Source organism: Oryctolagus cuniculus, chromosome X (genome assembly GCF_051225735.1).
Source record: "Oryctolagus cuniculus isolate XC-2025 breed Fujian yellow rabbit chromosome X, ASM5122573v1, whole genome shotgun sequence".
NCBI classification, from domain to species: domain Eukaryota; kingdom Metazoa; phylum Chordata; class Mammalia; order Lagomorpha; family Leporidae; genus Oryctolagus; species Oryctolagus cuniculus.
Genome location: NC_142888.1, coordinates 71,315,688 through 71,387,776, shown reverse-complemented (window position 1 = coordinate 71,387,776; position 72,089 = coordinate 71,315,688). Strand labels below are relative to the sequence as shown.

The 72,089-nt window shown below is 39.3% G+C and overlaps 1 protein-coding gene and 1 pseudogene across 4 annotated transcripts; both read right to left on the bottom strand.

Moving 5' to 3' along the window:
* Window positions 1–14,007: 14,007 nt before the first annotated feature.
* On the bottom strand, window positions 14,008–56,816 carry CYSLTR1 (cysteinyl leukotriene receptor 1). Of its 4 annotated transcripts, none has more exons than XM_051827362.3 (4): window positions 56,364–56,805; window positions 53,200–53,371; window positions 21,233–21,317; window positions 14,008–16,504 (listed from the first exon to the last, which is right to left on the bottom strand). In XM_051827362.3, exon 4 carries the CDS (start codon window positions 16,475–16,477, stop codon window positions 15,455–15,457), a length of 1,023 nt encoding a protein of 340 aa, XP_051683322.1. In that variant the 5' UTR covers window positions 16,478–16,504; window positions 21,233–21,317; window positions 53,200–53,371; window positions 56,364–56,805; the 3' UTR covers window positions 14,008–15,454. The 4 variants fall into 4 exon arrangements, with proteins under 4 accessions (XP_051683322.1, XP_051683323.1, XP_008271179.1 ...); XM_051827363.3 differs by lacking the exon at window positions 53,200–53,371 and adding an exon at window positions 33,149–33,285 and having other exon boundaries at window positions 56,364–56,623; XM_008272957.5 differs by lacking the exon at window positions 53,200–53,371 and having other exon boundaries at window positions 56,364–56,816.
* On the bottom strand, window positions 25,631–57,790 carry LOC103351946 (mortality factor 4-like protein 1 pseudogene; annotated as a pseudogene).
* Window positions 57,791–72,089: the final 14,299 nt, after the last annotated feature.

Here is a 72,089-nt window from a genome sequence, read left to right as displayed (position 1 = left end):
AAAGGAATAAAATAGTAAGTTGTTCCTCAACAGTCTAGACAAGGGCTGCTCATGTCATTGTCTCTCATAGTGTCCATTTCACTTCAATGGGTATCATTTTAGATGCTCGTTTAGTTGCCATCGATCAGGGAGAACATATGATATTTGTCCCTTTTGGACTGGCTTATTTCACTCAGCATGATGTTTTCCAGCTTCTTCCATTTTGTTGTAAATGCCCAGATTTCATTGTTTTTTTTTTTTTTTTTTTTTTAGAAATCTGCTCTTTCTGAAATTAATACCACAATAACTATCCTTTATCTGTGTTTCCACTTATTGCAGTTTCAGTTACTCAGGGTCAACCTTGGTCCAAAAGTGTGTGGACAGTGAGAGAGACAGAGAGAAAGGTCTTCTTTTTCTGTTGGTTCACCCTCCAATGGCCGTTGCGGCCGGAGCACTGTGGCCGGTGCACTATGCTGATCCAAAGCCAGGAGCCAGGTGCTTCTCCTGGTCTCCCATGCAGGTGCAGGGCCCAAGCACTTGGGCCATCCTCCACTGTACTCCTGGGCCACAACAGAGAGCTGGACTGGAAGAGGAGCAACCGGGACAGAATCCGGCGCAACAACAGGGACTAGATCCCGGTGTGCCAGCGCTGCAGGCGGAGGATTAGCCTAGTGAGCCGCAGCGCCGGCCCAAAAGTGTTTTTTAAAGATGTGTTTATTTATTTGAAAGGGAGAGGGGTAGGTGTAGGGGTAGGGGTAGGGGTGGGGGAGGGGGAGGGGGAGAGGGGGAGGGAGAAGGAGAAGGAGGAAGAAGGAGGGGGAGAGGTCTTCCATCTGTGGCTCATCCCCCAGATGGCGGCAATGGCTGGAGCTGTGCTTGCCTGAAACCAGGAGCCAAGAGCTTCTTCTGGGTCTCCCACATGTGTGCAGGGGCCCAAATACTTGGGTCATCTGCTGCTTTTCCAGGAGCATTAGCAGGGATCTGGATTAGAAGTGGAGCAGCTGGGGCTTGAACTGGTGCCCAAATGGGATGCTGGTGCTGCAGGTTGTGGCTTTACCCATTATACCACAGTGTTGGCCCCAGTCCAAAAGTTGAAATGGAAATAACATTAATGGAGATAAATATTTATGAAGTTTTAGTTGCATACCGTTTTCAGTATCTTGATGAAATTTTGCACCATGCAATTCCCTCCCACCTGGGATATGAATTGTCCTTTTGTCCAAAATATCCATGCTGTATATGTTACCCACTTGTTAGTCACTTAGTAGCCATCTTCATTTCAGATTCATTGTCATGGTATTGCATTGATTGTGTCCAGGTAACCCTTATTTTACTTAATAATGGTCCCAAAGTGCAAGACTAGTTCTGCTGGCAATTTGAATATGCCAAAGAGAAACCATAAAGTGGTTTCTTTAAGTGAAAAAGTGAAAGCTCTCAACTGAAAGAAAGAAAAATAGTGATTTTCAATCTCTTATTATACTAAATTTACAAATCAAACTTTATTACGTGTTTGTGTGTGCAGGAAAAGACATACTGTGTATAGAGTTCAGTATTATCATGAGGTTCAGGCATGCACTGGGAGTCTTGGATAAGGGGGAACTGTTTTCTTGGGTTCTTTTGGTTAGTAATAGCACAGTGTATTTTTCACCATTCATTTACTTTTAGTCTTTATGTGTTTTATGAGTAAAGTGGCAGCACATAGTTGGGCCTTGTTGTCTGATCTACTCAGATATCTCTTTTACTTGGTGCTTTAGATTATTGATGTTTCCTTCTTATGAATTATTGATATAGTTGGTTTAATAGTTGGAAGCATGCTGTTGAAGCTACATCTATTTTTGGATTTTTCAGCCATATTTATGTTAATAATTTGTGTTTCAATTCCATTGTGGTTGATCTGAGAGCAGATATTGTATGATTTTTATATTTGCTAGTTTTTATTTGTTGCCCTTTTTCTTTGTTCATATTTTTGACTTATACTCTTGTTCTGCCTGCTTTTGGTTTTCATTGAGAATTTTTGATGATTTCATTTTCTCTTGTTAGTGTATTAGTTGTACTTATTTTTTAGTTTTAAAGAAGTTAACCTTAGAGTTTATAATAGACATTTACAACTAAGCTAAATCCATTTTCAAATAAAATGACAACTTTTCATAGGTTGCAAGCACCTTTTAATAAGAAAATAACCCCAGGGGCTGGCATTGTGGTACAATGGGTTAAACTGCTGCCTACGGTGCCAGCATCCCATAGGAGCACTGGTTGAAGTCCTGGCTGCTTCACTTCTGATCCAGCTACTTAAAATGCACCTGAGAAAGTAGCAAAGGATGGTCCAGGCACTTGGGCCTGCACCACTCATGTGGAAGACCCAGATGGAGTTCCAGGCTCCAGAATTTGACTTGGCCCAGCCCCAGTAGTTGTGGCCATTTGGGAAGTGAGCCAGGTTTGGGAAGTTATCTGTTGCAACCTCTTTGAATATGCTTTTTGTTTCTTTGGCTTTCTGAAGTCCCTCTTGAGCCCCAATAAGGCAGAGTTACAGAGAGGCAGAGAGGCAGAGAGGCAGAGAGAGAGAGAGAGAGAGAGAGAGTCTTCCATCCACTGGTTCACTTCCCGAATGGCCGAAATGGCTGGAAGCTGCGCCGATCTGAAGTCAGGAGCCAGGAACTTCATCCTGGTCTCCCATGCTGGTGCAGGGGCCCAAGGACTTGGACCATCTTCCACTGATTTCCCAGGCACACTAGCAGGGAGCTGGATCAGAAGTGGAGCATCCGGGACTCGAACAAGTGCCTGTATGTGATGCTCTTGATTCTCTTTTGTTTTTTCTCCCCCAATGATGTATTTCCTTTTTTTTATTTAATGAGCATAAATTTCCAAAGTACAGTTTATGGATTACAATGGCTTCCTCCCCCCCCATAACTTCCCTCCCACCCACAACACTCCCCTCTCCCACTCCCTCTCCCCTTCCCTTCACATCAAGATTAATTTTCAATTATCTTTATATACAGAAGATCAATTTAGCGTATATTAAGTAAAGATTTTCACATTTTGCTACCACACAGAAACACAAAGTGTAAAATACTATTTGAGTACTAGTTATAGCATTAAACACCTAAGAGTAATTGTGTATTAATTACAGAGTTCAACCAATAGTTTTAAGTAGAATATAAAATGCAACTTTTGTATTGTTGTGGCTTCCCCCCCCAACCTCCCTCCCTCCCATGGCCCTCCCCTCACCCACTCCCTCTCCCATCCCGCACTTCATCACGTTTCATTTTCAATTACCTTCATATACTGAAGATCAACTTAGTATACACTAAGCAAGGATTTCAACAGGCTGCACTCACACAACCGCACAAGGTATAGGGTATTGTTCGACTAGTAGTGTTGTTTTTGAGTTTCATAGTTAAACACATTAAGGACAGAGATCCTATGTGGGGAGCATATACTCAGTGACTCCCATTGTTGATTTAACAATTGGCACTCTTATTTATGACGTCAGCAATCACCGGAGACTCTTTTGCTATGAGCTGTCTAGGCTATGGAAGCCCCTTGAGTTCACCAACTCTGAACTTGTTTAGTCAAGGCCATATCACAGTGGAGGTTCCTTCCTCCCTTCAGAGAAAGGCGCCTCCCTCCTTGATGGCCTGTTCCTTCTGCTGGGGTCTTGTTCACCAGGATCTTTCATTTAGATCATTTTTTACCACCGTGTTATGGCTTCCCATGCCTGTGAGACTCTCATGGACCTTTTAGCCAGATCCAAATGTCCCAAGGGTTGATTTTGAGGCAGGAGTGCTGTTTTGGGCATTTGCCATTCTATGAGTCTGCTGTGTGTCCTGCTTCCCCCACAGGATCATTCTCTCCCTTTTGATTCTATCCTTCATTATTTGCTTACACTGGTCTTATTTGTGAAATCTCTTCGACACTTACCCTATCTTTTTGATCGGTTGTGCACTTATACTTATCACTTTACCAAGTGCACTGGCATTGGTACCTGCCTCCTTGGTAAGGTTGAGCTGAAATCCCCTGGCACATTTCTAGTTCCACCATTGGAGGTAGGTCTGAGTGAGTATGTGCCGTCCTATATATTTCCTCCCTCTCTTATTCCCACTCCTATGTTTAACAGAGATCAATTTTCTGTTAATTTTTAAACGCTTAAGAATGATTGTGCATTGATTACAGAGTTCAACCAGTGGTCTTGTGTAGAGCAAACAAACAGAGCAACAACAACAACAACAAAAATACTAAAAGGAATAAAATAGTAAGTTGTTCCTCAACAGTCTAGACAAGGGCTGCTCATGTCATTGTCTCTCATAGTGTCCATTTCACTTCAATGGGTATCATTTTAGATGCTCGTTTAGTTGCCATTGATCCCCAATGGTGTATTTTCAAAGTGTCTATCTTCATGCGCAGCTATTCTTATGTTTAATATATTCTGCTATTGATACCTTGTATCATCTTGTTCATTTCAGTTAGTGTACTTTTTCAGATGAGAGATTTCTGCTTGATTTTGTTTAATTACTTTCATCTCTCTATCAAATCTCTGTTAAAATATTACACGGTTACTTAGACCAAACACTTAGACCATCTTCCATTGATTTCCCAGGTGTGTTATCAGGGAGTCATTTGGAAGTGGAGCAGCTGGGACTTGAACAAGTACTCATTTGGAAATGCTGGCATTGCAGGTGCAGCTTCATCTCTTGTGTCACAATGCCAGCCCTATTACAATTATTCTTATTATCTTTGTCTTTTAACATTTATTATTGGATTAAAATAGATTTACAGATGCCTCTTTCAGTTTCACAGTATTCTGCGTATTTCTATACATTTGCCATTACCAGTGAGTTTTATATTCTCATATATTTTTGTGTTACTGCTTAGTGTCCATTAATTTCCACTTGAAGAACTCTCTTTAGCATTTCTTTTAAGGCAGTTCTAGTGGTGTGGAACTACCTCAATTTTTGTTTGTCTGGGAAGTGGTTCTCTGTCAATTCTGAAGGAAACTTGCTGGTATAGTGTTCTTGGTTGGTGTTCCCCCCCACCCCCGAATATGTTTTCCTACTCCCCTCTGCCCTGCCTGCAAGGTTCTTCCTAAATAATATGCTGATGGTCTCATGGCAATTTCTTTGAGTTGCTTTTCTCTTGATGTTTAAAAATTCTCTTTGTCTTTAATTTTTGACAATTTGATTTTACTACATCTCAGTGTAATCTCCTTTGGGCCCAACTTACTTGGAATCCTTTGAGCTTTATAAATCTAGATGATCATTTCATTTCCAAGACGTGGAAAATTTTTGGCCATTATCTCTTTTTTTTCAGTTTTATTTTTACTTGAGGATTTTTAATCTGGGAGCTTTTTAAGTGCATTAAAAGAAGCAGAACTCTATTGACTCTTCTCGTAATTCAATCCAAAACCAGTACAATTTCTTTCACATAGTATCTCTTTCCAGAATCCTTCCCTAGATAGTGTTGAAGCACCACAGTTCTAGTTCCCTGCACACTCCAAACTTGATGTTTGCTTCTATAACACATAAAACAGTGTGTGTAATTTATTCATCTGCTACCCCACTGGGCTGTACACTTCCTCAAGGCAAGGCACACATGTCTATTTTCCTGTGTGCCTTCAGTGCCTAGCTCCTAATAAGGTTCAACAAAGTTTGCATACTGAACTTATGAGGCCACATGGGTCACCAAAGACCCACACCCTCTAGGAGAACTGGGAGGTTACACTCCTAGAGAAACTACTTTAAATATACTTCTAGATGGCTAGGATCAGTCAACCTACTTGACTTTCTTACCAATCTAAAACCCTCCTAAGTATATTCTTGAAACAGAACTCCCTGACACCTATGGAAAGATGAGAATGCTAAGGAAAACAGTTAAGCCAATCTCCACCCCATTGCTAACCCCAGACACACAGCAAAAACAGCACTTCTGCCATCAGTGGCATGCCTCAGGGCATGCACAGCAACCAAAGAAATCCTCAGACTTTATTCAGAGAAAGATGGCCCCGGCCTTCTCAAGATGGCAGTACACTTGTTGCGGAAGTTGTAGCTTCATCTAGGCACTTCATAGAGGAACCAGGGCTGCTTCTGCTGTCCAGGTAACTGAAGCTGGTTGCAAGGTCCTTCTCATCCCCTTTCTCTTTCTCTCAAGAGTCCGGCCTTTACTTCTGATCCAGGTTCCTGATAATATACCTGGGAAAAAGCAGATGATGGCCCAAGTACTTGGGTTCCTGCCAAGTCAGAGTTCCTGGCTTTCACTGGACCCAGTCTTGGCTGTTGTTGACATTGGGAAGTGAAAAAGCAGATGGAAGATCTGTCTGTGTCTATCCCTCTCTCAGTCACCCTGCCTTTCAAATAAATAAATTTTAGAAAATAAAATAGAAATGATAATTTTATGTAAATACATACTTACCTCTTGCCTCTTCTTCCCCCGACTTATCTGTTTTTTGTTTTGAGAAACAGAGACAAAGAACTCCCATTGGGTTAGGTCACTCTCCAAGTGCCTGCAAAAGCCTGGGTTGGGCCAGGTAGAAGCGAGGAGCCCAAAAGTCAATCTACGTTTCATATTTGGGTGGCAGGGATCCCGCCATATTAGCCATTACCTGCTGCCTCCAGGGTGCACATTAGCAGGAAGCTGGAATTGGGTGGCAGATCTGGGACTCAAAATTAGGCACTCTGAAAGGGGCTGTGGGCATCCTAACTGGCATTTTCACTGCTAGACCAAATGTTCCTTTCCCCTTCTAAAGGGACTTCATTTGCTCAGTCACCTGAGTAGAAACCATGATGTTCTCTTATTCTACCCTCTCCCCTTGCCTGCATATCCAAATCAATCTAGAATATTGTTTTTAAAAGCTGAAGTGATTGGAGCAGCGCTGTAGTGTAGTGGGTAAAATAGTGGGTAAGGCTGGTGCTGCATCCCATATGGGCACCAGTTTGAGTCTCGGCTGCTCCACTTCCTATCTAGCTCCCTGCTATTGTGCTTGGGAAAGCAATGAAAGATGGTCTGAGTATTTGGGTTCCTGCACCCACATGGGAGACCCAGAAAATGCTCCTGACTCCTGACTTCCAATTGTCCCAGCTCTGGTCATTGCGGCCATTTGGGGAGTGAACCAGTGGATGGAAGATTTGTTTATCTGTCTCTGCATCTCTCTCTCTCTTTAACTCTGCCTTTCAAATAAATAAAATTTTTCAAAAGTGTCTATGTATTCTGTTTCTGCTTTCAGTTTTATTATTTCTTTCATTCTACAATTTTTGGTTTATGCTTTTCTGGCTTTTTGAGATGCAACAAAAAGGTGTTTATTTCATATCTTTGTGCTTTTGAAATATTTATTCAAGAGGGAGGAAGGGAGGGAGAGAGAGAAAGAGGTAGGGGATATGAAAATTATTAGGAGAACTAGCTCCCATCTGGCGGTTTTCTCCCCAAATCCCTACAACAGCTTAGGCTGGGCCAGGCTGAAGCTGGGAGCTGGAAACTCAAAACTGAGTCTCCCATTTGAGTGGCAGGTACCTGACTACTTGAGCTATTATCTGCTGCCTCCCAGCATGCACATTAACAAAAAGCTGAAAATGAGAGTGGGGCTGGGATTCAAACCCATGTACTCTGATATGGGATGTGGATGTTCCAAGCTCCATTTTAACTGCTAGGACAAATGACCACTCCAGATTTCTGCTTTTTTGGTGCAGGTATTGATGGCTACAAACTTAATTTTTAGTACTGCTTTTAATTTATCTTATAGATTTTCATGTATTGTGTTTCCATTTTCATTTATTTAAAATTCTTAAAATTTTTTCCTTAATATTTTCCTTGATCCATTTGTTGTTCAAGAATAACTTGTGTAATGTAGTTTCCAAAGTTTTCTTTTACTGTATTGTGGTCAGAAAATAAGCTGTATATGATTTCCATTTTTTTAAAATTTCTAGAGACTTGTGACCTATCATTTGATCTATCCTGGAGAATGTTCCTGTGCTTTTGAGAAGACTACCTATTCTGTGAGTGTTGCAGAGAATGTTTTGTGTTTCTGTTAGATCCAACTGATGTAGGGTGCATCATGACAGTGTTCTTTCTCTGCTGATTTTCTGTCTGGATACTCTTTCCATTTCTGAAAGTGGTGTATTAAAGTCTCCTACTATTATTGTACTGAAATTGTTTTTTTAAGATTTATTTATTTATTTGAAAGTCAGAGTTACACACACACACACACAGAGAGAGAGAGAGAGAGAGAGAGAGAGATCTTCCATGCACTGGTTGACTCCCCAATTGGCTGCAATGGCCAAAGCTACGCTAATCCAAAGCCAGGAACCAGGAGCTTCTTCCGGGTCTCCCACATGGGGGCAGGGACCCAAGGACTTGGGCCATCTTTTACTGTTTTCCTAGTCCATAGCAGAGAGCTGGATCGGAAGTGGAGCAGCCAGGACTTGAACCAGTGACTATATGGGATCCCAGCACTGCAGGCTGTGGTATTACCTGCTACCCCACAGTGCCAGCCCCCATATTGGAGTTTATTTCCCCTTCAAGTCTGTTACTATTTTCTTTGCATATTTGGATGCTCCAATATTGTGTGTGTGTGTGTGTGTATATATATATATGTATATATATATATATATATTTCCTCTAGCTAGGTTGAACCTTTATCATTATCTAATGATCTTTCTTGATTCTTTTTACTGCCTTTGATTTAAAATCTATTTTATCTAATCTAAGTATGGTGACTACTGCTTTCTTGGGTTCAATTTGCATGGAATATTTTATTACTTTCTTTCAAATTCAGTATATATATATCCTCAGAGTTTCTTGTAAACAGCGTATAGTTGGGACTTATTTTGTTTAAAATCCATTTTGTCACTTTGTATCTTTTAGTTGAAGTATTTAATCTGTGTGCATTTAAGGTGATTATTGATAGATAAGGTCTAACTATTGCAATTTTGGTACTTGTTTTGTATTTTCATTATAGTGCTTTTCTTTCTACCTTTTTTGTAATCTTCCTACTTCTACTGCTATCCCAGGCCATAGGAGAGAGCTGGATTGGAAGTGGAGCAGCTGGGTCTCGAACCGGTGCCCATATGGGATGCCAGTGTTTCAGACCAGGGCGTTAACCTGCTGCACCACAGTGCTGGCCCCAGATATATTTAATTATCTTAAGAAGCTAATTAAAAGTTGGATGGAAATGCAAAATTATGTCACTAGAGTGAAAAGCCAGAGGATTTTGGCAACCAAGAAAACCAAAGTTTACAGTCTGAGATGAGTATACAAAACCATTTGTATTTATTCTGGAGGCTAAAATGCAGAGTATCTTTTTAATATCTGAATTGATTTTTTAAAGATTTTATTTATTTATTTGAAAGGCAAAGTTACAGAGACAAGGAGAGATAAAGAGGGAGAAAGAGAGAGCTTCCGTTTGCTGGTTCACTTCCCAAATGGCATAGCAGCCAGGACTAGGCCAGGCTGAAGCTAGGAGCCTAGTTTGGGTCTCTAACGTGGATGCAGGGGCCCAAGCACTTGGGTCATTCCCGGGCACATTAGCAGGGAGCTAGAATGGAAGTGGAACAGATGGGACACGAACCAATGCCCATATGGGATGCTGAGGTTGCAAGCTGTGGCTTAACTCACTACGCCACAATGCTGGCCCCCTGAATTTCTTAAAGACGTACTTATTTTTATTTATTTTAAATTTCTCATTCAGTTTTACTTAACCTTTTTTAAAAAAAGATTTATTTATTTACTTAAAAGTTAGAGTTACACAGAGAGAGAAGGAGAAACAGAGAGAGAGAGAGAGAGAGAGAGAGAGAGAAGGGTCTTCCACCTGCTGGTTCATTCCCCAACAGGCCGCAATGGCTGGAGGTGCACTGATTCGAAGCCAGGAGCCAGGTCTCCCACGTGCGTGCAGGGGCCCAAGGACTTGGGCTGCCTTCTACTGCTTTCCCAGGCCATAGCAGAGAGCTGGATCAGAAGTGGAGCAGCCGGGACTAGAACTGGCGCCCATATGGGATGCCGGCACTGCAGATGGCGGCTTTACCTACTATGCCACACCACCAGCCCCAAGACTTACTTATATTTTAATTTGAATGGGAGAGAGAGAGAGAGAGAGAGAGAGAGAGAGCGAGAGAGATAAAATGAGGATATCTTCCTTTTGCTTGTTCACTCACCAAATACCTGCAACAGGTGGGCTGAGAATAGGTCTAAGAAAAGAGCCATCGAGGTTTCCCACCTGGGTGGAAGGAGCTCAAGTATTTGAGCCATCGTCCACAGACTCCCAGATGCATTAGCAAGAAGTTGGAAGGAAGATGAGTAGTCAGGACACCAGCCAAGTACTCTAATATAGGGTGTGGGTGTCCCAAGCAGCAGCTTAACCCTTTATATCACGATATGTGCCCCTGACATACTTTTTTTTTTTTTACAATACTGGGGGTGTTGTGGTACAGTGGGTTAAGCTACCACTTGTGATGCAAGCATCACATATGAGTGCAGATTACTATCCTGGATGCTTGGGTTCCTATCCATCTCACTGCTAATGAGCCTGGGAAGGCTGTGAATGATGGCGCAAAGTGTCTGGGCTCTTGCTACTTATATGGGAGACCCAGGTGGAGTTCCAGCCTCTGGCTTTGGCCTGGCCTAGCCCTGGCTGTTGCAGACATTTGGGGAGTGAGCCAGTGGGTGGATGACCTCTTTCTCTCTCTCTCTCTCTTTAACTTTTTGAAATAAATAAAATCTTATTAAAAAGATACACAAACCATACAGGCTGAATGAAATAAGAAGTTAAGTGCATAATGAAGGAACGTTTGGGTGGCTGAGGAGTGTTGGAGGCCAGAGGAATGTATGTGAAGACTGCAGCATGTTAAAGCCACAGAGTATCATATCCCCATTAGGAAATACAAATAGGAAGGTCCTTCTAATGTAACATTCTAGGATACAACACATATTCTTTTTTAAAACATTTATTTATTTATTTGAAAGGTGGAGAGAGAGAGAGAGAGAGAGAGAGAGAGAGAGGTCTTCCATCAGATGGTTCACTCCCCAAATGGCTGCAACAGCTGGAGCTGGGCCTATCTGAAGCCAGGAGCCTGGAGCTTCTTCCAGGTCTCCCACGTAGGTGCAGGGGCCCAAGGACTTGGGCCATCTTCTACTCCTTTTCCAGGCCTTAGCAGAGAGTTGGATTGGAAGTGGAGCAGCTGGGACTTGAACTGCCATCCACATGGGATGCTGGCACTGCAGACCATGGCTTTAACCTGTTGTGCCACAGTACCTGCTTCACAATATTTTTTTTTTAAAAATATTATTTACCACACATGGCTACAATGGTCAGGAATGGAGCAGGCTGAAACCAGGAGCCAAGAACTCTATCTGGGTCTCCCACATGAGTGGCATGTGGGTGGCATCTGGATCTCCCACATGGATGGTCTCCCACATGGGGGCCCAAGTATTTGGGCCATCTTCCATTGCCTTGTCTAGCAGAGAGCTGGAGCAAAAGCAGAGCAGCTGGGAGTCAAACCAGTGTTCATATGAGATGCTGGCCCCATAATTTAAAAATTTAGACATGTAGTTTAATTAAGCTTTGTTTTAAAATGAATAAATAAATCTAACAGAAATAAGTTCTTGCTTTTACTCTTTTATTGTGGCAAGAACGGGTAATGTGAGATTTATCCTCTTAACAAAATTTTAAGTGTATAAATACAGTGGTTTTTTTTTTTTTTTTTAATACAGGCAGAGTGGACAGTGAGAGAGAGAGACAGAGAGAAAGGTCTTCCTTTGCCGTTGGTTCACCCTCCAATGGCCGCCGCAGCCGGCGCGCTGCGGCCGGCGCACCGCGCTGATCTGAAGGCAGGAGCCAGGTGCTTATCCTGGTCTCCCATGGGGTGCAGGGCCCAAGCAATTGGGCCATCTTCCACTGCACTCCCGGGCCACAGCAGAGAGCTGGCCTGGAAGAGGGGCAACCGGGACAGAATCCGGCGCCCCGACCGGGACTAGAACCTGGTGTGCCGGCGCCGCTAGGCAGAGGATTAGCCTATTGAGCCGTGGCGCTGGCTTAAATACAGTGTTTTAAAATATGAACAAAATGTACAGATGCTATTAATGTTACAAACCTGAAACTTTGTACTGACTAACATGAAATAGCAGGGTAATATACTAGTTTAAGAACATGGAGGGGGGCGCTGTGGCATGGTGGGTAAAGCCACTGCCTACAATGTCGGCATCCCATTTGGGCGCCGGTTCAAGTCCTGGCTGCTCCACTTCCGATCCAGCTCTCTGCTATGGCCTGGGAAAGCAGTGGAAGATGGCCCAAGTCCTTGGGCCCCTCCACCCATGTGGGAGACTCGGAAGAAGCTCCTGTCTCCTGACTTTGGATTGGTGCAGCTCCAGCCATTGCAGCCATCTGGGGAGTGAACCAGTGGATGGAGGACTTCTCTCTCTGTCTCCGCCTCTGTGTAATTCTGCTTTCAAATAAATAAATAGATAGATAAATAAATAAATAAATCTTTAAAAAAAAACAACATGGGACATAAATTAGACTGACTGGGTTTGAAACCTGGTTCTTTTGCTTACTAGCTGTCTAACATTGGGGAAGTTGGTTTTTTTTTTTTTTTTTTTTTTTTTTTCAGGCAGAGTGGACAGTGAGAGAGAGAGAAAGGTCTTCCTTTTTGCCTTTGGTTCACCCTCCAATGGCCACCGCGGCCGGTGCATTGCGTTGATCCGAAGGCAGGAGCCAGGTGCTTCTCCTGATCTCCCATGGGGTGCAGGGCCCAAGCACTTGGGCCATCCTCCACTGCACTCCCTGGCCACAGCAGAGAGCTGGCCTGGAAGAGGGGCAATCGGGACAGAATCCGGCGCCCCGACCGGGACTAGAACCCAGTGTGCCGGCGCCGCAAGGCGGAGGATTAGCCTAGTGAGCTGCAGCGCTGGCCCGGGAAAGTTATTTAACCTATTTATGATTCAGTTTTTAATTCAGTAAAACAAGGATAATAATGGTATATGTACCTTGCTGGGAAGTTATAAACATTAAATACATTGATACAGGTAAAGCACTTAAAATAGTATAATAGATAATTAGAGCTTACTAAATGTTAATACCATTTAGAGATATAATTGTTTACCTCAAGGAATTGATAATTCTACAAAACTCCACTTTGAGGGTTAATGCACACATGGAGAAATTGGGAAAATTTAAGTGCTAAGCAGTGTGGTATAGATTAAGAATATATAAGACATAAAAGAAGAACAAATTCATGGTAGGCTTACAGGTAATTGAAGTTTTTATAGTATGCTTCTATATGGCAGGAAGTGGGGCTATCAGTGGCAATTAGGACAAGGGCAAAAGCCTGGAAGTAGGGCTAAACAACAGAATTCTTTTTATGTGCCCATATTTTGTTCTAATTCTTTCACAATTGAGAATCTGTGTGATAAATATGATTCAATGCATTTAAGTAATGGTCATCATTAAATACTTTAAAATTATATTTAAAATTTTATTTATATGTTTAAAAGGAAGAGAGACAAAGAGGTAGAGATTTACCATCTGCTGGTTCATTCCTCAAATGTCTTCAACAGCTGGGGCTGGTCCAGGCTGAAGCCAAAAGCTGGGAACTCAATACACGTCTCACGTGAGTGGCAAGGACCCAGCCACTTGAGCCGTCACTTGCTGCCTTCCAGAGTCAGCATTATCAGGAAGCTAGAATTGGGAGCAGAGCCAGGACTTGTGACCAAGCACTCCAATATGGGGTGTGGGTGTCCCAAGTGGCATTTTAACAGCTGCGCCAGATGTCTACCCTATGAATATATATTTTTAAGGTGGACTTTAACATAACTGGTCTCATTTGAGTTTCACAAATGCCCTGTAAGAAAGGCAGGACAATTATTATTATCTCCCTTTAAAAATGAATAAGCTGAGTATCAGAATTTGTTACTTGCTTAAGATAACACAATTATTAAGTAATAGAGACCAGGTTAGCATATAGGTCTTCTATCTTTCAACATTGTGCTTTTTTAACATACTATGCTGTTTGCTGAAGAGTAGAAGGTCTAGTAAATGAAAAATGAGGCCTAAACTTTATGATAAATATTGTATTTAATTTTGTCTCAATCAAGTGAAAGGTCATATAAAGTAAAAGTATAGGTACTTCCAAGTCTCAGGTACATTAAACAAAAAATAAATGTGCAGCAGTCTTTACTATGTGTTTGAGGTCATGTTTCTCTGTATTTTGTGATTTTTTTTTGAGGGACTGCATCATTAGAAGTGAAATAGAAATATACATATGGCAGATTCAGATATCACTTCTCCTCACATACTTTTCCTTTTCCTTCACCATTATTCCCCTTAAAATAATTAGCCTTTTGAGATGCAAAGTTAAGAAACAGACAAATCATCAGCAAAAGCTTCCCCATGAATATTATATTTCAGCTATAAGCAAGTTGTTGTTGCTGTTTTAAGAACAAAGCTTCCACTATAATATACAAAGCACTGTAAACATAGCCTTGATATTCCTGCCAAGATGCCAATAAAAAAGTGAAAAGTAAGAAACAATAATAAATGTAATAATTAACTTTCACTCATAAATGCATATATATAGCAAAGTCTCTTACACATAGTTATACACATATAGAAAAACATTTGCACGTCTTAAAAGAATTTATAACATGGACATTCAAAATTTTCTTCCAAAATCAATTCTAGTTAATATTCTGATCACAGTAACAGGCATGTGAAAAAGTAAACACCTTTTCTTCTTCTTCACATAAATTTGTAATTACTTTTGTTCATATATGGGAGTGTCAGTTGTCTGGGTTCTTAAGGAAGAATTATATGCGTTCCCTATTATTAAGTTCCCTATAGGAACTTAAGCGAACAACAAAAACTCCACTATTATTTTGGATGGTCTGAGCAGGGGGAGAAGAAAATTGGAGACAAACTGGCTTCTGATAGGTTTATCATCCTCAGTCTCCAGATTCAACATTTAGAGCTACTTGGCTAAATACTACTTTCTTCTTAGCACTTGTACGTTCTCTTCTGGAATAAATGGCCCTAGTTTCATAGACAGTCAGTACTACAAATTGTGAGACTGAAAGTGCATTTTATGTAGCTTCTGAGTCATCTCTAGTTCTCATCTGATGCTATGCATACAAAGGATATGTTAGGATGATTGAGAACTATTTGCTAATTTTATATCTTACAATTCTAGTTCTTATCCTTTGTAAAGCTTTTATTTGAGAAGGAAAGCCTTGATCTCAGACTCATGTTTTACAGGGCAAAGACACAAATATTCCCCAATTTCTGTTGAATGGTCAAAAAACTGTTTATCACTCAGTTCTTAGTTGTGGACTGATTTTTAAACATTTAGAATACTTTTAAGTATTTGATACTGTGGATGCATAAATGAGATAGATTTATAGGCACAGAGTAAGCATTTGTAAATTACTAATGAAAATTTATTATCATAAATGATTTGAAAAAAGAAACTTGTTTTGAAAACTCTTCATTAGGTTATACTGGGGGATTTTATTCTTTACATATTTCTTCTCCTTTTTCTGGCAAGGAGGGCTTCTTCTTGGGTACATAAGTCATGCTGGACAAAGAATGCTTTCTAAATGTAGAGAGCCTTCTTCTAAAGTTCCCCCCTGAAAAGAAATATAGGAGGGGGTCAAAGCAACAATTTGATGCTGCCAGAGACAAGGTTATGACCACTGATTTCTGCATTCTAAGGACAGAATCACAGGATTTCGTTTCATTGTGCAAAAAATGAAGGTGGATGGTGCGTTGAATATGATATGGCATGAAGCTGATTAAAAAGGCAGTTGTAACAACTATGATCATTCCTATAGCCTTTTTACGACTTGAAAAATTTTTCTTCATTGAATTTTTTAGTAAGGTCAGAATGATCATTGTGTAACAAACAATTATAATAACAAAAGGAATGATGAAGCCAATAAATAATGACACATAATGCAAGACAATCACATGTTTTTTAGCTTCATTGTTCTGAGGAGGCTCAAAGCACTTTGTATTATTTTTCTCATCTTTGTAAGATTTGGCCATTAAAAATGGAGAACTGCTCAAAATTACAAAAATCCAAATTCCAAAACACACAAACCTGGCTTTTTTCTGTGTGACCAAATTAATATTCTGGACTGGGAAAACAATTGCAACACAGCGGAAAAAGCTCATGGCTGTCATGAAGAAGATGCTGCAATAGAGATTGACATACAAGGCATAGGTACTGAGGCGGCACAAAAAGTCACCAAAGAACCAAATTCCTTTGTGAACATAATAGACTACACGGAGAGGCAGTGTGCACACACAAAGTAGATCTGCTATTGCTAAGTTAATCATGTATACTTGGAAGGCTGATTTCTCATGATATGTTTTTATGAGGACATAGAGCACAAAGCTATTTCCAAAGAAGCCCACAACGGAGATCATAGAGTACAAGGTGGAATACACTTGATTACGGAAGTCATCAATAGTGTCATGGCATGTGTTATTACTGGCAGAAGATACTGTCAGATTTCTGGCTTCGTCCATGTTTCTCTAGGAATTTTTTCCTGGAGCCTGTAATATATAATGAAATATAAAAAGACATTTCATGAGTTTCTGCTACACCATAAATTATAGGGAATACTAAATTTTGAATTTCATGGAGTCACTCTGTATATTTTTTGACTACAGTAGGAAGCAAGGATACTGAGGTGACGAGGAGGAATTCAACCACATCTTGTCTCCAGAAGGATTTGGATCCTCTATCACCCAGAAAACTTTTCCCTCCTTTTTCATCCATGTTTGCCTGATGAACCTCCTCTTAACCTTCGATATCTAGGCAAAAGCCATACTTCCCTGGTACTTTCCCATAATTTTTCATTTTAAATGAGTTTGTTCTTCAATTATAGAAAAGCTTTACAGATAATAGTTTCATATATATGACTTTTCTATCATCTGTTTATCTAATCACCTATTTTAAGACCTTTGAATTCTTCAGAGAGTAAAATCTGGATAAAAATGCTTGGTTCTCTTAAGAAGAGGGCCTTGTAGATACGATCTGCAGGGTGCTGTTTACACCTAAGGAAAATACTCTAATTTATTATTAATGAAACTCTTTCCCATGTAGGAGGTTCTCAATCTAGGCAGTGGTTGACTTTATTTAGAGAAATCTTAGAAGCTGTGTTATTATTTTAATGGTGGCAAAAAACTCACAGAGAGGTGAAATCCATTTCTAAAATATATGCTATAATTTAAGGTTTGGAGGAAAGATGTGGTACAAGTACTCAATTTACTTTTTGGGTGAGGAAATTGTAGCTATTTATTTTTATAGTCTTCCTAGACTTATACTCAAAACCTTAAGCTATTTCTCCTGTAGTAAGAAGTTGTTACTTGTCTAGCCTAATTCAGCTTTATCGACCAGAGCAGTCAGCAAGCTCTGATCATAAAGACCTAGGAATGAGATCATGTAGAAGTGGTGTTTTGTTTAGTGTTCTTTGAGATGTTCCTCTTATTTGTGAAGGTGGCAGCAAGTCATCAATATGTAATATGGCAGGTGATATTTGATGAAAATCTGATTTGTTCGCCTTTCACGTGACTCCTGCTCCCTGGTAAGAGAGGGGTTGGAGTTTATAAGGTGGAAAGTCTGCTCTAGCATGCAAGAACTGCCAGCAGTAGAGTGGACTGATCTTGTTCCTGTACCATGGATATAGAAACAGCTACGGCAGTGGTTGCAGGTGAGAGATGACTTTTCTGGTTTAAAGCTACTAATAATTACATTTGTTGTTGAGGATGTGTCATCCATGAGTCTAGTTATCCCAGTTGTTTCATTTATTCTTTCGTTAAATAAATTTATTATTATTATTATTTTTACCAAGAACTGTTGGTATAGTATTTAAAAAACTGAAAAGGAATAGTTCTGAGGCCACAGAGAAAAATGAGACCACTATTCTTAACCTCTGCATTATTTCTAGTTACTTGCCTCTTTCACTATTGTTTCTGTGAACTCAGATGCAGTTGTGGAAGGAAGGAACACTGTCTAAAGTTAATCCAGTCTTTTTTGTTAGTCCTTTATTGGGTGTTTTCTCCAAATTGGGCAATATTATTCTGCAAGGCACTAGATGGTGCTGTTGAGATTTTTGATATGGACCTTTCTTTTTCCAGCTTTATGGAGGTACAGATGACAAAAGTTGCATGTACTTGATGTACAGGCACAATGTGATGTACAACGTGATGGCTTGACATACACAGACATTGTGAAATGATAATGATTAACCCAATCACTTCACAATGGGATGATTATTTAGGTGTACATTGTGAAATGAGTATCACAGTCAAATTAATTAACACATCTATCATCTCACATATTTACCATTTTTGGTGTGTGATGAGAATGGTTAAGGCCTAGTTTCATAGCTAATTTCAAGTATACAATAAATTGTTATTCACTATAGTCAGAACTTATTCATCTTATTATTCATCTTATAACTGAAGTTTTACATCATTTGAACATCTCTCAAGCCCCTGGAAACCACCCTTTCATCTTCTGATTCATATTGATTTTCAAAGAACCACACGTGAAAGGCATTAGATAATTATTAACAGCTCTTCCTACCAGCATCAGCCCTCAATCTGTCTTGTGACAAATAACTTTCCACACATTAATTGTAGCTTCAAATTATGTCATGTAGTAACTTTAAAACCTTCATCACATGACAGCATCAACTTTGTATGATTACTAAAATGAAACTGAATTCATTAGAATTTGGCATTTCCCTCAGAGTGAAAGACATTTTAGTAGTTGCTTATCTACCTGGATTTCCACTTTGACTTTATTTTAGACTTCTGTGTATATCTACCAGCTTGGCAATACATCTAAGAAGAGGATTTTCTTTGTTCTATCCCTTTTCAATAAAAGGACCAGATAGGGAATCCAGTCAGCCTTATTGGAAAAAAAATTTATTGTCTCCTCTTTTAAAAAATATATTGTTTTTATTCTGCTATCATAAAAGCCATCTATAAACTCATAATCTAGAAAAAGCTAAGTACTGATAACATTCTGGTGCTTATCTTTGCCATGTGTATATTGTGTGTGTACATGTAAATATCTCTATGTGTTTTTATCTAATATGCATCATGCTGTATTTACCATTTTGTAATATGGTTTTTAATTCTTTTTTTAAAAAATATTTATTTATTTATTTGAAAGGCAGAGTTACAGGGAGGCAGAATGAGAGAGAGAGAGAGAGAGAAGAGAGAGAGAGAGAGAAAGAGAGAGAAAAAAAGAGACAGTCTTCCATCTGCTGGCTCACTCCCCAGTCAGCCACAAGGGCCAGAGCTGAGCCGATCTGAGCCAGGAGCCAGGAGCCAGGAGCTTCTTATGGGTCTCCCGTGTGGGTACAGGGGTCCAAGAACTTGAGCTATCCTCTACTGCTTTCCTAGACCACAGCAGAGAGCTGTATCAGAAGTGGAGCAGCTAGGACAAGAACCGGCACCCAAATGGGAGGCTGGCACTGTAGGTAGCAGCTTTACCCGCTACGCCACAGTGCCAGCCCCTGTTTTTTTACTTCTTTATTTATAATATTTCACAGATTTTTCTCATGTTGTTAAATATTCCTCTCCACCCACCCCCCTGCCAGAAAAACCCTTCAATGTTTCCTGAGTGCCTTTGGGATAAAATATGGACTTCTTGGTGTGATCTTTAAACCTTAAGGCTCCCTACAGTTAGGCTGCAATTTATCTTTCACTTCTCTTCTTTACAAACACTGTAGTTAAAGGAAACAACTGTTTTTCTATACCAGACACATGTGCCAGAAGTTTTATTACCTTGCTGTCTTTTTCTCATGCTATTTCTTCTACTAGAAATGCGCTTTCCTCCATCTACATGTATGCAATAACACCTTTCAGCCCAAATTATACCTTCTTGATTAAGCCTTCTCCTACCCTACATTCAAAGCAATTTCTTTGTTGAGTTTCTAGGGGACTTGAATCCTATTTTGGAAATCAAGTGTTTGTACAAATGTGTTACGTTCCCTCCTAGATGATCTGATTTATATATAAGAAAGTATCCCATAGAGGGCCACATAAATGCTCAATGACTGTTCAGTGAATAAGTAAATAAAGGACAGAGCAAGTTGGGCTTTGGAAGGTATAATTTATCATGTAAATCCTTTTGGAATCATCCCATTCCAATATAATCTAAAATCTTTCCAGTCTCAGAGTCTGAAGTTACTGTGAAGTTGCTTTCTAAAGTACTAAGGAACGTAAGCCCTCATATCATTGACATAAAGTAATCATTTATTTGTCTGTTATACGTTATAAATAAACTTGAAATTCTCAGATTTTTGAATAAAAGATGTCAAACAAAACTGGTAAGTTGAGAAACATATGATCTCTGTCCCATTTCTAAACTTCCCGGCCTTTATAGAAGACCAAGATAAGCTTTTCTATAAATTCTGATATTTAAATTCAAATGTTTATTTACAACGAAATCAAATCAGTGACTTATAGTAGGCCATAAAAAGTATACTGTAAAACTTTCTAACCAGAAATGAATTCTAGAGGGGTTTAGATCATTTAGTACACACCATTCATTTCATCAGTGATGGCTTTACTTGTCTGAAACAGTATTTAATTCATTTATATAGGATTTATTGTGATCCTCCAATAATATGACTGCAACTAGATGGGTACAGAAAGTTCCTTTGGAAAGCTATGATCCCTAAAAACTCATCTCTGCAGTTAAGCAGCTTGCAGTCTGGTGGGAGAGAGGAGTGATAACTCAAGGAGTGGAGAGGTTACAATATTCACACAGTATAGTGAAAACTATCTTAGTGCAAAACAAGTGGGTCACTAATTGATCAATAAGAGGTTAAAATAGGGGCAGGTGCAGTGGCTCACTTGGTTAATCCTCCACCTGTGGCACCGGCACCCCATATGGGCGCCAGGTTCTAGTCCTGGTTGCTCCTCTTCCAGTCCAGCTCTCTGCTGTGGCCCCGGAAGGCAGTGGAGGATGGCCCAAGTGCTTGGGCCCCTGCACCCTCATGGGAAACCAGGAGAAGCACCTGGCTCCTGGCTTTGGATCTGTGTAGCTCCGGCCGTAGCTGCCATTTTGGGGGTGAACCAATGGAAGGAAGTCCTTTCTGTCTCTCATTCTCTCGCTGTCTAACTGTAGCTGTCAAATAAAAAAAAGGTAGCAATAAACATAAACTAAGTTGATTTAATTTTACTCCAGGTGATGGAGTTACTTTGTTAAAGTAGTTGCAAGTTGAAAATATAAGGTTCATCTTAAAAATGGAGCCATACCTATTCGTAGCACTGAAGTATCCTTCAAAAATGTTCCTTATGATGGTTAATGCTTCTTATGCTGTAATATCAGAGGAAGCCCAAACTGAAATCAAAAGATTGAAAAGGAAGTTAACAAACTTAAAAGAAATTCAGAGGATCATGGGAACTTCTCTGTCCTAAAGAGTGATCCAGAGTGTGTGATGGAACATCAAAGCTTTACTGAGAGATTCTACACCTCCTTCTTTTCCATCCAAACTTTTATACGTTTCAAGGGAGAAACTTGGGATAAAGGCCATGGCTAGTTCAAGTATTTACTGCTTTATCTAAAGATGAATACAGCATTGTAAAGCATCCCTATTTTATGAAACCATAGTATTTCCCCTATATTATCTTCTAAGCAGCTTGTTATAAAATCCAAAGGAGGAATAATTTGGAAGTTCATATCCAAGGATATAGTTTGCTAAGAATAAGAATTAGAACATTAAAAATACCAAGTATCTTTGTGTGGATGGTTTTGGAACAGTTTTTCTTGAAGGATTCACGACTTAAAAGATCATGAACTAGGGGGCCAGTGGCATAGCAGATTAAGGCACTGCCTACAATGCTGGCATCCCATATGGCCACTGGTTCTTGTCCTGGATGATGTATTTCTGACACAGCTCCCTGCTAATGGCCTGGGAAAACAGTGGAGAAAAGTGGAGATCCAGCAGTGGAGAAAGCAGTGGGAAAGCTAATGGCCCAAGTCTTTGGGCTCCTGCACCCACATGGGAGACCTAGAAGAAGGTCCTGGCCCAGCCCCAGCCCTTGTGGCCATTTGGGGAATGAATTAGCATATGGAAGATCTCTCTCTCTCTCTCTCTCTCTCTCTCCCTCCCTGTACCTCCTTCCCTCCCTCCCTCCCTCTGTATAACTCTGCCTTTCAAATACATAAAATAAATCTTAAAAAAGACTATGAACTCACAATGACATTTATTATTTATATCATTACTTTTGGCATACATGATATATTTTCTAAGGTCAAGTGTTTTAAAACTTTATATAGTTAGCTTTTCATGAATATGTGTTTTCTTTTCTTCCATTATCCAATAATTTAACAAAGTATAATGACTCTGAAAGAAAAGAGCAGAGAACGGCATTCTTGAAGTCAACCTGAACACTTTTCTTCTAAATTTTTGTTGTTCTATGAGAACCTTCATTCTTGTCTGGAGCATTCTCAGAGACTGGTCATTTTCTTTTATGTGTGGTCCAAGTACCAAGAAAATAAAGCCATTCCTCCTGTTTATTCTGACCAAGTGAAACATGATTGAACTTTTTGAAGGAACACTACTGAAGAAAAGGAAGTCAAAAGGAAAATAAAAATGCAAAAACATGAAGTGTAGTCTGGTTTCTAAAGTAGGAACTTGAACCTAAAGCTAATATTGCAGTTTGCATCCACCTGCCCCCCCCCAGATAAGGATTTGACATAGGTAACTTAGTACTGTCTGGGTGAAATATGGGTTGCAGATGAGGAGTTACTCAGAATTGGCTTTTATATGTTTCTAACCAGGCAGTTTGTTTAGCTTGTCCTGGGTATCTCTACATCAATTTAAAAGATGAAAAACTGTGAAATATTGGAGAGAATTCAGAGCAAAGGTGTCTATCAAGTATCACATTTTGGAGTGTAAATTTTATAAAGACTATGGAAATAAAAATATGAAAGGGTGTCTGCTGCAACTTTATTGATAATAGCAAAAAATGAATTACAAATGTACATCATCTCATGAATGGATGGCAAACTTGTTCTGTAAATAATCTGATAGCAAATGTTTTAGGCTTTATAGATCTGAGGGTCTCCATTGCAATTACTCAACTCATTCCCTGGAAAGAAAGCAACTGTAACAATATTGTAATGAACGGGCATGGCATGTCAAATAAAACTGTGTTTGTGAACACTGAAAAAAATGATGTACTGACTTAATGCTCAGTGATTCTGAAATTGTATGATTCCATTCATCTTACTTATTGAGAAGACAAACTTTGGCTTTCATGGTTTTGTGTTTAGATGAAACTTGTATTTCTCCCTAGTGTGGAACAAGAAAGAAAGTTTATTAATTTTAAAGACCTATTTATAAGAAATATATATTATCAGCCTAATGGACTAATTATATATTTCTATGATGGCTGTGCAATTATAGTTAAGCCTAATTTTTACATGCATGAGTGAATAAATGTCACATTGTTTGGGCAACAGCATAGTGTTTTTTCAGGTTTGTGATTCTAAGGGATCATCTGTGGTTCATTTAGAAATTTTCAGCTTTGTACATGGCTGCACTTAATACTTTCACTCCTGCCTCTTCTCTTTTCAGTTTCATTAATGACTCTTTCCTTTTTTTAAAAATTAATTTCACAGATAGAGTTAGACAGTGAGAGAGAGACAGAGGGAAAGGTCTTCCTTCCATTGGTTCACCCCTGAAATGGCCTTTACGGCAGGAGCTACGCCGATCCAAAGCCAGGAGCCAGGTGCTTCCTTTGGGTCTCCCATGTGGGTGCAGGAGCCTAAGCACTTGGGCCATCCTCCACTGCTTTCCTGGGCCACAGCAGAGAGCTGGACTGGAAGAGGAGCAACCGGGACTAGAACCCGGCGCCCATATGGGGTGCCGGTGCCACAGGCGGAGGATTAACTAAGTGAGCCATGGTACCAGCACCAATGACTCTTTTCTTACAGGAGTTTCTGCCAGTATTAGACTTTACCATTCTTATTTGGGTGATTGGGTTGGTGAAGCTAAAGTGACAAAGTGTAGATATATGATTTTGATTTCAATTGTTTGATTCAGGAGTTACTCAGATCTTTTATTTTGGTCATATTAAGTTTAATTTAGGTGTGGTCAACAAATATTTATGGAATATCTATTCATGTAAGGAAAAGAGTACTTTTTCTCCATCAGCCCTTAGCCCTTATTCTATATTGATTATGTGACCTGGACAAGCTCTAGTCAAGAAGATAAATGAGAAAGCCTAGAGATAGTCTAAAAATTTTAAGTCCCAACTTATATACCATTCAACTTTATCATTGTGTGGTGTGGTCCAAGTTGAGCTGATGATCCAGAAATGTGCCTAAGCTGATATTGTCAATTAAATGAAATGATAATCTCTCATTTGTGTTTATAGGCAAGCAAAATCTATTCTTTATCCCCTCAACCCAATTTCATATTCTTTAAATTGACACATAATTATTGTTCATATTTATAGAGTTCAGTGTGGTGTTTCAATGCTTATATACCATGTATACTTATCAGATCAGGGTAATTGACATTTCCATCTACTTATCATTTCTTTATGTTTGGATCCTTTGATGTCCTGTCTTCTAGTTCTTCATGAAATATATAGTACGTTGTTATGAACTGTAGCCACCATACTGTGATTTGGAGCACTAGAACTTAATACTTCTGTGTTTTCGTACTCCTTATCCAACCCTACCACCCCGTTCTTTCTCACCTTGCCACCCTTTGCAGCTTCTAGTAATCAGTATTCTAATTTCAGATCAACTTTTTAGTTTCCACATATAAGAGAGAACATGTGGCATTTGTCTTTCTGTGCCAGGCCTATTTCACTTAACATAATGTGTGCCTATTCCATTGATTTTGCTGCAAATGTCAGGGTTTCATTCTTTTTATGGCTGAATAATGTTCCTTTGTGTATGTGTATATAATATTGTTTTTGTTTTTAAATTTTTATTTATTATTTGAGATGGACAGAGAGCGAGAGAGCAACAGAGCAAGTGAGCGAGTGAGATAGATTCTCTTCACTGGTTCGTTTTGCCAAATGACTGCTATGGTCAGAGCTGGATGAGGAGCAAAGCCGGGAGCCAGAATTGCAATGCAGGTCATCCATATGGGAGACAGGAACTCAATTATGTGTGCCACACTCCTGTCTCCCAGGGTCTGCATTGGCAGAAAACTAGATTCAAGAGTTAGAGCTGAGATTTTTTTTAACTTTTATTTAATGAATATAAATTTCCAAAGTACAGCTTATGGATTACAATGGCTTCCCCCCCATAACGTCCCTCCCACCCACAACCCTCCCCTTTCCCACTCCCTCTCCCCTTCCATTCACATCAAGATTCATTTTCGATTCTCTTTATATACAGAAGATCAGTTTAGCATACATTAAGTAAAGATTTCAACAGTTTTAGAGCTGAGATTTGAATCCAGTCATTTGATGTGGAATGCGGGTGTCTTAACTGTTAAACTAAATGCCAGCTCCCCATATTGCATATTCTTTTCTCTCTGCCTCTGCCTCTCTGTAACTCTGCCTTTAAAATAAATAAATAAATCTTTAAAAAAAGTAAAAAAAGTACATCATTTGTACAAGAGAAGGACTAAAAACAAAAATGTGTTTACAGAGATACCAATATTGAGTGAGTGAGTGTGCCACCTCTCACACAGCTTTCCGGTGGTACTCAGGGGGAGCCACTTCATAATCACTGGCGCTAAACAAAGTTGCTGAATTCTTTGCCAGGTACTTTAGGAAATCATGAAGATAATTCAGTAACAAAGCAAGGCTCTTCTCATCCAGAGGTGTATAAGCCAACATCGCTCCAATTCGCACAAATAATCGCAGTAGATGTGGCGCTCCATACACCTGGGACATTGGTGCGTCAGGATGATCTGCGAGGATTTCAGCGTACTGTGGTCTCTCAAATTTATAGAGCAGCTGAGTGCCCAGCATTACGTTGAAGTATTCTTTTATCCCTGCCACAACTTCATTAACAGCGTATTCCTTATTATCTGTGTTTCCACGAGATTTCTTGTAATTTGCATAATCCTCCAAAATGGAATCCACATTCTTCTTCGCAGATGTACTTTGAAGATGTTAGTGTATAACAGAATTGATGTTTGTTTTCTGTTTGATTTTGAACAGAGAAAATAAAAGGGGTTGCAGCTCCTTTTTTTCTTTTCTTACTTTTTCATTTCAAAGTTGCTACCAGTGTATTCAGTGGTGGACAACAGAGGGACATGCTGTAGAGTGTTTTATTGCCTAGTCGACAAAGCTGCTTTTGAATGCTGGTGGTTCTATTCCTTTGACACTACGCACTTTTATAATATGTGTTAATGCTATATGACAAGATGCTCTGATTCTTAGTGCCAAAGGTTCAATTCAGTGTATATAACTGAACACACTCATCCATTTGTGCTCTTTTTTTTTTTTTTTAATGGTGCTTAAAGTAAAGAGCCCATCCTTGGCAAGTCATCCATGTGGTTCCTTAGGCATTTTATCTTTGCTCAAATTGTTGAAGAATGGTGGCTTGTTTCATGGTTTTTGTATTTGTGTCTAATGCACGTTTTAACACAATAGACGCAATGCATTGTGTAGCTACAGTTTTCTGGAAAAGTTGATCTTTTAGGAATTGTTTTTCAGATCTTCAATAAAGTTTTTCTTTAAATTTCAAAAAAAAAGTAAAAAAAACTTTTTTATTTAAAGATTTATTTATTTACTTGAAAGGCAGAGAGAGAGAGAGAGACAGACAGACAGAGATCTTCCATCCATTGGTTCATTCCCCAAATGGCCACAATGACCAGTCTGCAGCCAGGAGCCTCGAATGCCATCTGGGTCTCTCACATGGGTGGCAGGAGACCAAGGAATTGGGCCGTCTTCTGCTGCTTTCCCAGATGCATTAGCAGAGAGCTGAATTGGAAGTGGAGCAGCTGGGACACAAACTGGCACCCATATGGGATGCTGGCACCACAGGTGGCTGCTTAACCTGCTGTGCTACAATGCTGGCCCCAAATTGATTTTTGTATAGGATTAGAGGTAGAGATCTAGCTTCATTCTTCCACATATGGATATCCAGTTTTCATAACATTACTTAATGAAGAAATTCTCTTTCTTTAATGTATGTTTGTCATGCTTTTGTTGAGAGTCAGTTAGCTGTAGGTGCAAAAATTTATTTCTGAGTTCTCTATTCCGTTCCATTGGTCTGTGACAATTGTATGCTGGTACTATGCTGTCTTTTTTTAAAATTAAAAAAAGAATTTTTATTTATTTTTATGCATTTCATAAATGCAACTTTAGGAACATAGTAATTCTTCCCACTGTATCTGCCCTCCTCCTCCTCCTCCCCCTCCCTCTCTCATTCCCAGTCCTGTTTTTACTAAGATCTATTTTCTTCTAACCTTATACACAGAAGATTAACTCTGTTCTAGGTAAACAGTTCAGCACTTCATAATAGGAAAAAAAAGAAAAAGAAAGAAACAAAACAAAAAACACGAAAAAAGCCAAGAACAAAATCTGTTCCTCAGCAGTCCAGACAAGGGCTGTTTAAAGTCATTGCATCTCGATGGTAATTTCGCTTTTTTTTTTTTTAAGAAACTTTATTAGCTTTAAAGAAGAACTCAAGAATGATGCATCTTTTATGAGCATTTAGACATAACTAATTTATGTAACATAAGAATACCTTCCACTTAATACACCAAAATGAAGTAATTCTTTGAGAACAAGTTTTACTATTAAGTCTCAAAATGTCCCTTTGAGGACAGAGGTCCTGCATGGGAAGTTAGTGCACAGTGACTCCTGTTGTTTATTTAACAATTAATACTCTTATGTATTATATCAGTGATCACCCAAGGCTCTTGACATGAGCCGCCTAAGCTATAGAAGCCGTTTGAATCCACAAACTCATCAGTATTTGGACAAGGCCATAGGCAAAGTGGAAGCTCTCTCCTCCCTTCAGAGGAAAGTACATCTTTCTCTTTTTTTATTTATTTGACAAGGTGAGTTTACAGACAGTGAGAGAGAGAGAGAAAGCAAGGTCTTCCTTCCATTGGTTCACCTCCCAAATGACTGCAACGGCCGGAGCTATGCTGATCTGAAGCCAGGAGCCAGGAGTTTCTTCCTGGTCTCCCATGTGGGTTCAGAGGCCCAAGCACTTGGGCCATCCTCCACTGCTATCCCAGGCCACAGAAGAGAGCTGGACTGGAAGAGGAGAACTGGGACTAGAACCAGGTGCCCATATGGGATGCTGGCACCGCAGGCGGAGGATTAACCTAGTGTGCCATGGCGCCGGCCCTAGTACATCCCTCTTTGTTGGTCACTTCTTTCCACTGGGGTCTTGCCCACAGAGTTCTTTCATGTAGAACATTTTTGCCACAATGTCTTGGCTTTCCATGCCTGAAATATACTCCCCTGGGCTTTTCAGCCAAACCAGAATGATTCTGAGGTCAGAGTTCTGCTTAAGGTGATTGTTATTCTATGAATCTGCTGTATGGGCTACTTCCCATGTTGGAGCATTCACTCCTTTTAAATTCTGTCTATTACTACTACCAAACACTTATTCCTATTTATATGATTGATAAAACACTTGATCCTATTTATATGATCACTTTAACACTTAATCCTATCCATATCATCTATATAACACTTAGAATTATGCTGTCTTGTTTACTATAGCTTTGTATGTATTGAGATCAGTTATTGTGGTGCCTTCTTTTTTATTCAAACTTCCTTTTACCATTTGACATCTTCTTGGTTCTATAGGAACTTAAGAATTTTTTTTCCATTTCTGTGAAGAGTGACATTGTTATTTTAATAGGAATTTCATCGAAGTTGTAAATTGCTTTGTAGTACGGACATTTTAACAATATTAATTCTTCCAATGCATGAACATGGACATCCTTCATTCTTTGTATACTTCCTTCAGTTTCTTTCTTTTTTTAAGATTTATTTATTTATTTGAAAGGCAGAGTTACAGAGAGGCCGAGGCTGAGGGAGAGAGAGAGAGAGAGAGAGAAATTTTCTATCTGCTGGTTCACTCCCCAAATGGTCACAGCAGCCGGAGCTGGGCTGATCTGAAGCCAGGAACCAGGAGCTTCTTCTGGGTCTCTGACAAGGGTGCAGGAGCCTAAGGACTTGGGCCATCCTCTACTGCTTCCCCAGGCCATAGCAGAGAGCTGGATTGGAAGTGGAGCAGCTGAAATTCGAACTGGCACCCATATAGGATGCCAGCACTGTAGGTGGCAGTTTTACCTGCTATGCCACAGCACCAGCCCCTCTGCAGTTTCTTAAGTGTTTTGTAATTTTCATGGTGAGGTCTTTCATTTTCTTGGTAGAATTTTTTGGTAACTATTTTAAATGGAATGACTTCATGATTTCTTTAACAAATTTGTCATTGGTGTTTAAACATGCTCCTGGCTTTTTTTGTTTGTTTGTTTAATTGGTATCTTGCAACTTTACTAAATCTGTTTGGCAGTTCTTAGGTCTTTTGGTATAGTCTTTAGGTTTTCCTACATACAGAGTCATGTAATCTGCAACCATGGTTAACTTGATTTCTCTTTCTATTTGTATGCCTTTTCTTACTCTTGTATAATTGCTCTAGGACTTTTATTACTGTATTGTAATAAGGTCATGAAAGGAGGCATCCTTATCTTGCTCTAGATCTTAAAGGAATTCTGCTGTTTTGCATTAAATATGATGTTGGATTGTTTTTAACCACATATAGCCTTTATTATTTTGAAGTATATTTCTTCTATACCTGATTTGTTCAGAAGTTTTATTGTGAAAGTAAGTAGTTTTATCCAGTGCTTTTCTGCATCTGTTGAGATGGTCACATTATTCTTACTTTTCATTCTGTTGATGTGATACATATGCTTTTGAATTGCATATGTTGGACTATCCTTTAATCCTTAGGATAAGTCCCACTTGGTCATGGTATATCATCTTCTTGATGTATTGTTGAATTTGAGTTGCTAGTATTTTTTTTTAATTTGACAGATAAAATTACAGACAGTGAGAGAGACAGAGAGAAAGGTCTTCCGTTGGTTCACCCCCCAAATGGCCGCTACGGCCGGAGTTACGCTGATCCAAAGCCAGGAGCCAGGTGCTTCCTTTGGGTCTCCCATGCGGGTGCAGGGGCCCAAGCACTTGGTCCATCCTCCACTGCCTTCCTGGGCCACAGCAGAGAGCTGGACTGGAAGAGGCACAACTGGGACTAGAACCTGGCTCCCATATGGGATGCCGGCGCTACAGGCGGAGGATTAACCAAGTGAGCCACGGCGCCGGCCCAAGTTGCTAGTATTTGTTGGAAATTTTTGCATTCATGTTCATCAGGGATATTAATCTCTATTTTTCTTTTTCTGCTGTGTCGTTCTCTGTTTTTTTTTGTATCAGGGTAATGATGGCTTCCAAAGAATTTGGAAGATTTCCCTCCCTTCCAAGTCTTTGGAATAGTTTAAGAATTGGTATTAGTTCTTTAAATGTGTAGTAGAATTTACCAATGAATCAATCTCTTTATGGGCTATTCTTTGTTGGGAGACTTTTTATTATTGACTTAATCTCATTACTCATTATTGATCTGTTTAAGCTTTTTTTATCTTCATGCTTAAACTTTGATAAGTTATATGTGTCCAGGAATTTATCATTTATTTTAGGCCTTCCAATTTGTTGGTTTTAAAATTATTTTGGTTTTCTTTCCTTTACAGTACTGCAGTATTTTGTTTGTACTTTTTTTTGGACAAATTTTATTTATCACTTTGTAGTGGTCATCTCTGTGGTTGTTCAACTTAAACTTCAACATATATTCCCACCCCACTCCGTCAGACTGAAAGGGCAATAAACAAGTCTTATTCTTTTTGTTTTTCCTGCTGTACATATTACAGTGCATTTTAAGGATTGTAAATCAATTTTGAATAACCCAGGCCGGCGCCGCGGCTCACTAGGCTAATCCTCCAACTAGCGGCGCCGGCACACCGGGTTCTAGTCCCAGTTGGGGAGCTGGATTCTGTCCGGGTTGCCCCTCTTCCAGGCCAGCTCTCTGCTGTGGCCAGGGAGTTCAGTGGAGGATGGCCCAAGTGCTTGGGCCCTGCACCCACATGGGAGACCAGGAGAAGTACCTGGCTCCTGCCATCGGATCAGCGCGGTGCGCCGGCCGCAGCGCGCCGGCCGCGGCGGCCATTGGAGGGTGAACCAACGGCAAAGGAAGACCTTTCTCTCTCTCTCACTGTCCATTCTGCCTGTCAAAAAAATTTTTGAGTAACCCATTTCCTTTATCATGTTGGTGATGTTTTATCAAAATTAGAGGGAATAATTGCATGAAAAAATATGAGCATGATAGAAAATTTGTAGAACTAGTAGGCAGAAGATTTGGATCTGATGGATGATTAATATTTCTTGGGCAAATCGATTCCCTTCTGTGAGATCTTCATTGTTTTGTGATACAAGAGATTTGAATCTGAGGAAAAATTTCAATTACTCTTTTAATGTATCAGCTGTATTCAGGATATAGGCTTGACCAGGCCCTCTGAAGGCAATACAGTAGTTCTAGATCTGACAGTAGTTTATAAGCTAAGTAATAACTTCATGATTTAAAGTTGCCCCATTTGTCAGTGTTCACAAGTCCTTCTTTGTGGTACCCCTTTTGTTTTACAAGTCATGGCATCTCTTGTTCTATCAGAAGAGCCAACATTCTTTAGGTCTTTTAAGAGACAAACTCCTAAAGTCATCTTTCTTAGTTTTTAATCTTCTGTTTTATGAGGTGCCTATCCTGCTTGATCATACGGCTTCAGGATTCCAGGACTAGTGATCCATCCATCCATATCTCAACTGATGCCTACAACCTACATTGTAAAGTTTTAACAGGCTTTGATTCCTAGGAAAGTGTATCTCTTCCCTAATGTGGACCATTTTGGATCTTTGGAACCTTAATAACCCAAACAAATAAGTCCCTTTTCCAGAAGTATGAAAGTTTAAACACACACACACACACACACACATACACACAGGAGAGAGAGAGAGAGATCTTCCATCTTCTGATTCACTCCTCAAATAGCCACAAGAGCTGGAATTGGGCCGGGCCAAAGCTGTGACCCTGGAACTCCATCCAGGTCTTCCACATGAGTGGCAGGGACCCAGATATTGAGCCATCATCTACTGCTTCTCTAGGCTAAACATTAGCAGGAAGTTGGATCAGAAGTACAGGAGCCAAGACTCAAACTAGTCACTACAATGTGGGATATAGGCATCCCAAGAGGTCGATTAACTGCGGAGCTAAATTCCCATTCCATACTGTAAATTTATCAGCATAATACCAAACACTTCTCTAAGATGTATTTAATTCTTTGAAAAATTTCTTCCTGGGTTACCTGGGCACTTTTTAGAATAAGAAATGGAAGGACAAAGAGTGATTTATCAGTGTCCTAGTGTTCAGGCCTTTATAAAGATTTGAGACCAAACATGATCACAGACTGAGTCATAGGACAAAATGAAAGTTATATTTACACACAACTCTAAGATGAACCAAGGCACTGTAAACAAGTCAGTAAAAGGAAGTATATGTTAGGATAATAAAAACAATTCTCAAACATAGCTTCTTAGTAGAAGGAAGCTACCAGTAGTCACTATAGAAGTCTCTGGGATTAAATGACTTAGTTTTACAAAATGTTAACCCTGAAAATATGTTTAGAGAACATATGCCCGAACCCACTCCCTCCTGACCCAGAAAGATAAAATGATTGCTGAAAGTAATGTACAGCAGCAGAAAAAGGATGCCTGACTCATAGTTCAGTGCTATTTTCACTACACCAGTATTTAAGTTTCAGATTCCACAGGGCCTTTCAATAAACACTGACCCATGAGAAATTTGTATACTTGTCCAAATCATAGCAGTTGAATAAAGTGTTGTACAGAGGACTGCACAAATGCCTAAGATTGATCCACTTCTTTGTTATCTTTTTTATTATAACTTGGGAATACTTTTCACTCAATATTAGAAATGGCAATTTTCTTTTAAATTTCCATCTTTCTCTTCTGTTCAATCTATTCTTATCACTTATGCAGATTTAATCTTCTTAAAGCACAGTTCTAATCATATCATTTCCCTCTCAAAAGTCTCCAGTGACCTATTAATTGAACTCGGACAACTATTCAAGACTGTAATAATATTCCATCCTAACTTTATAGACTCACCTCTCCATTGTTTGCTATAAAATATGACTCCATGATTAGCTCCATCCCTCCTTTGGTTTCTTTTCCTTTGCCCAGGTCATGTTTCCATCTATGAAATGCCCTTTATTGTCATCATTACCAGATGTAATTTTAACCACCTGTAAGACAATGTCATATTACCTCCTACATAAAAACATTACTGTCCCATGTTCTACTGTGATATACTAGTTATATTAAGGGAACCTCTTTTTTAAGTTTTATTTATTTGAAAGCCAAGTTACAGAGAGAGAAAGGGAGAAACAGAGAGGCATCTTCCATTTGTTGGTTTACTCCTCAAATGGCCACAATGGCCAGAGCCGGGCAAGACCAAAGCCAGGAAACAGGAGTTTCTACTGGGTCTCCTTCGTGGGTGCAGGGACTCGAGGATTTGGCCATTTTCTGATGCTTTTCTACACACATTAGCAGGAAGTTGGATTGGAAGTGGAGCAGCCAGGACTCAAACCGGTGCCCATATAAGATGTCGACATCGCAAGCAGTAGCTTTACCTGCTACGCTGCAATGCCGGTCCCAAGGGAACATCTTTATCTTTTTTTTTTTTTTTTTGATAGGCAGAGTTAGACAGTGAGAGAGAGAGAGAGAGAGAGAGAGAGAAAGGTCTTCCCTTTTCCGCCGGTTCACCCCCAAGTGGCCGCTATGGCTGGTGTGTTGCGGCTGGCATGCTGCGCCGATCCGAAGCCAGGAGCCAGGTGCCTCCTCCTGGTCTCCCATGCGGGTGCAGGGCCCAAGGACCTGGGCCATCCTCCACTGCACTCCCAGGCCACAGCAGAGAGCTGGACTGGAAGAGGAGCAACCGGGACAGAATCCGGCGCCGCGACCAGGACTAGAACCCGGGATGCCGGCACCGCAGGCGGAGGATTAGCCTAGTAAGCCATGGCATGGGCCCCAAGGGAACCTCTTAACTTGTCATTTCTGTTCTATGTCTTTGGAAAACAAGACCAAGCCCTGCTTAGATAACATTTTATATATATTTTAATATATATTTTTATCATTTTATACAAAAATTTATTTTTATATAAAATTTTATTATTTTATATAAAACATTTTATATATATTTATATATTTATTTAAATATATATAAAATCTACTAGAGGGAAGCACATTTTTTAACGTTTATTTATATAATATAAATTTCAAAAGTATAACTTTTGGATTATAGTGGTTCTTCCCCCCATAACCACACTCCCACCTGCAAACCATCCCATCTCCTATTCCTTCTCCCATTAGAAAAACCTCCCTATCTCGCCACCAACTACTTGTGAAATAATTGATCAGTAAATATGTAATTTTTAGAATGCTTTTATTTAATAAATATAAATTTCATAGGTACAGCTTTAGGAATATAGTGGTTCTTCCCCCCAAAACCACCTTCCCACCCCAACTCCCATCCCACCTCCTACTCCTTCTCCCATCCCATTCTTAAGATTCATTTTTGATTATCTTTATATACAGAAGATCAACTCTATGCTAAGTAAAGATTTCAACAGTTTGCACCCACACTGACACACAAAGTATAAAGTACTGTTTGAAGACTAGTTTTACAATTAATTTTCATGGTACAACACATTAAGGACAGAGGTCCTACATGGGGAGCAAGTGCACATTGACTCCATTGTTGATCTAACAATTGACACTCTTATTTATAACATCAGTAATCACCCGAGGCTCTTGACATGAGCTGCCAAGGCTATGGAAGCTTCCTGAGTTCACAAACTCTGATCTTATTTAGACAAGGACATAGTCAAAGTGGAAGTTCTCTCCTCCCTTCAGAGAAAGGTATCTCCTTCTTTGATGACCCCTTCTTTCCACCGAGATCTCACTCACAGAAATCTTTCATTTAACTCATTTTTTTTGCCACAGTGTCTTGGCTTTCCATGCCTGAGAAACTTTCATGGACTTTTTAGCCAGATATGAATGCCTTAAGGACTGATTCTGAGTCCAGAGTGCTGTTTAGGACATCTGTCATTCTATGAGTCTGCTGCGTATCCTGCTTCCCATGTTGGATCGTTCTCTCCTTTTTAATTCTATCAGTTAGTATTAGCAGACACTAGTCTTATTTATGTGATCCCTTTGATACTTAATCCTATCTTTATGATCAGTTATGAACTTAAGCTGATCACTGTAGCTAGAAGATGGCATTGGTACCTGCCAACTTAATGGGATTTGGAGTCCCATGGCAAGTTTCTAGCTTTACCCTTAGGGGTAAGTCTGAGCTAGCATGTGCTGAACTGTACATCTCCTCCCTCTCTTATTCCCACTCTTATTTTTAACAGGGATCAATTTTCAGTTGGGTTTAGACACCTAAGAGTAATTTGAACATAGACATTTTAACAAATGTAATGCATTGCATCATTACAGTTGGCTATTTCAATGGAAGTACATAATTGATACAGAGAGTGGAAATAATTAGTGTATTATTAGAAAAGGCTTCATGAAAGGTAGAAGGCTAGGGCAGATGGAGAGGAGAATTGTGGGCCAGGGAGGCAGATAGAATGAGCAAGGCATGGCATATTTAAAGAAGAGCTTTAAATGGCTGAAATGTAAGGTGAAAGGTATATGTATATGCATGTATGTGTATTTGTGTCTGGTGTGTGATTGTAGTATGGGATGTTTTAGGTTGAAAAGAAATATAGGAACTGGATCATAAAGGGTCATGTTTGCCATTTCAGATCATTTGAATTTATCCTCTTGGAAATGCAGAGCTATTAAGGGATGCAGAGTGTGAGAAGAATATTGACATGTAAGGGAAAGGGGAACCATTGTGACAAAGATAGAGGTTGCTCATCCCCGAGATTCCTGATTTCCTTGATGAAGTAAGAGAGAATGTTTTCTTCTGAGATTAAGCGAGCTGCAGTGTGGTTCAGCTCTTCTAAAGAAGGATGAAGGTCTGAATAGTGGCCCTGAGGAACTGGAGAGGAATATTACCAAGAAGGGACTAAAAGGCTAATGGAAATTTGAGAGTATGGATTTTTAAACGTCCCAATCTTCATGATTGTGTGATTTACTCCAGTGCTCAGCAAGCACCCTAAGTGTAGGAGAAAAATGTGAATGCTTAAATTGATCTATGGCTGGGGTCATAGAGCAAGTATTATGGAAGAACAGTTGGGTAAGGAAGTTAAGAATGCTATCAAAAGAATGGTTAAAAGAGAAGTTTAATAGATTGGAGAAGAAAGGGAAGGACCAAAGGACTTGATTTTCACTGAAATGTGGAAAACGGTATTGTGGTTACAGGGAAATGAGAGAACTGAAAGTCTAGCAGCTGTGGTCAGAGTGTGATATACTGAAATTCAAAATTTCAGTTCTCTGATGACAAAGAAGGCCCCAAGTGTAGCCGTGGAATGAGTAACCAGGGTGGAATATAAATGGGGATTATTCAAGATCAGGTGGTCAAGAACATTTGAAGTAATTTTGCTGGGTTAGTTAATCACATGAAAGATGAAGTTTACCAATATCAGGATTCAGGATAGAAAGGAAGACTCAGCCAAATGTCAAAATTTTCAGTGAATTAGGAAAAAATGCTAACAAGTCAATAGGTGATGCTGTTAATATGGAAGATTAGAGGGTAACATGGATGATTGACTTTTTGTATTATGGTAGAAGTGATACCAGGGATACAGAAGACAGATAACAGATTATCTGATAGAAGATAGGATGTAAAAAATAATCAGTTTAACATTTGATGAGAAGGACCCAATTTCACTTAAAGAAAGGATAGGGAGGGATAATTATTCTAAAAGGTTTAGGATGTAGAAGAATTTACTAACAGTGAGGAAATGTTTGCTAAAATGGTCAGAGGTGGGGCAGGTGCTGTGGTGCAATGGGTTAAGGTCCCTGGCTTTTGTGGGCATTTGAGGAGTGAACCAGTCGATGGAAGATTAATCCCCCCCTTTCACTTTCACTCTCACCCTGCCTTTCTTCTTTTTTCTTTTTTTTTAACTTTTATTTAATGAATATAAATTTCCAAAGTACAGCTTATGGATTACAATGGCTTCCCTCCCATAACGTCCCTCCCACTCGCAACCCTCCCCTTTCCCACTCCCTCTCCCTTTCCATTCACATCAAGATTCATTTTCGATTCTCTTTATATACAGAAGATCAGTTTAGCATACATTAAGTAAAGATTTCAACAGTTTGCTCCCACACAGAAACACAAAGTGAAAAATACTGTTTGAGTACTAGTTATAGCATTAAACCACAATGTACAGCACACTAAGGACAGAGATCCTACATGAGGAGTAAGTGCACAGTGACTCCTGTTGTTGACTTAACAAATTGACACTCTTGTTTATGGCCTCAGTAATCACCCTAGGCTCTTGTCATGAGCTGCCAAGGCTATGGAAGTCCCCTGAGTTAAAGTGAAATGAACACGATGAGAAACGGTGACTTGATCAGCCCTCACCCTGACTGTTGATGAGCAACTTGATATGTTATCCCTCTTAGCATTTTTTTTGTTTGTTCTACTTAATACTTTTGGTTGAATACTGTAATCAACACACAATTATTCTTAAGTGCTGAAACTTAACTGAAAAGTGATTGTCGTTAAATATAAGAGTGGGAATAAGAGAGGGAAGAGATGTGCAATTCGGGACATGCTCAAACTGACTTACCTCCAACGGTAGAGTTAGAAACATACCAGGGGATTCCAATTCAATCCCATCAAGGTGGCACGTACCGATGCCATCTCACTAGTCCCAGTGATCAATTTCTGTTCACAATTGATCATAATGATAGGACTAAGAACCAAAGGGATCATATAAACAAGAATAGTGCCTGCCTTTCAAATAAATACATAAATATTATGAAAAGAAAGGTGAGCTATTGAAGGAGGAGTTAGGAGAAGGAAGTATAGGATGTTCTCAGAATGTTAGAACCTTCAAGACCAGTTGATCAGAGAGGTCAACCACAGAATTCAACTTGCTGTTTCTACTTATTTTGTGTTTCTACTTCTTATTTTTAATTTTTTGAGTAATTTGTGTATTTTCCCAATATGTACCATTGAATTATAGACATTTTGAGGACAAAGATCAGATCTAATTAATATGAACAGTTTCTGCAGAACCTAGCAAGGAGAACTATCCTTTGAACCCAATAAATGTGCTGACAATGAGGTTAAGCCTCACCCCAGTTAGAATGGCTTTCATACAGAAATCAACAAATAACAAATGCTGGCGAGGATGTGGGGAAAAAGGTACCCTAATCTACTGTTGGTAGGAATGTAAACTGGTAAAACCACTATGGAAAACAGTTTGGAGATACTTCAGAAATCTGAATATAACCATACCACATGACCCAGCTATCCCACTTCTGGGAATTTATCCAAGGGAAATGAAATCAGCAAATAAAGGAGTGATCTGCACCCCCATGTTTATTGCAGCTCAATTCACAATAGCTTAGACATGAAATCAACCTAAATGCTCATCAACGGAAGACTAGATAAATTATGGGATGTGTAATCTATGGAATACTACACAGCGTCAAAAAATAAATGAAATCCGGTCATTTGCAACAAAATGGATGAATCTGGAAAACATCATATTTAGTGAAATAAATCAGTCACAAAGGGACAAATATCACATGTTCTTCCTGATCTGTGATAACTATTAGAGCACCTAAAAGGACATCTGTAGAAGTAAAATTGACACTTTGAGAAGCAATGACTTGAACAGCCCTTGTCTTGACTGTTGAGGAAGTCTTTTTTTTTAGATTATTTATTTATTTATTTATTTGACAGGTAGAGTTACAGACAGAGAGAGAGAGACAGGTCGTCCTTCTGTTGGTTCACCCCCCAAATGGCCACCATGGCTGGCGCTGCACCGATCCGAAGCCAGGAGCCAGGAGCCTTCTCCTGGTCTCCCATGTGGGTGCAGGGGCCCAAGCACTTGGGCCATCTTCCACTGCTCTCCCGGGCCACTGCAGAGAGCTGGACTGGAAGAGGAGCAAGCAGGATTAGAACCAGCGCCCATATGGGATGCTGGCACTGCAGGCGGAGGATTAACCGAGTGAGCCACGCTCCAGGCCCCCTTTTTTTTCTTCTTAATACTATTGGTTGAACTCTTTACTTAACATAGAGTTAATCATATGTGTATAAAGTCAATTGAAAATAGATCGCACAAAAAGGGAGAGAACAATCCATCATGGGAAGCGGGATACACAACAGACTCATAGAATGGCAGATGTCCTAAACAGAACTCTGGCCTCAGAATCAGCCCTTAAGGCATTCGGATGTGGCTGAAGAGCCCATGAGAGTATTTTAGGCATGGAAAGCCAAGACACTCTGGAAAAAAAAAAGAAGACCTAAATGAAGGATCTCCGCGAGTGAGATCCCAGTGGAAAGAATGGGGCCATCAAAGGAGGTACCTTTCTCTGAAGGGAGGAGAGAACTTCCACTTTGACTATGACCCTGGCGGAATAAGATCGAAGTCAGCGAACTCAAAAGGCTTACATAGCCTTGGCAACTCATGACTAGAGCCTAGGGAGATTACTGACGCCATAAACAAGAGTGTCAAATTGTTAAGTCAACAACAGGAGTCACTGTGTACTTACTTCTCATGCGGGATCTGTCCTTAATGTGTTGTCCAATGTGAAGTAATGCTATAACTAGTACTGAAACACTTCGTGTTTCTGTGTGGGTGCAAACTGATGAAATCTTTACTTAATATATACTAAATCGATCTTCTGTATATAAAGAGAATTGAAAATGAATCTTGATGTGAATGGAATGGGAGAGGGAGCCGGAGATGGGAGGGGTGCGAGTGGGAGGGAAATTATGGGGGGGGGAGCCAATGTAATCCATAAACTGTAATTTAGAAATTTATATTTACTAAATAAAAAAAAACACACACACACACAAAAAGAAAATAGATCCCAGTAAAAAATAAGAGTGGGAATAAGAGAGGGAGGAGGAAGTTTGTAACTGTAAATCTGTATAGTTTGCATACATTCCTACAGACTTAATTCTAAGAGTACAGTTTATTTTTTCATTTTTTAATAGATTGATTGATTTATTTGAAAGAGTTACACAGAGAGAGGAGAGGTAGAGAGAGAGAGAGAGGTCTTCCATCTGATGTTTCACTCCCCAATTGGCCGCAACGGCTGGAGCTATGCCAATCCGAAGCCAGGAGCCAGGAGCTTCTTCCTGGCCTCCCATGCGGGTGCAGGGGCCAAGGACTTGGGCCATCTTCTACTGTTTTCCCAGGCCATAGCAGAGAGCTGGATCGGAAGTGGAGCAGCTGGGTCTCGAACCGGTACCCATATGGGATGCTGGCGCTTTAGGACAGGGTGTTAACCCAATGTGCCACAGCGCCGATCCCAGGGTACAGTTTAAAAACTTGCCATGATCATGTCAAGATCCTCAGGTGATCATTGATGTCATCAATAGGGTGTTAATTGTTAAATCAACAACAGGAGTTACTATGCACTTACTTACTCCCCATGTAGGACCTCTGTCCTCAATGTGTTGTACTATGAGAATTAACTGTAAAACCTGTGCTTAAACAGTACTTTATACTTTGTGTATGTGGGTGGGTGCAAACTGTTGAGATCTTTACTTAGTATAGAGTTGCTCTTCTGTATATAAATTTAATTAAAAGCAAATCTTAATGAAGAATGGGATGGGAGAGAGATTAGGAGGTGTGATGGGAGTTGGGGTGAGAGGGCAGATGTGGTGGGAAGAACCACTATATTCCTAAAGCTGTACCTATGAAATTTGTAGGGATGGGGAGAGAGGGAGGGAGGGAGGGATGGAGGGAGATAGAGAGAGAGAGAGAGAAAGAGAGAGATCCATCTTCCATCTGCTGGTTCATTCCCTAAATGGCCACAGTGGTCAAAAGCCTGGAGCCAGAAGCTTCTTCCAGTCTCCCATGCGGGTTCAGGGACCCAAGAACTTGGGCCATTTTCCTGTGATTTATTAGACTCATTAGCAAAGAGCTGGATTGAAAGTGAGCAGCTGGGGACTCGAACTGGTGCCCGTATAGGTTGCCAGCACAGTAGGCAGAGGCTTAACCGTCTATGCCACGGCACTAGTCCTGAAAGTAATATTTTCTTTAATCTAAACTCAGGCATCATTTTATCTGGTTTGTGTGATCTCAGTTAACCAGAGGTAATTCCTTATGCCAAAAAGAAAGAGAAGGTAGTGATAGGAATAGTTTATAAGACTCCAGTTTTATTCAGAGAGGAAGAGGTTTTTCATCAACCTGTACTACCCAGTGTAGCCCATCATGTAAAAGCACACTGTTGCTTAGCAGAAGCATTCACTGAATGAAACTGGTAAGAATGATGACAATTCCGAAAATCTAGGCATTTCATAATGAGTAGCAACTCTTACAGATGTAAATTGCCATGTTTAATTCCCATGGCAACTTCAGAGGAAATTACATATATGGATAGGGAAATTCTAAGAAAACTCGTAGTGATCCAAGGAAGCATATGCATTGAGATTTTCACTTACTCTTTTGTGAATTACAGTATTTTAAGGGGTCAAGGTAAAGTATGAGCTGAAATTTTGTCAGAGTTAGGGATGGACAGAGAGCCTGGGTTTTGCATTGGAACATTGTTTTAAGCCTATTTCACCTGCATAGAAACCAGGTAGGGTTAGACAAATCACACCTCTCCCTTTTACCTGAAGAATTGATACAATGATAGTTTCCATGCAGGGTAATTATTGGAATTAACCAAGCATAGATATACTTCTTGGCACATAGGGGATGCTTCACATAATTTAGTTCCCTCCTGCTACAGTAATAATTCCCTCAATGAGATGTTTAAAAAGTTTCAGACTGGGATACTTGTGTGAAAATATTTCATGGATTTAAAAGTATATACAGATTGCCTATTTCATTTATAGCATGTGTGGCAGAAAACATTATAGCATAAAATGTTGCACACATTAGTGCCATAGCAACAGCAAAACAATTCTGTGATTTCTTGCCAAGACAAATATGATTACGCATTATTGTGCTCCCTTGATAAATTTCTTTGAGGTTTCACATGTTGGGCATGAATAACTCTGGCAATCTATTTAAGATTTACTTCCTTTTCTGTAATGAATATCTTTGTTTTCCAGAGTTGCTGATATGTAGCATAAATTTTATATAGGACCTTGTTAAAACAACTCTACTTGTGATATGATATTGGAATATTTAGTGGAGCTAAATATATTTGTATTTTAGGCATTTTTCCTTAATCTAAGCTTTGAACATTTATGAAACATATTTGGAGTAAATCAATATTTACATGCTATACTCTGTTTTCATTTGCTAAATTAAGTTTTACATTAAAAAAGTAAATTGAAAATAGAAGCTTAAAATTTTTAACAGACATCGCATTTTAGGTTAAAAATACTAGCATATTCTGCTATTACATTGCCATATGTCACTTTCCTATTCATGCTCTCATATATATTTTCCATAGTATTTATAAATCATAATAAACTACACAAAGAATAAAAGCCAGGTTTCCCCCCCTCCATTTATCTAACAGGCACTTTATAAAGACATCTTTCAGTAAATTATTTCTGAATATAGACAAGCTTTCTCATCTCACTTGTGTGAATAAATATAGAGTTGATGACTGCATCTTAAATTATATGATTCATTCAGTCATTAGATAGGAGATAATAGAGAGTAGACAATGACAGATTAAAAATATTCCAGTGCACTTGTAGTTAGATACACATGGGAAGCTGTTCACAGCCATTCATCTTTTCTCTCAGCTCTGTTCTCTATGGTATAATACAGAGGACCATTCTCGAGGTTTTCATAGTCAGAGTTCCACAATAGTATGAAAATATTTTGTATTAAAAATCTGCTGTTTATCTGAAATGTTGAAGTCATACTTGAATTCTGACAATAAAAATTCATGACTGTATTTTTTTTTTGACAGGCAGAGTGGATAGTGAGAGAGAGAGACAGAGAGAAAGGTCTTCCTTTGCCATTGGTTCACCCTCCAATGGCAGCCACGGCTGGAGTGCTGTGGCCGGCGCACCGCGCTGATCCGAAGGCAAGAGCCAGGTGCTTCTCCTGGTCTCCCATGGGGTGCAGGGCCCGAGCACTTGGGCCATCCTCCACTGCCTTCCTGGGCCACAGCAGAGAGCTGGCCTGGAAGAGGGACAACTGGGACAGAATCCGGTGCCCCGACCGGGACTAGAACCCGGTGTGCCGGCGCCGCTAGGTGGAGAATTAGCCTAGTGAGCTGTGGCGCCGGCCCATGACTGTATTTTGAAATGGCTTTTATCTCTTGTAGAGTTTGATTACTTTATACGGGTGTAAGTGAATAATCTTTTTTTTTTTTTTTTGACAGGCAGAGTGGATAGTGAGAGAGAGAGAGACAGAGAGAAAGGTCTTCCTTTTGCCGTTGGTTCACCCTCCAATGGCCGCCACGGCTGGTGCGCTGCAGCCGGCGCATCGTGCTGATCCGAAGGCAGGAGACAGATGCTTCTCCTGGTCTCCCATGGGGTGCAGGGCCCAAGTACTTGGGCCATCCTCCACTGCCTTCCCGGGCCACAGCAGAGAGCTGGCCTGGAAGAGGGGCAACCGGGACATAATCCGGTGCCCCGACTGGGACTAGAACCCAGTGTGCCAGCACCGCTAGGCGGAGGATTAGCCTGTTGAGCCGTGGCGCTGGCCTAAGTGAATAATCTTTATGCCTGGAATAAGTGGAATCACCAAATGTTGTCAAAAAAGAAGGAAATAAAAATGCATAACAATGAGAAAAAAGCAAAATTTTATTTGATTAAATCTAGAAAAATAAACATTGACCCAATTCGCAGTCTTTTGGAATGACTGTGGTTATTTTTTAGTCTTTCAGTTAAAGAAGTAAATAATAAATAAACATTTTGGGGTAGATGTTCAATCTAGCTCCTAAGACACTGTGCCCACATCAGAGTACCTAAGTTCATTTCCCAGCCTCAATTCCTGACCAGCTTCCCTCCAATTCAGACCCTGGGAGTCAGAGGTAATGGCTCAGGTACTTGAGTTCTTGCCATCCATGTAGGGAACTTGTATTGTGTTCCCCAATCATTTTTGACCCAGGCTCATCCCTGGTCATTGTGGAGTGAACCAGTAGATGGTATCTATACCCCCCCCCCTTTTAAGATTTATTTATTTACTTGAAAGTCAGTGTTACACAGAGGGAGAGGGAGAGGGAGAGGGAGAGGGAGAGGGAGAGGGAGAGGGAGAGGGAGAGGGAGAGGGAGAGGGGATTTCCATCCTCTGGTTTACTCCCAAATTGGCCACAATGGCCGGAGCTGTGCTGATCCGAAGCCATGAGTAAGGAGCTTCTTCTGGGTCTCCCATGTGGGTGCAAGGGCCCAAGGATTTGGGCCATCTTCTACTGCTTTCCCAGGCCATAGCAGAGAGCTGGATTGGGAGTGGAGTAGCTGAGACTTGGCACTGCAGGCAGCACCTTTACCCACTACACCACAGTGCCACTCCCCACCCCCTTATTCCTCTCTGTGTGTCTTTCAAATGAATATTTGCAAGTAAGTAAATAAAAATTTGTATGTATTGTCTACAATTTGAAAATCCAGGTAAACAACACAAAAAATGAATGGGAAGTATCCATACCCATCACAATAATCAGTGAAACCATTTTTTAAATAGCCTTCAAAACTCTGTGAATGTATGTGTGGGTTGTATATATTAGAAGGTTTCCTTGTATATTTTCTTTGGTAGTCTTCTGCTTTTGCTAACATAGCAATACATCAGATATATGGTTACAGATCAATAAATGTAAAAATTATATCAAGCATCATGGTAAAGTCTAATCTTTAATTGGAGCTTAATATGTGTCTGGAATTATGCAGAGAATGGCAAAATACAATATTTTAGTGCTTATAGAAAAATAAACTTGCCATGGGACCCCAAATCCCATTAAACTGGGTGGTAAGAATGCCATCTTAAGTGTTAAACTATCATATTAAGTGCTAAATTGATCATAGAGATAGGATTAAGTGTTAAAGAGATCATATAAATAATATAAAGTGTCTGGCAATAATAATTGTTAGAATTAAAAAAGAGAATGTTCCAACATGGGAAGCAGTCCACACAGCAGACTCAGAATGGCAATCATTCTAAATAGCACTCTGACCTCAGAATCAGCCCTTAAGGCATTGTGGTCTGGCTCAAAAGCCCATGAGAGCATTTCAGGCATGGAAAGCCAAGACACTGTGGCAAAAAATGTCCTACATGAAGGATCTCTGTGAGTGAGACCCCAGTGGAAAGAAGAGGCCATCAAAGAAGGATATACTTTTTTCTGAAGGGAGGAGAGAACTTCCACTTTGATTATGGCCTTGTCTAAATAAGGTCGGAGTTTGTGAACTCAGGAGGCTTCCATAGCCTTGGCAGCTCATGTCAAGAGCCTTGGGTGATTACTGATGTCACACATAAGAGTGTCAATTGTTAAATTAACAACAGGAATCACTGTGCACTAACTTCCCATGCAGGAGCTCTGTCCTCAATGAATTGTACTATGAGAATTAACTGTAAAAATTGTTCTCAAACATTTTTTTGTGTGAAAATTGTTGAAATCTTTACTTAGTATAGTGTTGGTCTTCTGTGTATAAAGTTAATTGAAAATGAATCTTAATGGAGAATGGAACTGGGAATGGGAGAGGGAGGAGGAGATGGGGTGGGAGTGGAAGTAGTAGGGCGGCTATGGTGGGAAGAATCACTATATTCCTGAAGTTGTACTTATGAAATTTGTATTCATTAACTAAAAGGCTTCTGTGGGAAAAATGTGTTGAATTATACTAACTCATTATGGTTCACTTATTATATTTATTTCTTATTTTTTCTTTGGTGAAGCTCTCAAAGAAGTAACAGGATTTTATTTATTTATTTTAGAAGAGCAGTAGAGAGAGGAAGAAACAGAGATCTTTCATCTGCTGGTTCATTCCCTAAATGGCTGCAACACCCAGGTCTGGGCTAGGCCTTATGTTAAAAACAGCACTGCACTGGGGTCACCACATGGGTAGCAGAAGCCCAAGTACTTGGACCATCTTCCACTGCTTTCCCAGATGCATTAGCAAGAAACTGGATGGGAAATGGAGAATCTGGGACTTGAACCAGCACTCTGATATGGGATGCTGGTGTTAAAAGCAACAGCTTAACTCACTGTGCCACAACACTGGCCCCAGTAACAAGGATTTTTTTTTTGAAAATATTCTAGCAAAGCCAAAAATTAAGCAAAATTTGTATGAGAGTTAAATTTAAGCTGTGTCATTATCCTTTTATGTTGCTATGACAAAATATCCATGTACAGGTACTTTATAGAGAGTAAAGTTTTATTTTACTCTTGATTCTAATGGCTATGAAGTCTAAGCAGCATCTGGTAGAGGTTCCCATGGATGTGTCACAATGTGGTAGAGAAGCAGAAAGGGAAATGGCTGTGTGAAGAAGGGGCCAAGCAAATTGCTTTGTAACAATCTGTTCTTGTGAGCACTCACCTGGTCCTGTGAGAACTACATTAAACCCCTCCAAGCATGGTGCCCCATGACCTAATTACCTTCCAGTAGGTACTATTACATTAGGGATCAACCTTCCAGCATATGAAGCTTTGGGGGAACAAATCATATCCAGCAAGCTTTTTGTTCCTCATCCAACTAAGATTATATGTAAGTCTGACAGATGAAGTTTGATTCACTATGAATCAGTTGAAAGTGAGCAGTAGGTTCAACTGGATTGTACAATTCTAGAAAGCAGGGACTATATCTTCACATCTTTTAATTTACTTCTAACTCTTAAACTTATCCACTCTTCCTCTACAGTGGTTAGCACAATACTTTGCTTATATATCTAGAACACAATGAATGGCTAGTAAGCTTTTATGTTGTTTTCTTTTAAGGAAATTATATAATTGATCCAGGTTAGTAGAAGATGTTTTCTGTAGGTGCCAGTTTGAGCCAGAAGCAATCTTCAAAATCCTGTTCAACAAACTTTTACATATGAAAAAACTGAAACCTAGAGATGGAAGTGGGCTAGTGATGACTTGCTCAAAAGCACATAGTTAGTGACAGGACTTGGACTAGAATCAGGGATTATGACTAACAAACCAGTTCTTCATTTTGATTTCTTTACATCAATGACATGTTTTTCAAATAGTCATTTGAGGACATCAGTAAAGCCAAGATCTGCCAAGAAATGACAATGTTTTGTCCTCAGTTCTTAGCTTTTTCCTTTTTCTTGGAGTGTTTATCAATTTTTATGGTTTAAAAATAGCACTTTTGTGTGGATAACTCAAATCAAGTCAGGAGCCTGGAGCTTCAGTTGGGTTTCTCACATGGGTGGCAGGGGCCCAAACACTTGGGCCATTTTCTATTCTTTTTCCTAGGTGGGAATTGAATTGGAATTGGAGTAGCTGAGTCTTGATCTGGCAGCCATATGGGATGCCAGCATTGTAGATGGTGGCTTAAATTGCTGCACTACAGCACTGACCTCCTGGCTCCGTTTCTGATTGCAGCTTCCTACTAATGTGCACCTTGGGAGGCAGCAGGCGATGGCTCAAGTACTTGGGTCCCTGCCACCCATGACGCCTGGCTTCAGCTTGGCCTTGTCCCAGCTGTTGCAGGCATTTGGGGAGTTAGACAGCCAATGGAAGATCTCTTTCTGTCTGTCTCTCTGGCTTTTATATATAATGAAAATAAATATTAAAAAGCAACTGATTTTTCCTTTTTTTGTTTGTTTTCATTAATACTAATAATTTCTCATCACTTAGACATAGAATCTGGCGGTCATCTTTGACCCCACCCCTCCCTTATCTTATCCTTCATCAAGTTTTGTTGACTTTTGTTTTGTAATACTTCCTGATCCTCGCTTTTAAGGCAACTTAGTTCAGAATCCTTATCTCATCATGCTGCAGCTACTTGAAGATACTTAAACTATGCATCCTATTTTACTTTTATATAGCTAGAGATGAATGTGGACTTTTATGAGGGGACTTCAGATAGTCCATAGAAAATGTGTATCATGAAAAAAATTACACAAGGGTTTCAAATTTATTTTTGCACAAAAATAAGTTTGTCTTTTCATTCTATTTTCCATGAAGTTTTTGAAGTCAACTTGTACTTTAAGATTCAGATTGAAATTGTTGCTCTCTGTGAATGTTATCATATGCATGATTTGATTATCTCATTTATTACAGTGCTGCAGTTACTCTTTTTGCTTACATGTCTTCCACATCCATTTAGACAGAATCCATTAATGGCAGCAAGTGTGCTTTATTTTTTCTCTCTTCCTTTCCTAATTAGGCAACTTTAGAAGAGTAGCTGTATGGTTTTATGTGTTTTTGAATTTTTTTATTTAAGGGAACAAATTTCATATATGTCATAATGCAGTTTTAAGAGCATACTGATACTTCCCCCTCTACCATCCCTCACTCCTCCTTCCTTTCTTATTTTTCTTATTTAAAAGTCAGAGACTGGTGAGAATCCAAGGACCCAAGGGTGTGTGTGACTTATGGAGTCTGGGTGAGGCTGATTATGTACGTTTTCAAATTGAACCAACAAGAGAGACGGAAAGATTAAATCAGTATGCAGATGTAGCTTTATGGTCATATTAAGTTGAGCTCCCCAAACTTCCTTTACCTTTCTAATAAATGCTAGTGTGCACTGGGTGATCTCTGTGTGTTGGAGAGTTGCGAACAGAAGTGGGGGTGAACAGAATAATGCTGAAGCAAGAGAGGAAGTGGGGTAAGCTAGAACTTGAGACTGCCTTTTAAGGCAGATAATTCCTCCATATCTGCTAAGCAGCAGCAAGATACAGGAAACCTAGATTTTATAAGGGTACAGCTCAGTGAAGCCCCACCTTTCTTTGGTCAAATCTCCAATGCTCTTTTTCCTCCTCTGCATGTAGTCCATTATTATAAAATGAAAAAAGATAAAAGTGTTGTTCATTCTATAAATCCGAGCTCAGGGAGGTTAGGGATAATCTAGTATTGATCTTTTAATACAACAGGCACTCAATAGCATTTTTCGAATGCATATATTAATAAATAGAAAACTCAACAAATATGAGTGTTTTGTAAACAGTAAAGCACAATAAAATATACATTTTTATCATTCCCCTTCTTACTCATACTAGGCTGAGTTTAGGTTCTAGTATCTCAACACCTACTTTGACTGCAATATCCCACACTCATCTCCCTCTTGGAACTTCTAATATGTTTATCATCTTTGCCAATAATATGGCAGTCAGTACCTTATATTGTATTTTTTAACACATAGAAATGTTGTCTCCATCAGTAAATTGTGAACTTCCCTAATGCAGGAGAAAAAACCAGAGTCTTTTCTTTTTCCTGATCTAGCTTATTACAGTGCTTTAAAAATAGAAAACCATGTCACAAGTGTTTATTGAGTGATTGGATATTGACTGGAGAAAATCTACTCATCCTTTAGGGGGACTTAATCTATAAACAACTAGGCTTGTAGTAATGATCCAAGTGGCTTTGCTCTGTGGTAATAAAGGATTGTTTTTGAGGTAGCGGATCAGAAAAATTTCTGTCATCACTGTATCCCTATCATTCTAATAAGTAGCTTTCTTAATTTGTATTTCAAGCAATATGCTTGAAAATATGTATTTCAAGCAATATGCTTTCAAGCAATATGCTTGAAAAACTAAGGGGAGCTAAACTGCATTATGGATAATTCTCAGATGGTTCCTCGGTAGTAGCATATTCTCCCTAAGAGGAGAAGAAATCAGGTCATCCTGTTGCCAGACAGTTGGAATCCAAACACAGGACACTGTGAAGCTCAAAAGTACCTTAGAGTGTTGCATTACTACAAGCCTAGTTGTTTATAGATACTGACATAGTACATCCACTTGCATATTACTGTGCAATAAATGTTTTATCCTATGTGATCTGATAAAAATGATGCATAAGGCCAAATCTAAGGGGAAATTCAAGTTACAGAAAGGGAATAGATACCTTGAAGAGTGCATGAGTATGGGTGTGGGTGCTGGATGGAAGCATATTTCCACCTTTAGTTTGGGTTATACAAATACTTTAAAGAACGCCCAAGTATTTTTTAACTTTTTATAAAGTGCTAACTAGAAAGCCTACCATCTTCCTTCCATTCTGTGTAAGTCTCTACTTAATTATTGGCAATGTGGACTCCCCTGAAGTTCTGAGGCCATTGATCACAGCCTAAGGAGGCCTACCTCTAACTTTTGGGCATTTATTTATTTTAAAAAACTTTTTATTAACAATAATTGTACATATTTATGGGCTACAGTAGAGCATTTCAATACATGTATATAATGTGTACTGATCTCAGAAGCAAGATAATTGTTCTCTAGGATATTGCTTTTTATTGAAGATCCATTGTCTTAAATAAGAATTCAAATTCAGATTAAGCATAAAGGGTAACCAATTTGGAATGAAAAGCATCTTTTAGTATCTTCTGAGGCCTAGAGTCTTCCTAGGAACTTTGGAATAAGTACATAAGACATATTAGAGATGTTTGAGTGTTATTATTGTTAGCCCAATTCGACTTGGCATATTGAATTCTTAAGACAGACAACTCTTTGTAAAAACAAAGGCTATCAGGGGCCAGCGCGGTGTCGCAGTAGGCTAATCCTCCGCCTGCGGCGCAGGCATCCCATATGGGCACCGGTTCCAGTCCCGGCTGCTCCACTTCCAATCCAGCCCTCTGCTATGGCATGGGAAAACAGTAGAAGACGGCCCAAGTCCTTGGGCCCCTGCACCCGTGTGGGAGACCGGAGGAAGCTCCTGGCTCCTGGCGCAGCTCTGGCCATTGCAGTCATTTGGGGAGTGAACCAGCAGACGGAAGACCTCTCTCTCTGTCTCCACTTCTCACTGTCTGTAACTCTACTTCTCAAATAAAATAGATAAAATCTTTTAAAAAAAGGCTATCAATCTGATAGATGAGAAATCTTAGTAACTCTTATACCTTAGACATCTCAAAATGTGATTCTGAACTGGATTTTTTTTCTTTTTTATGGAAAAGGGATTTATGGAAAATAAAAGAAAGCCTGAAAGAGCTAGGGGACTCCATATATAGATTTCAAGTGCTTTTCCATTGCTTACATTTGAGTAGGAGCCCAAATGTCTGTGTTGTATTCATTCCACAAGCACTCTAAATAAGATAATAACATTTTACTTATCAAAAGGAAAACCAATGACATGTTAAAAAGCCAAGGCCTATCTTTACCCTTCTGTTTTGACTCTCCTTATTTCTACAAGAACCTTCCCCTGATTGACTTCTTGCAAAATTTTTAAGAATTTTCTCTCTTTTTTCTCCTGTATGCATCCACTCAATCCAGAGGAATGACAGGTGGGACACAAAGAAGGGAGAGATTATGAAAGGATAAGTGGAATGGGATAGAAGGAGTTTTGTGAAACTAAACTTATGTTTAAATAGTGCTTTCTCTACTAACCTGTGAACAATTGTTAAAGGCAAAAGTAGTAGCCATTTGAAGGTGTTTTAGCAATGGAATTGTAACATAAATTAATGGATTTAAGATGAATGTGTTTAATCAGATTAATCCGATTAATAACTTCCTTTATTTCCTTTTGTGTAGGGATGAGGACATGTCATTACATATTATGAATCAATTGGGCTTGTTAGAAGTTGTATTTTCTCACTGCAAATCAGAAACTGACACTCTGACCCAGAAATCCATTTCTTTAATAGGGTTGATTAGTATAAATGTGTTTCTTAGGAGTTTTTTTTTTAATGCTTCATTGAACTGGAAAAGCTTTTTAACTGATCTTCAAATTATATTACATAGATGTTCATATAGCCTGAAACCCAAATAACACTTCAGTTAGGGATAAAAGTGATTTAGGTCTTTATATTTTAAGGAGAAACACATGATCTGTATATACCTTTGTATAATCAAATCTGTGGCTGTGTAATTGGCTTTATGACAAAGTAGTGTAATACTGTATTACATTCAGAACTTGGTGTAAAATTTTTATTTTGATCCTTTTCATTTAATCCTAATAATTGATGGTCTTAATGGAAGTATTAGGGACTTTCAAAAGATTTATGGAAAATGAATATAATGAAAAAACATGCATAGATTTCAAATGCTTTTTTGTATATTAGAGGTGGATAGACACACACACACACACACACACACAAACAGAAGAAAGAGACACAGAGAGAGACCAAGAGACTAAGAAAGAGAGAGAGAGAAACAGACTATCCATTGGCTTCCTCCCTAAATTCCCACTATGACCAGAAATAGGCTGGGGCAAAACTGGGATCTGGGAGCTCAATTTAGGTCTCCCACATGGTAGCAGGGACCCACCCACTTGAATCATCGCCTGCTGCTTCCAAGGATCCACATTAACAGGAATCTAGAATTAGGAGTCAGAGTACTCTGGTATGGGACAAATACATTTTAACCAGTCGATGTCATAACCACTGGACCAAATGCCTGCCCCAATTTGTCTTTTAATTCTGCTTTTCTATGACCTTTGTGAGTGCTCTTATAATAGTTAATGAATGAAGTATTTCATAGAAATACTTTTTAAATACTAGTTTTAAATATTTTGTTTCTTTTAGAATTCACATTGAGATATGCACAAGTATTGTGGGGCTGGTGGCCTAGATATAATATATAATGCAGGGAGCAGAAAGTAGATTGACATAGTACTTTCACATACAATCCATTTTCTTATGTTTTATTCTCCTGGAATAAATCAGCTTTAAACAAAACCCTTTGTGTGGTGGTTTGGCATTTCAAGTTGTTTTCATATTTATTATTATAGCAGATTTGGATAATGTGTCTATCAGCTCATACTACATTTGATACTTGAAGGAATCAAGAAATACTGATGTTCAGTAACTTGTTAGAAAACACACAGATGAAAAAATGTCAAAGCAAGGATGACCTTCCAGTTATTCAGGCCTAGATCTGTTCTCATCGAAATCTGTGAAACAAAATAGTATATGGCAGCCATTGTTAGGTCGTAAAGAATTTATGACAGCATTCAAGCTGGAGCACAACTTGAAGCAAAAGTTCCCCATGCCTGCTTATGTTAGAATAGCTTACCGTTGATTGAGTATCCATGATGTGTTTGAGGTATTGTGTTAGTTATTGTTGGATAGGAGAAGCTTAAAGAATAAATAGCCCAGCACCTTCCTTCAAGACTCTTGATATCTTTTGAGGAGAAAAAGAATTGTATTTATGTGGCTCTTAATTCTCTGGATCCTCTTCCTCTTTCCTGAAAGTATAGCACCACCCAAACTTCAGTCCTTGGTCATCTCTTTGATTTCCTTTCTCTAAACTAAGCCATTTTTATGGCCTTGGTTATTCTATGATTCCAGATACAATATTGCCCTCCACCTTTTACCTGTAACTCACATTCAGGGTCATTATTTTCTAACTACCCATCATTTATTTGTCCTTGGAATTCTTGCTACTACTTCAAAATGCAATAGGGCAATACCAGAACTCATCATGTTCCACAACCCACACTTCCATCCCCAAGCTACTTATTCCTTTGAACAGTACTAACATCACTGCCAAGATTCCACTAGTACAAAATTTCAGAGACGTCTCTAACTTATTCCTCTCATGCTGCCTGCATCTAATCACTCACCAACTTCCATCTATTCTTTTTTTATTTTTTAAAACTTTTATTTAATGATGCAAATTTCATAGGTACAAATTTAGGAATATGGTGGTTTTCCCCCCATACACTCTCCCACCCCCACTCCCATCCCACCTCCTACATCCTCTCCATCCCATTCTTCATTAAGATTCATTTTAATTAACTTTATATGCAGAAGACCAACTCTATACTAAGTAAAAATTTCAACAGTTTGCACCCACACCCACACCCACACCCACACCCACACTCACACCCATACCCACACAACGTAGTTTCTCATTCCACTTCTACCTTCATCAACCTACCAGGAGTCTCATTAACTTACACCATTTAAATGCTCTTTTTGTCTCTAGTTTTCCCTAAATGTAGTTTAGCTGATGAAAATTTTTCAAATTCATCTGTTCAGAATGTTTTTCCACTATGTCCTCACTTATTTAAAGTTTGCTGATAGTCTCCCATTAGAAAGCGCCTAAAATTAAATGTTTAATAGTCTTGTCTCAAATTTCCATGCAAATTTATTTTCACTTCCCAACCCTATTCCTTTACCCTAGCCAGTGCAGGCTTGTTGGTGTACCCTATAGGTTACCAAGCTCACTTCCTGATACAATATATTGCTTACATTATTTCTGTGACTAGAATCAAATCCAAACAACACATATTGGCCACCTACTATGTGCAGGGCAAATGTGCTCAGCATGGTTCCTTATCCTAGTCCTATCTCATTTTTGTGTCCTCTGTGAACCCTTCTTCATTAAGCCCATCCCACTGCTGTCTTTATTCTCTGAGCTCTTTTGCCATTAAAAAATGACATTAATTTACTCACTCATATTTTTACATTCTGTAGGTTTTATATCTCTACCTATGTTGTCAATGCCATAAGGGCAGAGGCCATGCCTTGCCTCACTTTGTGCCACATACTGTATTGAGCTTGATCAACACTTGTCTGGCTCAATCGCAATAAATTTGAGATTTTTCAATAGGAAACAACAAAACGAATCAAAGTAGAAGTTGTATAGAGATATGTTAATTGAGAGATTATGATAGTTACCCTTCATAGCATCAAATTCACAAGGTTGGGTATGTATCTTAAGAATAAATGTCTTCCTTTTAGTGTCTCTTATTATCAGCCAATGATGCTGTGAAGACACATTTACAATTCTTTGTACCATGGAAGTATCTTGCTTTTATCTCAAATAAATAAGCAGAGGTCCTAAATGCATCAAAAGGTTGACTAAAGGTAGGAGGGAGAAAGTAGTGGAAAATGAGAATTGATGATACTGGCTTAGGAAGGCATTAATATGCTAGGTTAAGCCTAGACTTAATCTTTAAACTTTCTTTAGCCTACTGTTCTGTCGGGATTCCCATTCTGACTTATTTTATTTGCAGGAATTGATTGGCGGATATAAATATTTAGGGGCCTTGGGAAATAGATATTTCTTTTCTTAAGGTGATTGATGTAAATATAGCACTTGAGGGCATTTATTGACCATGTAGACACAGGTAGCTTTTAGTTTGAATTGGAGCATTAATAGTAAAACAAAAAGATAATATTTTGAGTGATTATGAATTGTTATGATAGCTATTTTAAAATATTTAAAATAAACTTCACTTATATATATAATACAATACAATCTATTGTATTTTATAATACATTGTAAAACATAAATATTTTTGAATTTAAAATAACACACAAACAAGTTCATGACTAGTTACATTTTCTTTTCAATTAATCACCTGTGAATGCATGGTATTGTTGCCTCTGTCTAGGTTTCAAAACAATGAGAACACTGGCAGGCAAAACCATTGAACCGAGGAGGGGGAGCACACCAACCCATTTGTTTACCCAGAAAGGCAGCCCTTTTGTTAAGTACAAAAATGCTTCTGGTCAAAGATCCTTATTAAAATGTATGAATTTTTGATTCTGTGTAAACCTGACCTACGTCAGATATGTATAAATTACAAAGTAGATCTTGAAATTTCCTTATATTCATTTGTAGTTGAGAGAGCTTTCTTTTGTACTTTCTATTCAGAACTGGCCAATTTCTAGTTGCAGAATGTTTTTCAAGAATATTTCTTAACCTCTCTGAGTTTATTTCCTCATGGAGTAACACATACCCTCTCTAAATTACAGGATGTTGAGAAATTCAAGTGGGATATGAATGTGAAACTACCTTATGAAAACATTAGATTATTCCTTGCTGTTTAATTTGCCTTCAGCAATCACCATATATTTTCTTTCCATATTGTAGGAAACTGCCACTACGTTACGGAAACTCCATTGAGCCCTTAAAATACAATTTTAAAATATGCCTTTTACTTCTGGCTTAATTGCAAAAGTGCTGGAGACTTGGAGAGTACCTCCTTTGTATTTTGCCACATTGAGCCCCTAGCAGAAACATTGAGCAATACTTGCTGACAGAATGGATTATCAAAATTCTGGCCAAGAAATAAAGCAGAAAGAATTTATACTGGTTGACTAATTTAAAGCAAGCAAGGCAAGCTAGGCATCTCAAAACTCCTGGAAATTTGCTAAAATCTTTCATCAGCATAATTTTACTACACACCCTCCTGATTCCAGCACTGAAATACAGAATCTCCTTACCTGCTAACTTCCATGTAGTTTAGAGTCTTTCTGGTGTTTGTTCTCAGAAGCAAGATCCAAGTCTTCAATAAATTCAATCTACCAGTCCTGTGGAGAGCTAACCTTCTTTAACCAGCTGCAAAGTGAATCTGGATACCCTGAATGGTCCTAGAAGCATTGAGGGTCTATTTAGGCAAACTGGCTTGCTGCTATTTTCAAGAAGGGAGAGGCACATTTGCTAGCCAATACACACAGATTCTTCCTCTTTCAGAGTAGTCCTCAGGATGTTCAAAGTGCACTGGAGTTTAGCTTCTCTGGTGCAGAGTGGGGGAGGGGAAGGGACACAGGGAGGAAGAATAGAAACTGATTTTCAGATTGTGTGTGTAGTTGAGCTTTTGTCTCTAGCTCCAGCATTAGAATCCTTAGGAAATCACGCAGCTGCTCTGAGATGGGAAGCATGGAGGAGTATGCTCTGTCCAACTTAGTTCTTTCTGATTTTTATGGCTGCAGGGGATGGTTTGATTATTTGTAGGTGGGGAAAAATAATCTTGCCGGTATATGCTAATAGATCTGGCATTATGTGAAACTTGATCTTAAACAAGATAAATTTCATATTTCTCCCTCTTTCTTTCTCCTTTATGACATTTGTGGCTATATCCACGTTCTATAAAACCTTTTTCTCTCTGGTGCTTTATGTTCTAGAAGATAAGGGCCTTGGTTTGAACTTGATTTCTTCTAATCCCCACAACAATGAAGTGCCTCCATTAGACTAAATGCGATTTTTCCCCCTTATCCAATAAGAATGGTCTAGAATGACTGGACTTCTGTCAGTGGTCTTGTGTTAGGAATTTAAGGATCAGATAAGTACTTTTGGCCTTTGTCTATTCTCTGAGATGTTGGAACTGTAAATTGCTCAGTTTGGCTTTTGGAGAGTAGGAACAGGGCAGGCAGGTCTGTGCTGATTAGAGCGTGGTTGGTTAAAAACTTGATGTTAAAAACTAAATGATTCTTCCTGCCATACACGCCCTCCTACTCCCACTCCTACCCCATCTCCTCCCTCTCCCATTCCCAGTCCCATTCTCCATTAAGAAAAAAAAAAACTAAATGAATAAGACCATGTTATGATTTGTTTACAGCAATTATATGGACTTTATTAAGAAGGTTCTGTATGCATGTGTGTATAAATATATTCATTTAAACACATTGTAAACATGGCTTCATAACTAACAACTGATTTGAGGTACCCTTAAAATGTGAGTCCGGCAATAACTTTCTTGCCTGCTACCTGTAGCAGGGGTAAGTGATTTGTTCAACCTTTGCCTGTTTGGGCACCAGAATTACCTCATAGCTAACACTGGGGCCAAGGCACTAAGGCCCCTGGAATTCTCATTTCTTTTCACAGAATCCTTTTTTGTGATGCTGGTAGTGATGGTTGGGGAAAAGACCATCCAGCCACATTAAAGGGGGAGATAACTCTTGGGTTCAAGATCAGAATTTATAATACTCCCCTGAGGAATTTTACTAACTATGCAGACACTCTAACCAGTATTTCTTCAATAGAGTTTGGATCCCCAGAGAGCTTTAGGAATCTTAAAAAAGGAGATAGAGAGTGAATTATCACTTCCTCTCCAGTTAGAAACGTTAGAGTCATTTTGAATTGTGGTAGAAGGCTAATTCATATGTAAGTAGTGAAGAGAAGAGAAGAGAAAAGGGTTAGATCTTCTAGCTTTAAGACTGCATTACTGTAGCTACAGCAGAGACGGAATACCCTGTGGAGGTTCCATGTGCTTCCCTACTTATTTCCTTCCTCAGCTACTTTCCAGTTCCTGAATGTGAAGGACAGTACCCCTCTCAACCTTAAATGGGTCTTTTCCTCATAAAGTTGCATAAATTTATACCATATTTTGTATAATTGACATCAAATTCCTTGTCTCCCTTCCTCACCTCTCTTTCCTTTATTTTTCTCCATCCATTTTCATTACATACCTATCTTTACATTTTCTATTATTTCAGGAAAGGGTGAAGGGCTCAACTGATACCTCTATGCTGCCATCTCTTTATTCTTTCTATTTTCCCAGACTCTTTTTTTTTGACAGGCAGAGTTAGACAGTGAGAGAGAGAGAGACAGAAAGAAAGGTCTTCCTTCCGTTGCTTTACTCCCCAAATGGCTGCTATAGCCGGCAGCTGCGCTGATCTGAAGCCAGGAGCCAGGTGCTTCCTCCTGGTCTCCCATGTGGGTGCAGGGCCCAAGCACTTGGGCCATCCTCCACTGCCTTCCTGGGCCACAGCAGAGAGCTGGACTGGAAGAGGAGCAACCAGGACAGAATCCGGCGCCTCAACTGGGACTAGAACCCGGAGTGCCAGCGCCGCAGGCGGAGGATTAGCCAAGTGAGCTGCAGCGGTGGCCATTTTCCCAGACTCTTGAAGTTCTTATTGAAGTAGAGAAAACCAAATAAGGAATGCTGAAGGAAAAAAGAGGACAATATTGAGTAAATATTTAGATGGCTAATATGTCTTTTTTTTTAAACTTTTATTTAATGAATATAAATTTCCAAAGTACAGCTTATGGATTACAATGGCTCCCCCCCCCATAACATCCCTCCCACCCGCAACCCTCCCCTTTCCCGCTCCCTCTCCCCTTCCATTCACATCAAGATTCATTTTCAATTCTCTTTATATACAGAAGATCAGTTTTGGCTAATATGTCTTAATGAAATAGAACTTAGGTAGAAGATTAAGGAATTTTCAGTCATATAGCATTCACATATTAGCTATGAGCCATATGGAATCAGAGATGAAAAGGGCCTTGAAAATTCATATTGTTTAGACTTTTTAATAAATTGAATTCTTGAGAGTATGCCATGTCTGATTCACCACTGTGTCCCCAGCTGTTAGCTTATTTCCTTGTTTGGCTTGTTGAATAAGTAAATCTAGCATAACTTCACATATAACAGATGAGGAACGTGAGACCTGAAAGAAGGAAGCTACTCTCGAGATCTATTAAATTTTACCACAATATCAAAAAGAGTCATATTTTTCCCTTCCAGGACTGAAATTGTTCCATAGTCAATACTAATGGTATTTTTGAAGGATGGATAAATACTGTTGATATACTATTGCATACACACAAATATACTTATTCAGAGACTGGGACCTTTGGGTTTCAGCTTATAGAAACCTGGAGGCTGGCGCCGCAGCTCACTAGGCTGATCCTCCGCCTAGCGGCGCCGGCACACTGGGTTCTAGTCCCGGTCGGGGCTCCGGATTCTGTCCCGGTTGCCCCTCTTCCAGGCCAGCTCTCTGCTGTGGCCAGGGAGTGCAGTGGAGGATGGCCCAAGTACTTGGGCCCTGCACCCCATGGGAGACCAGGATAAGCACCTGGCTCCTGCCATCAGATCAGCGCGGTGTGCCGGCTGCAGCACGGCGGCCGCGGCAGCCATTGGAGGGTGAACCAACGGCAAAAAGGAAGACCTTTCTCTCTGTCTCTCTTTCTCACTGTCCACTCTGCCTGTCAAAAAATTAAAAAAAAAAAAAGAAACCTGGAAGGAATTAAAAAATATCTGGACATGGAAATACTAGGAGTCGCGCTACTTTTTCTCTTCCTGTTCCAGGGTCTGTACCATGGATATAACATAACTCTGGGTTCTTATTTCTAGTGAGGTAGGGGCACTCTGGATGAATTCGAATGAACCTTGTAGAACAGAATAACATAGACTACCTGGAAGAGATGTTATAGATCATCTAAGCCTTTACATTATTCTGTGATTTCCAATGTGATAACATCATGTAGTTACTTAAACTTAACTGTATATTAATAAGAAAAATTACGTCCTCCCATCAGACCAGCCACATTTCAGTTGCCACATTTCAGCCATATCTACATATGGCTATGTCATTGAGTAGTGCAGATGTAGAACAGATATTAAAATTAATACCTAATTCGAGGTAGAGTGTATCACTAATACAATGTCATATAATTAAGTGCCACGTTGGGAAAAGAATCTGTTTCTGGACTCCGAATCAAGTGCAAGCAGGTTGATTTCTACCCCCCTATGTATTGATGTCTATCTCAGTGTGCATCTGTGAGAATGATTGAGGTACACTGTGAAGTCTTTTTTTGGGGGGGAGAATCTATTTGTCATGGATGAGGGAGATCCTTTGCATGGATTTGTACAGCACTTTTTCCCCTGACAGGACCCAAAGAGAAAATATACACAAATGTGCAATGAAAAGAAAAATAGTTATAAAAATGGAAGATATTGTAATTATGATGAACTCCAGTTGTACTTCTCCCTACTTAGTGTTTGCCCCTGAATTCAGCTGGAGATGGCTGCAGATAGGGAAGAGGGCAGAATTGATAGATCATTTTGGCAGTTGAGGTGAGAGAGTCTGCCATGTGGGTGTGTGGTCAGAGAACCTATTATTAGCCTCTAAATCTAGGAACCAGGGCTGATTGGTTTGTTTCCATCTCATCTTTTGCTTCAAGAGAGGACCAGCAATAGAAGAATTGAGCAAAGACCTACAAGAGTTAGGACTATTTTCACTTAGAGAGATTACCTACAACTACTTAAAAGTGTGTTTTGTTTTTTTTTTCCCTCAAGGACAATGAACGAAAAAAATTTGAGAAGACACTGTGTCATAAATTCCTGGTGAAAGTGGAAGACTGTAGCTCTTCAAGTCTCTTGCTACTTGAATTTCCTAGCATAATCCTGAAATGCTTTTAAGTGCAGCTCATGATGAGCATACTCTTTTAGACGCCTTTAAATTAAGAGCCACTAAAGGAGAAGTGGCTCAAGGACTGACTCTTGTAGGAGAAATCATCCACTATGAATTAGGAGAATTGGATGTGAAAAGCATACCTTGGATTATACAATGGTAGGGTTTGGGTAATGACTAACTTCTTGTGCAGGTAGGTACATGAAAGGTATGAGGGGATGTTGAGATTATATTGAGTAAATCTTCCACTGCCACTCACCAGGCAGGTTTGGGAGACACAGAGCCTGGTACAGTTTCAGCTTGCCCTGAAGCTTGGATGCATTCTAGAATCTTGCAGATTCTGGTAGAATGTTGGAGCAGGAGAAAATCTGTGTCTTTTCATTCTGCACATGAGGAAACTTGTGATACAAATTAATTGTAGTGTTTCTTTGTTTGATTTGCAGAGTAAATAGGTCTAGCCCAACCCCTCATACTACAGATGAAGAACTGAGTCCAGAGAGGCTCTGTAAACATGAATTTATTTTGCCATCCTTGGATAAATTATTCTATCATTCTGAATCTTAGTGTTTTTATTGGAAAAATGATAGTTATATCAGCTCTGCCTTTTTCACAGAATTGAAAAATCAAATAAGAACTATGAAAAGAACTTTATGCACTGTGAAGTATTGTGAAATAATAATTATTACATTGTCTGTTTATCCATCTTTCTCCCCTCCTAAGTGCCCTCTTTAACTCAAAACATTGTAGGACTTCTTGTAAGTAATTATTTTTTTTTATTTTGAGAGAGAGAAAACTGAGTAACTTTGAGAAAAATTGAGATCCTGTTCTTTTTTTTAAGATTTATTTGAAAGGCTGAGTAACAGAGAGAGAGAGACAGAGAGACAGAGATAGAGAGACAGAGACACACAGAGAGGTGTTCCACCCACTGGTTCACTCCCCAACTGGCTGCAACTGCTGGAGCTGTGCTGATCCGAATCCAGGAGCCAGGAGCTTCTTCCAGGTGTCCCACGTGGGTGCAGGGGCCCAGGGACTTGGGCCATCCTCCACTGCTTTCCTAGTCACATTAGCAGGGACCTGGATTGGAAGTGGAGCAGCCGGGACTCAAACTGGCACCCATATGGGATGCTGGTGCTACAGGCAGAGGCTTAACCTGCTGCGTAGTAGCACCAGCCCCAAAGGGTGTTACATTCTTAGAACAGGGAATTATTGCCATTGAGGATGGAGTTGCAAAGGCCCACTTTTATATCTGGAGTTAAGTTGTAGACAATAGCCACATATGCTAGGTGTATTTGTATGGGATTAATGTGAGTGTGTGTGTGTGTGTATGTGCGTGTGTGTATGAATGGCTTAAAAACTAAGCTTAGGGGATTTTTGAAGTACTATTTATAAACCTTTCTTAGCCACTGGAATGCTCTAAAGGTAAAGTGAAGGTAAAGTGAAAACATTCATTTGACTTGAAACTGAAATCCCAAGACCCAGGGTAATTGTGGATCCATCACTTCTAGTGTTTCCTGAGAAAGAACACTTGAATTTTTCTGAGCTTCAATTTTCCCATTTGTAATCAAAATGCCTAAAAGAGATAGTGATGTTTCCTAGTCACTTCACTGGAAATCAATGTGACCTGTAAATAGCTATAAAAACAATCTCATTGTTATTTCCTAGTAACATGGGAAATCATCCAGAGACATGCTCAGAAGTTGTTCTGGCATATGTCCTTTATCTTAGTAGGAACCAGCTAATACTCTAGCTAAGAAAGGAAACTGATTTTAAGTACTTGATTTGAGTCTAGCCTTACCTCTTTTGTTGAGACACCCTGGCTTTCAAAAAATACAAACAAAAGTAGTCTTGGGCAAAACATTCTGAAGCAAATAGTGTGTTTTCTTTCTTTTTTAAAATTTTTTTTATGATTTATTTAACTGAAAGGAAGAGTTACAGAGAAGCAGAGGCACAGAGAGAGAGAGAGAGAGAGGTCTTCCATCTGTGGTTCACTCCCCAGATGACCTCAATGGCCAGAGTTGGGCCGATATGAAGCCAGGAGCTGGAAGCTTCTTCTAAGTCTCTCACATGGGTGCAGGGGCCCAAAGTCTTAGGTCATCTTTTACTGCTTTCCCACGCCATAGCAGAGAGCTGCATTGGAAGTGGAGAAGCCTGGACTCAAACTGCTGCCCATATGGGTTGCCAGCACTGCAGGCAGTGGCTTTACTCAAACAGTGTATTTTCAATGACCTCCTTTAAAAGTTTTTTGGGAGGCTGGTGCTTTGAAACTCTGGAGGTGGACAGATCTAGGATGAATCTTTTTTCACCATTTATTACTTGTAATCTTGAAAAAACAATTCGTCCTTTTGGCTCCTCAGATTGCTGGCCTGCAAAATGGGGGACAATTATTACACTATCCCTTGGAGTTGTTATGACATTTAAATATAGTGGTTCTTGGCACAAATTATGTTCTTAATAAATGTAGCTTTATTTTTATTCACATTGTGATACTTGTTCTCTCAGATTTATTTGTATTTCAGTTATGATCCTGGAATTAAGACACTGTCCAAAAGAATGACTTCTTTATGGAATTTGAAGAACCTTCTTGCATCTTAGCCTAGCTAGATTGGTGGTTTATACAAGTGAGTGCTCAGGCAATATTGCACAAAATTTGAATGCAAAATACATTTGTGATTTTTTAAAGATAGTTCTGTAGCCTTTCCACTTTATATTTTTCTGATTTCTTTTACTTTTGCTTACAAGTGGTCAGAATTGCTCTTCTTAATATGATCTCCTTATATGTGAATTCCTGTTCTGCCCAGAGGCTCTCACCACTTGTCAGTTGAAGCCTAACCTAGGCTTTTGCCCTTGACCAAAACACACTAACAAAAATGAAGATGTTTTTCCTTATGGACTCAGGAGAGCACAAAAGATGGTATGTGTTTCATGGAGCTAAGCTGCTCCCTAGAAATATAATTGATGTAGTTATGGAGCAGACGACTCAGCTTGTTTAGTTTCATCATTTCTGATCTGAGTTATGCCTCTGTGGATCAATCCCAAATTCACTTTGTTAGTTTACAGATTTGTTAATTTGTTTCCATGAAGTTGGGCCTAACAGTTTCTTTCTCATCCATTCACAAAAAAGTGGTCAAATTCTGTGGGTGTGTGGGGAGGGTGCGGGTTCAGGGGGTTCAAATGTGTAGTTAGTGATTAGGTGAATATTTTCCTTATAGAAACTAGTAGAAACAGGGAAAAAAGGAAAATACAGTACATTTCATAGGAAGAGTGAAGGTTTATCTTGTGTTTAGTCACACAAACTGATTGCTTTTTTTTTGTCTCTTAACATAGGGGCCATACTTAAGAGGTCTGAAGAAGCACTTTGGAAATAAGAATGCATTATAGAATTTTGACATTATTATTTGTTACCAGCTTAGTGTTGGCTGTGGAGTGCTCTTATTAGAGAATGTTGAACTTTTTCTCTTGTTCCAAGGTATAATAGGCATCCTCCTTCCCTGGAAATCATGCTAATGCCCACATTGATCTCCAAATGATCAATTACAGAATCTGATAACTATTTGATTTCCAGGCTGTACTGACTCCAACATAATAGGCAAAAACCAAAGCTGTCAGCATGAAAACTCCACATAATAGCTCTAGGTAAGAGTCTGTCTTTTTGTTCCCGAGATAAAAATGCCTTCTCATTTTACTCATTTTGAGTTCATAACTGTCAGTCCTCCTCTTCCTTCCTGTTTTAAGAAGGAAGTGCTGATAATATTTTATACAAATAATTGCCCCATATTACATAAATGCTGCTTCCTTTCTGACTTTAAAGAGTACAACAGATGGTTTTGTTAAACTTAGATATTCAGGAGAGCCATTCAGTGGTCTTTTTAAAGAAGAAAAAAAGGATAGAAATATCTCTGCCAGTCGGTGAATGTCTTCTTGGTGGTATGGCCTGTCTGTCAAATGTGTGACGGTAACTCTAAAACTGTCAGCACAGTAGGGTTAGCCCTGAGGAAAATTAGGGAAGAAATGAAATGAGCTCCTCTTAGCTTCTCTTTTATTTAGAGATGTCTTTTCTCCTTTTTATCTCTTATGTTATCCAAACATCCAGCACTTCTATTCATGTTTTTTCTTTCTTTCTTTGGTTGCTTTCAGCAAGAAATATTTATTAGAACACTGTTTTAAATGCTTACTTTACACATGGTGAGGTGAAAATGCTGTCCTTAAATAATTTAACTTGATTAATCACAATGTTTTCAAGGGTAATTGTTACATTATTGATAATATGCTTTTACTTTCATTTCTGAAAAACATTTATTTATTTGAAAGGCAGAGTATTTGAGACACACACACACAGGTTCATTCCCCAAATGGCTGCAGGCAGGGGCTTCAACCTGCTGCACAATAGTACCAGCCCCCCCTCTTTTTTTTATAGATACAGTTAGACAATGAGAGAGACAGAGAGAAAGGTCTTCCTTCCATTGGTTCACTCCCCAAATGGCCACCACGGCCAGTGCTGCGCTGATACGAAGCCAGGAGCCAGGTGCTTCTGGTCTCCCATGCGAGTACAGGGCCCAAACACTTGGGCCATCCTCCACTGCCCTCCCAGGCCACAGCAGAGAGCTGGACTGGAAGAGGAGCAACCGGGACTAGAACCCGGCGCCCATATGGGATGCAGGCACCGCAGGCAGAGGATTAAGCAAGTGAGCCACGGCGCTGGCCGCTTGTGTTTTTTTTTTTTTTTTAAACTTTTGGATAACAGCCATTCAAACTGCAGTGAGATGATATTTTATTGTGGCTTTGATTTTCGTTTCCTTGATGCCTAATGACACTGAATATTTTTCTCATGTGTTTGCTGACTATTTGTATTTTTTTCCTGAGATATTCTCTTAGAAACTCTGGGCATTTCTTATTATTTTTATAAAATATTTATTCATTTATTGATTGGAAAAGCAGAGCAACAGAGAGAAAGGGAGAGACACACAGAGAGAAATTTTCATATGCTGGTTCATTCTCCAAATGACCACAATGGCCAGGGCTGGGCCAGGCTGAAACCTGGAGGTTGGAACTCCATCCAGGTCTACCACATGATTGTTAGGGGCCCATATACTCAGGCTATCATCTGCTGCCTCTCCAGCTCTGTTGAGCAGGGAGCTCCCTTTACATATTTCTTAACTGGATTGTTTGTTTTGTTGGTTTTATATTTCTTGAGCTTCTTATATATTTTGGTTGTTAATCTTTTGTCAGATGTGTATCTTACAAATATTTTGTCCCATTCTGTTGGTTGCCTCTTCACTCTGATGAGTGTTTCTTTTGCTATGCAGAAGCTTATTAATTTCTACTATTTAAAATTAGAGGACCTATTTTGGTACACCAATAAAAATACAGCCATTAACTTCATTTTGTGCAATTTATTTTCTTCAAGAAATTAATACTGTATTTAGTACTGCTATTTAAATGTTTGTTGCGGGTCTGTTGCTGTGGCGCAGTAGGTTAATCCTCCACCTGTGGCGCTGGCATTCCACATGGGCACTGGTTCTAGTCCCAGCTGCTCCTCTTCACATCCAGTTCTCTTCTATGGCCTGGGAAGGCAGTGGAAGATGGCCCAAGTCCTTGGGCCCCTGCACCTGTGTGGGAGACCTGGAGGAGGCTCCTGACTCCTGGCTTCGGATTGGTGAAGCTCCGGCCATGGTGACTGCTTGAGGAGTGAACCAGCGGACGGAAGACCTTTCTCTCTGTCTCTCCCTCTCACTATCTGTGACTCTACCTCTCAAATAAATAAATAAAATCTTTAAAAAACGTTTGTTGTAACTTATGTTTCTAGAACCTATACTATACATGCTCCTTTAAAATGTAATATTTTATGTGCAAATGCATATGAAATATTGAAAAGATCCTCTAATTATTGATCACCTGGTGAACTTAAATATAAAACCAAATAATAAATGAGAAGAGGTAATTATGTAAGCATTATTTTATTTAAAATAAAATGTCCAGTAATATAATGTTAAAAGTATGGTCGCCTACTTACTTGATTAACTGTACATGCAAGGGACAAATACCACTTGTTCTCCCTGATAGGTGACAACTAACTGAGCACCAAAAAGGAAACCTGTTAAAGTGAAATGAACACTATGAGAAACGGTGACTTGATCAGCCTTCACCCTGACTGTTGATGAGCAACTTAATATGTTATCCCTCTTAGTATTTTTTTTGTTTGTTCTACTTAATACTTTTGGTTGAATACTGTAATCAATACACAATTATTCTTAAGTGCTGAAACTTAACTGAAAAGTGATTGCTGTTAAATATAAGAGTGGGAATAAGAGATGGAGGAGATGTGCAATTCGGGACATGCTCAAGCTGACTTACCTCAAACAGTAGAATTAGAAACATACCAGGGGATTCCAATTCAATCCCATCAAGGTGGCATGTACCAATGCCATCTCACTAGTCCCAGTGATCAATTTCTGTTCACAATTGATCATAATGATAGGACTAAGAGCCAAAGGGAGCACATAAACAAGACTAGTGTCTGCAAATACTAGCTGATAGAATCAAAAAGGGAGAGAACGATCCAACATGGGAAGTGAGATACACAGCAGACCCATAGAATGGCAGATGTCCTAAACAGCACTCTAGCCTCAGAATCAGCCCTTAAGGCACGTGGATCTGGCTGAAAAGCCCATGAGAATATTTCAGGCATGGAAAGCCAAGACACTCTGGGGAAAAAAAAACTAAATGAAAGATCTCTGCGAGTGATATCCCAGTGGAAAGAATGGGTCATCAAAGAAGGAGGTACCTTTCTCTGAAGGGAGGAGAGAACTTCCACTTTGACCATGGCCTTGTATAAATATGATCAGAGTCGGTGAACTCAAAAGGCTTCCATAGCCTTGGCAGCTCATGAGAAGAGCCTAGGGTGATTACTGATGCCATAAACAAGAGTGTCAATTTGTTAAGTCAACAACAGGAGTCACTGTGCACTTACTCCTCATGTAGGATCTCTGTCCTTAATGTGCTGTACATTGTGATTTAATGCTATAACTAGTACTCAAACAGTATTTTTCACTTTATGTTTCTGTGTGGGAGCAAACTGTTGAAATCTTTACTTAATGTATGCTAAACTGATCTTCTGTATATAAAAAGAATCGAAAATGAATCTTGATATGAATAGAAGGGGAGAGGGAGTGGGAAAGGGGAGGGTTGCGGGTGGGAGGGACGTTATGGGGGGGAAGCCATTGTAATCCATAAGCTGTACTTTGTAAATTTATATTCATTAAATAAAAGTTAAAAAAAACTGTACATGCAGCTGAGAATAATTCTGTATTGAAGTAATTTTCTTAGAATTCATGTCATGGTAATTAAATTACAATCAAAATGTATCCTACATAAATAAAATATACTTTGATTTATTTATTGATAATTAAGCATCCATTTTTAAAGAAAACAATTAGAATAATAAAATTTTTATGTCAGTTTCCTTTTTTGTTTTAAATAACTGTGCTATTTCTATCTGTATGATGTTACTAAAATAGAAAGTAATAATAGGTTTTTAAAATCTAGAGCAACCTTACTTTAATTTTGTTCTGTGTAAGATATACTTCAAAATTGCTTTGTATTCAATTTTCAGGAGGTAGATTTTCTACCTCTCAGCAAACTGAAGTTATACTGTTTTAACCAGTGCTTCTATACTTATGCTTATATTCTAACAGTTTGAAGGAATGTAGATCTGAGAAGTCACTAATACTTCAGTTTAAATAAATTTTAACTGTTCTTTTTTCTGAATAGATGTTATTTTATTTTGGTTCTATGAAAATATGGAATATTACTAAGTAATAAAGTATCAATAAAATCATCCATGATCTTCCCACATTGAATGAATCCATTCTTTTTTTCCACAGGAACCTTTTATTTAAGGAATACAAACTTTATGCATTTCATAAATAAAACTTAAGGAACATAGTGATTCTTTCCACTGTACGCACTCTCCCACCCACGATCCTGTCCCTCTATCTCCTCCCTCTCCTATTCCCACCCTTATTTTTAACTAAGATCTATTTTCAATTAACTTTATGCACATACAATTAACAGGGGCCCAAGGATTTGGGCCATCTTCTACTGCTGTCCCAGCCTATAGCAGAGCTGGAAAGGAAGAGGAGCAGCTGGGACTAGAACCAGCACCCAATTGGGATGCTGGCGCCACAGGCAGAGGATTAACAAAGTGAGCCATGGTGCTCACTATGTTTTACTATGATTCACATAGTACAACACATTAAGGACAGAGATCCTACATGGGGATCTCTGCACAGTGACTCTGGTTGTTGATTTGACACTCTTATTTATGACATCAGTAATCACCTGAGGCTCTTGTCATGAGCTGCCAAGGCTATGGAAGCCTCTTGAGTTCATAAACTCTGACCTTATTTAGACAAGGCCATGGTCAAAGTGGAAGTTCTCTCCTCCCTTCAGGGAAAGGTACCTCCTTCTTTGATGCCCCGTTCTTTCCACTGGGATCTCACTCACAGAGATCTTTCATTTAGGTCATTTTTTTCCCACAGTGTCTTGGCTTTCCATGCCTGAGACACTCATGGGCTTTTTAGCCAGATCCGAATACCTTAAGGGCTGATTCTGAGGCCAGAGTGCTGTTTAGGGTATCTGCCATTCTATGAGTCTGCTGTGTATCCTGCTTCCCACGTTGGATCATTCTCTCCTTTTTTATTCTATCAGTTATTATTAGCAGACACTAGTCTTGTTTATATGATCCCTTTGACACTTAATCCTGGCATTACGATAAATTATGAACTTAAGCTGATCATGTTGACTAGTAAGATGGCATTGGTACATGGTACCTTAACGGGATTGATTTGGAAACCCCTGGCATGGTTTTAGCTCTACCATTAGGGGTAAGTCCGAGTGAGCATGTGCCAGACTGTGCATCTCCTCCTTCTCTTATTCCCACCCTTATATTTAACAGGGATCACTTTTCAGTTAAACACCCAGGATAATTGTGTGTTATTTAAAGAGTTTAAATAATGGTATTAAGTAGAACAAAAAAATACTAAAAGGAATAAAATAGTAAGTTGTTCCTCAACAGTCAGGACAAGGGCTGATCAAGTCATTGTTTCTCATAGTGTCCGTTTCAATTCTACAGGTTTCTTTTTAGGTGCTCAGTTAGTTGTCACTGATCAGGGAGAACATATGATATTTGCCCCTTTGGAACTGGCTTAATTCACTCAGCATGATGTTTTCCAGATTCCTCCATTTTGTTGCAAATGACCAGATTTCATTGTTTTTGACTGCTGTATAGTATTCTATAGAGTACATATCCTATAGTTTCTTTTTCCAGTCTTCTGTTGATGGGCATTAAGGTTGATTCCATGTCTTAGCTATTGTGAATTGAGCTGCAATCAACATTGAGGTGCAGACAGCTCTTTTAGTTGCTAATTTAATTTCCTTTGGGTAAATTCCAAGGAGTGGGATGGCTGGGTTGTATGGTAGGGTTATATTCAGGTTTCTGAGGAATCTGCAGACTGACTTCCACAGTGGCTTTACTAGTTTGCATTCCCACCAAAAGTGGGTTACTGTCCCTTTTTCCTCACATCCTCGCCAGCATCTGTTGTTGGTAGATTTCTGTATGTGAGCCATTCTAACCGGGGTGAGGCGAAACCTCATTGTGGTTTTGATTTGCATTTTTCTGATGGCTAGTGATCCTGAACATTTTTCATGTTTCTATTGGGCTTTTGGATTCCTCTTTTGAAAACTGTCTATTGAGGTCCTTGGCCTATCTCTTAAATGGGTTGCTTGTTTTCTTGTAGAGTTTCTTGATCTCTTTGTAGATTCAGTTTATTAATCCTTTATCGGTTGCATAATTTGAAAATATTTTTTCCCATTTTGTCGGTTGCCTCTAAAATTTGGTGACTTTTTCTTTTGCAGTACAGAAACTTCTCAATTTGTTGTAATCACAAATGTTGATTCTGGCTTTGACTGGCTGTGCCTCTGGGACCTTTTCCAAGATTTCTTTGCACGTGCCTATATCTTGCAGGGTTTCTCTGATGTTCTCTAATAATTTGATGGTGTCAGGTCATAGATTTAGATCTTTAATCCATGTTGAGTGGATTTTTGTGTAAGGTGTAAGTTAGGGGTCTTGCTTCATGCTTCTGCATGTGGAAATCCAGTTTGCCCATCACCATTTGTTGAATAGACTGTCCTTACTCGAGGGATTGGTTTTGGATCCTTGATCAAATATAAGTTGGCTGTAGATGCTGGGATTGATTTCTGGCATTTCTATTCTGTTCCATTGGTCTATCCATCTGTTTCTTTACCAGTACCATGCTGTTTCTATTACAACTGCCCTGTAGTATGTCCTGAAATCTGGTATTGTGGTGCCTTAGGCTTTGTTTTTGTTATACAAGATTGCTTTAGCAATTCGAGGTCTCCTGTGCCTCCATATGAATTTCAGCATCATTTTTTTCCAGATCTGAGAAGAATGTCTTAGGTATTTTGATTGGTATTGCATTGAATCTATAAATTATTTTTTGGGGAATGGACATTTTGATGATATTGATTCTTCCAATCCATGAGCATGGAAGATTTTTCCATTTTTTGGTATCCTCTTCTATTTCTTTCTTTAAGGTTTTGTAATTTTCATTGTAGAAATATTTGACATCCTTTGTTAAATTTATTCCAAAGTATTTGATTGTTTTTGTAGCTATTGTGAATGGGATTGATTTTAGAAGTTCTTTGTCAGCTGTGGCATTGCCTGTGTATACAAAAGCTGTTGATTTTTGTGCATTGATTTTATATCCTGTTACTTTTCCAAACTCTTCTATGAGTTTTAATAGTCTCTTAGTAGAGTTCTTTGGATCCCCTAAATAAAGAATCATATCATCTGCCAAGAGGGATACTTTGACTTCTTCCTTCCCAATTTGTATCCCTTTAATTTCTTTTTCTGGCCTAATGGTTCTGGCTAAAACTTCCAGAACTATATTGAATAGTAGTGGTGAGAGTGGGCATCCCTGTCTGGTACCAGATCTCAGTGGAAATGTTTCCAAC

Bases quoted from the DNA above. Each gene is read 5' to 3' on its own strand.
- CYSLTR1 (XM_008272957.5), bottom strand. From the start codon at position 16,477: ATGGACGAAGCCAGAAATCTGACAGTATCTTCTGCCAGTAATAACACA.